Source organism: Coturnix japonica, chromosome 3 (genome assembly GCF_001577835.2).
Source record: "Coturnix japonica isolate 7356 chromosome 3, Coturnix japonica 2.1, whole genome shotgun sequence".
Classification (NCBI taxonomy): Eukaryota; Metazoa; Chordata; class Aves; order Galliformes; family Phasianidae; genus Coturnix; species Coturnix japonica.
The window spans coordinates 72,411,226-72,483,314 of record NC_029518.1 but is presented as its reverse complement, the minus strand read 5'-3'; the positions used below and the strand labels follow the sequence as shown (position 1 = coordinate 72,483,314).

Here is a 72,089-nt window from a genome sequence, read left to right as displayed (position 1 = left end):
TTACTAATATTATTGATCTAGATTACAAGTACCACATGTAATAATATCATTCTATAACCAAGGAACTCTGGTTTCATCCTACATGTTTTACTTTTCTGTCCCTTGAAGAAATTATATTAAAAATTGGACAGAGAAAAACATTAATTTGGTGCAAAAGGGCTTATATTTTTAGTTGGCCTTTACATGCTTTGGAAAAAAAAAAAAAAAAAAAAAAAAAAAAAAGCAAAACAAAAAAACAACTAACTGGTTCTATAGGAAATTCCAAAGGAAGATATCAAAATCAAGTCCTCCCACATTTCCTTTTGTCTCAACTATTTTTATTATTTTTTTTCAGGAGCTCATTTAAAGCCCTGTTATTTTTTGAAATATTTTGACATTTTCCTGGCACCATCTTTTCCTGCTAGATTGACCAACAAGCAGCTTTGCAAACCACAAAAAGTAAACTTTCATCAGACTTTTTCCCTGTACCAGTACGCCCAAATATTTACTAGTTCATTTGAATATTCACCCATTCTTCTTCTCAAGGTCCTGATTTAACCTGGTCTGCTACAAAAGATGTCAACCCAGGAAAACATACTCCTCTACCTCAATTTTTACATTCCCATGGCAGACAAGCTCTAGCACAGCTTACAGTAGTGGTCAATATACCACCTGCTGTCTCCTTGCCTTTCCTGACTGAGTTTATCGTGCCCTTAAAAGAAATTCAGACAAAGAAAACACACAAATGCATCAGCTGCTCCTGTTCAGAGCCCAGTATCTTAACTCAAGACACCATTTGATCAGTCACTCATGTCTGGAAGTAGTGTGGCTGAGGTGTGTGCATTAACCCCACTCACCAAATCACTGGAGACAGTGACACACAGTTTCACAGCGACATCCTATGCTGTTGCCTTACCACAGCTTGCGCAGAGAAGCACTAAATTCATTTTGTGTACTAAAACCAGATTATACTACATAATCTACAAATGCAGCTCACTTCTAGTTTTAAGCAAACTGCCTTTACTCCTCCACTGAAATCACCTTGCTGGAGTGGCAGAGCAATGTATGGTCTTCTGATATGCAAGGCTGCAGATCTCCAGTTAAATAAACACATGCCTTAATGAATTAAAACAAACAAACAAACAAACTGAAAAGGAAATACACTTGCCTCTTGTTTAGTTACTTTTGCTGCATCCTTGCCTTCAGCACCCTCTGGAGACTGAAAGAAAATATTAAGTCAGCGCTTTTATTTCAGAATTAAAAATATCCAAGCAACAGCAAACAAAGATTACGGTGAAGATTCTTCTTTCTATATACTGCAGCAACTTAAGGAATACAGTAAGCAACTTACAAGCACCACTGTACCAACACCATTCTAGATTTTCCAGCAGGAATAGAAGGACTGATCACCACCAGGACTGTAGGCATCAGATCATGCAGCATACATACCATCATCCCTCAGTAAGCTCTCCAGCCAATTAACCACAGCATCTGCAGGCCGCAATGGGAGTCCCACCTCATCAGTGCTTGGAAGCACAGCAAGTATGGACTAGAAACCCAAGGTTTGCTCTACGAGGACTTTGGAAGTCCCCAGGAAAGTTGACATGTTCCTTTCCAAATACCAACTTCGGTAGTAATGAAATGAGGCGAACCAGAAAACCCCAGCATTACTGAAATGAGTGATTTATTTATCTCCTTTACTCTTTTTGTGCCTCAGGCTCACTCAGCTGGAAGCTGTAACAGTATCTTCCCCCCTCATCTCATCTCTCCCATCAAAACAGTAAAAAAAAAATAAAATATCAGTAAAGCACCAAGACTTCGGCAGGAAAGCCAGGGACAAGCTTAGCAAAGACTCAGCCCGATCGATCTAATGTTTGTCTGCCAAAGGTACCAGAAAAGCACTGCTAAAAATCCAGCTTATGTTCTTTTATTTACAACTCAAGCTACATTATTTTACATTTTGCAAACGACATGGCTTGCACCTAGATGCAAGCGATTCATAGGAAAGCAGCAAACAGCAGCAGCTGGAGAACTACAAGGAAGGCATGTGGTTAAAAAAGGCATTTAATAGGCAGCAGAGAAGGCACCGTGGTGGCCGTTCCGTGTTCCAATCAGTACAAAAGCAGTCCAGTTATCTTCTCCATCCTCCCTTCAATCCAAACCTCCCCCAAACTGCCCCTAGGTTTGGACTAGGAACTCCTCAGTCACACACTCAGGGTTTGCAGCAGCTGACCACTGTCACTGGGTGCTAACATCCTTACAGAACGGTATTTTCAGCTCCCCGCCAGAAAACAGAACGTGACTTTGTTGCCGAGCTCTCCTGACAGAAACGAAGCATGCCACAAAAGCAGCTGGTTTAAAAAAAGCCGAGGAGCGACCATCTAAGTAGCTGGAACACAGCGGGAAGTTAAGCTGCGTGAGCAGAGCAGCGCAACTCAGAATAGCAACAGCCCGGCATCCAAAATGGAGCCTGGCTGGCTGCTCCCTGCGCCACGCAGCCTCGCCAGCCTCCCGCAGGGCTGCTCCGGGGCTGCATTCCTCAAAGCCTCTCCGTTCGGTCATGAAAGAGCTGCTGCAGCCTGACAGTGTGCTGCTGGGAGCACAACAGACAAAACCGAGCAGCTCCGCGATCAGTCAGCGAGCCTCGTTCCTACAGCTTCCCTCTCCTGCACACAATATGGTGCAGGCTTTGAGCACAGCCTTTCTCTAGTTCGTGGATTCAGAACACCTGCTTCTCCCATATGAATTTTCTCAAGTCTAACAAACTTGCTCTGCACCCATTAGAGGGAACTGAAATAACATCCTGCCCATGTTAAGTATTTATTTGTATAGAAACCCTCACAAGTTTTATAATCTCCTCACAGTGGCCAAGGAGTTCACAATTTATAGGGGTAGGGACAGCAAGACAGCACAATTCATTTCTTTTGGAAGCCAGGTGAAAAGCTCACTGTAAACTGAAACAATTCCCACTCCACAATCAGGCCGGCTTACCCTGTTTCACTTTAGGAACTTCAGACCTTTGAAATAGGGATAAATCTTCACCACAGCCTGCCACATGCCAGCAGCCTCACAGTGATGGCCAGGAACAAACCCTCACCCTGCAATACTGTACAGTTAGCACACAGTAATTTACTCCATTGTCTCAGCACTAATGAAAGCCATGGTCATACAATCTGAGTTGGAAGGAACCTTTAAAGGTCACCTAGTCCAACTCCTCTACAAAGAACAGGGACACCTGACCTTGAATGTCTCCAGGGAAGGGGCATCCACCACCTCTCATTGCAACCTGTGCCAGCGTCTTACTGTAGAAAACTTCTTCCTTCTATCCACTGTAAATCTGCCCTCTTTCAGTTTGAAACCACTTCTATGCTTCTGACAGACAGAGCAGTTTAAGATGTCAGTATTACTGCTTCACAACTGATCTTAAAACCATTCACAAAGCTAACCACAGAACAAAGTCAAAGTTTCATGAAAATACTGTTAATGGAACCACAACCACTGTACTCTACTACGATACATTACCTAACCTAGCCCAATTAGGTTAGCTAATTACTTCAGAATTCCCTCCATTGCAAGAAAATCTGAGAACAGTTCGTAGAATGGAACTGTAGGATCACAGTCTGCTCCCTTTAGTTGGAAGGCCGCTACCAGGTCTCCCCTGAACCTTCAGTTATGGAGGCCTAACATTTTTCTCCCCAGCAGGATGTGCCCAGTGACCATCTCCAAGGCAGACAGGGGCCGTACCACACTCTCATATCATCTCACAGACGGCCCCTTCCCACTGCAGTCACCTCAAGTAAGGCACTGCAGGCCATGTGTGCTCCCAGGCCTTGGTTCCCCAGCAGGCCACAGAGCTGCAAGGGAGACCACGTCACAAGGAGGGCAACTGATCCCATTGAAAACCAGCCTGCTGCTTAAACAAGTGTATAAGTCTTATAAATCCATTTGCAGATTATAGACCTATAGCCTTCCCTGGCTCCAGCAGAACCATCTGACTGCACAGCTGCACAAACAACTGAGCCAGTGCAGCAGGCAGGAATGAAGCAGTATGGGGCAACTGCAGGCAGGGACTCTTCAAACAGTCAGAGACACCAAAAACTTGTCAGGCTACGATATATTTGTTAAGGGAGGAAAAGGAATTTGTTTTCCCCCCTCTGTGAGTTCCATTAAGAGGCTTCAGCAAATCTTGGCTGGCATGGATCTCCATGCAAGTTTCTGCAGCAGGGATCAGAGATTTGCACATGCATGTATCTGGGCTGAGCATGACTCCCAGAGAACGTGGCATGCCACAGGCAGCAGCAGCCTGCACAGCTCTTTGTTCACAGGAACAGGCTGCCCAGGGAGGTGGGAGTCTCCTTCTCTGGAGATATTCAAGACCCGCCTGTACGCCTACCTGTGTGATGTGGTGTAGGGAGCCTGCTTTGGCAGGGGGGTTGGACTCGATGAAGGCACAGCAAAGGAGTTGACTGAAGAACTATAAATATGCTTTTGACATTTAATCCAATAGCAAGTTTTAGGTTCAGATGACCACACATTGTGTCATGCCTCCATTTGCACTACACACTGGCAATACAGCTGCAAATTGAGCTGCAGTTAAGCTTCATCAGATCTGTCAGATCTGCATAACTTCTATACCACAAGGCTAATATGAAGGGCTGTAGGCCAGATTCCCCCCTGCCTATTAGCAATCACTTGTTTCAACCAGTTGTTACAGGGCTTTTTCCCCCCTCCATTTCTTATTCTGGGACGATCTAGAGAATGTTTTTGAGAGGACTGGGCAAACAAAGATATATTAATAGATTAACGCAGCATTCAAGAAAAGTAAGGGAATCTTAATTTTGAGATTGTTTATGTACACAGTTCCTGTATTTATTTCAACAGTTGTGAGGTAAACCCAAGAACTGATGCCTCCATGCAGCAGGATGATGCAGTGGTAACCGTAATGCCAGCACCATTATAGAACTATTGAGAACAGAGAACTAGATAACCTTGTTGAGAAAACATATCATTGGACAAACAAGCAAATTTCCTTCTCATTATTGTTCTAAAGGCCAGATAACCTCATAGAGATGTACTATAAAAGAAAGAAACAAACAAACAACAAAGTGTCAGTTTCTATATCAAAGCCCTGCAATATAAGCGGGATTTGATGTAAGCACAGTTACCCAAAGGAGTCAAGTTAGTGAAACCCATCTGAGAGAGCCAAAGGCGCAGGTCTGAACCTGCAGCCACCAGCTTCAGGATAAATATTTTTGTAGATACTGAGTGGATTGAACTATATGAAGGAGCAGACTAAAAGCACCAAGAGCTCAGGTACATGAGAAGTAGCAGTTGGTACAGCAGGTTGCTGGTAAAATGAAATAGATGGCTCATTCTCTGAAGGATCATATTACTAGCCGACACTTAACGCCTCAGCTCTGGTGGGACAGGAATTAGTTCTCTCATATCCTTGTAAAAAGCAGATACCAACTTCCTAACAACCACCACGTTTAGAAGTTAGGAAGGCGGCAGGCCCTAACTGTCCCAGCAGACGAGCATTCCCCACAGCAGTTCCTCCCCTCCTCGCGAGCTGTTCTGCTCAGCCACACCGCAATACGCCGCCCGCGACGGGACTGCCTGGAGATACTTTCCTGGCTCACTATCCCAGCTGCGATTTCCATGACGTAATGCTTTGGTTGTTCCTCCAGCAACTCTTTTCATCCACCAAAACACGATAAAAGCTTTGAACCAAAATGACAGCAGCAGGGAAAGGCAACGTATCGAGTCCTAAGCCTTATTGTACCGTCATTCTAAAATTGCCCTTCCCTTCCTTCCCTGTGAATAGAGCTCTGCATTAGACTAAACTCAGTTCACTGAATCCTTTACCCATACACGCAAGATCTTCTAATTATTTCCATCTTCACAGCAGCTCTATATTTTGTGCCATTTCACAAATGTAATTAAAATGCTGTTTATTTCTTGGTTTAGATTAAGGAACGCTCTGCGTGTTGACTAATTCGGCACCAACCAACTCCCTCAACACCCTTCTAACCATTGTTTCCTCATTCAGCTCCTGCAGCATCTTATCACTGACCTTTGTTTATAGCTGGTTCTTTGATCTGTTTTCAGCTGATAAAACTGTGCTTGCTGTCAAGGCAATAAGAACGAACTCTGCGAGTGGAATTAACTCACCCTATCAAATGCCCAAAGAAATCAAGTAGTACTCTCCTTCTAACACTTTTGTTTTCCCCTACAAAAAGCCTGGCCATGGTTTATCCAAAAAAAGAACACCAAAAACCAATCAAAAAACCAACTACGCCTGTATTATGTTATAGTTAAGTATATCAATCTATAATCAATCTATATTATGTTATAATCAAGTAATTCTGACCAATCATGTATGAAGCACAGAACCATTTTGGTTAGCAGCTGCATCTTTAAAATATTCATCAAAACTAATATCTGGTTTGGACTCTTCCAAAACTATGAGGGTTTTTCCTGTATATTCTTTTAGTATTTTCTTTTCTTTTTTTTTTTTTTAAGTTCTGCTATGCAGATTGCACTAAGAAGGTGGGGGGACACTTACACATCGTTTATATAAATGCACATATAAAAATACACATAAATATATGTGCATATAAATTATACATACATGTATAATCTGTGCAAATTGTACATGTGCGTATACATACACACATAAGTCCTGTTTTGTGAGAGGCTAAAAGCTGCAGGTTCCTAAGGTTTGTCAGCATTTAGAAGTATCTGAAAACAAGTATGACAGAGTAACTCCCTCCTGCTTCAGATACAGAACTAGCAATTTCTGTTTTGCTACCTGTACTACATCAAACACAGACTCCCAATGCAAAATAAATAAACAAATAAAGGAAAAAACACCAAAACAACAAACAAATACAGTCTACATAATGTTTTCTCCTCTTCCGTTAAGGAGCATTACAGCATTAAACACTAGAATAGGTCCCCCAGGGAGGTGGTCGAGTCACCGTCCCTGGATGTGTTTAAGAGCCATTTGGATGTGGTGCTCAGGGATATGATTTAGCAGAGGGCTGTTATAGTTGGGGTACTATGGTTAGGCTGCAGTTGGACTTGATGATCTTTGAGGTCTTTTCCAACCTGGGTAATTCTATGATTACCTGTGCCTATTAAGAGCCGAATATTTCATTTTCTAACCCTTTGGGAGAGAATGTTGAGGTCATGAAGTTCTGAAAACACAGAGCACACCAAAAAGTTTAAATACAAAAAAAAAAAAGGCCATTAATATCCTCTGCTATTAATATGCAGCTGGGGGGGGGGGGGAGTGAAAAAAAAAAACCACAGTTCCTGATCAAAATCTCTGTTGTTGATTAGAAATTCAAGCCAAATAGAGTAAACGTGCATCATTTTCTCATGCATTCTCTGAGAGTGTAGGAACACAGCCTGGTTATAATCAAAAACAGTAGGACTGGGGAAAAGAAAAAAAAACCCACCAAACTCATGTTATTACATTCCTTAATTTTTAAACAGGTAAAATCTGTGAGATAGAAGTCAGAAAGCAATTCAGGCCTGGAGCACTTCTAGATATCCAAAACCATCCACAATAAGTACTTCACTTTCATTGCTGATGGAGGTTTTGCTATTCCCACTGAAAATGAGAATAACAAAAGACTGACCAATATAATTTAAGACACCACTGAAATTCAGTGCAACATTTGAAAGGTCTTACAACTGATTCGGTTTTTGCTTTTTACCCCATTTACTTGCCAGAGTTGTGTGATTTGGGGAGGGACAAATGGCTTAAGAAAACATAAGTAATACCTTCAGTATTTGCCATTTGGAGCCAGTTTTCTGAATACGATGTTTTCTGCCTGTACCAGCAAGAGCAGTTTCTAGGGGTTGCAGCTCAGATTTTACCAGCAGTGCTGTAATTTGCAACAGTTCCTTCCTCAGCCACCGAAGTAATTAGCCATGTTTTGAAAAATGCAGATCAGCCACAGGAGCAGCAAGGAGAGCACATCTGAAGTCATTCCATATCCCTCCGACTCCACTGCTGAGAATTCTGACAGCTAGTGAGTAAATTCATTGAATCACAGAATGGCCTGGATTGAAAATGACCACAATGATCATCTAGTTCCAAGCCCCTGCTATGAGCAGGGTCACCAACCACCAGACCAGGCTGCCCAGAGCCACATCCAGCCTGGCCTTGAATGCCTGCAGGGATGGGGCATTCCCAACCTCCTTGGGCAACCTGTTCCAGTGTGTCACCACCCTCTGTGTGAAAAACTTCCTCCTAATATCTAACCTAAACCTCCCATCTCAGTTTAAAACCATTCCCCCTTGTCCTATCACTATCCACCCTTGTAAACAGCCGATATTCTTGTCTCGATATTTGCTTAGCAACATTACTGCCACCATCAAGTAAAAAGGCAGATTCAAAGAATATGATGGATGAAATTCAACCATTAATATCATTATTTCTGCAGCCTCCCAAAGCTGCTGCAAGCGAGATGAAGCTGATAGACTCGTGCAAGCCTACATGCACAGAGTTGTTAAAACCTTAAAGACGGGGCTTTGAAGCCATTTCTATCTAAATGAAACTGATCAGATCTGCAAATCTAAGCACCAAGTACTTCTAAAAAAATAAAATATTCCATCTGCTCAAAGACAGAGATTAATTAAATGATTTTCAATGCAACCAATTCCTGAGAATAGCCACACCTCTGACAAAGAGAATAGCGTGAATGGCAGAAAGGCGTGACAGCTCCCCTCCCAGAGGATGGAACTGTGATGAAAACAGTACCATAAAAAGAGCCCTTGTTGTTGCAGCTGCAGCTAACTGGTGCCATGGACCATCCCGCCCCGTGGTGACAGCAGCAGGTCCCCAGGTAAAAGGCAGGCACTGAAGGTGTAATTGCTACAATGCCTTCGATCCACCAAGCTCTTCTGTTCCAGTAAGAGCTCCAGTGGGGTTAGTTGCAGCGTGTTGCACTGCTGCAATAGAAGAACAGAGAGCTCCACAGCCAACCTAAAAGCAGCTTTGAATAAAGATAAAACTTCCAGAGGAGGCAGCTGAGATAAAGAATCACAGAATTGTAGGGGTTGGAAGGGACCTCTAGAGATCATCGAGTCCAACCCCCCTACCAAAGCAGGCTCCCTACACCACGTCACACAGGTAGGCGTCCAGGTGGGTCTTGAATATCTCCAGAGAAGGAGACTCCACCACCTCCCTGGGCAGCCTGTTCCAGTGCTCCGTCACCCTCACTGTAAAGAAGTTCTTCTGCACATTTGTACAGAACTTCCTATGCCGTAGTTTCATCCCATTACCCCTAGTCCTGTCCCCACGCACTACTGAAAAGAGACCAGCCTCGCCACTATGGCTCCCACACCTCAGGTATTTATAAACCTGGATAGAAGGATGTGGCAGAGGCAAGGATGTTCTACTACAAAGAAAGAACTGGCAGCTCTCCTCAGCTCCAACAGCACACAAATAAAGGTCATCAGATACTCAATTTCCAGCCATGTAAATGCTCTCTGCTACCACTAACTCAGCATTAGGACAAGGAAGAAGGCTAAGTGGGAAGAGCTGACACATCTAAGCAGACCCAGTAAAACTGGTGCTGTTGGGAAGGAGCACACACCATCTTTTAGAGTAGACAGATCCTAAGACTCCTGGGGAACTGCCTTTTATATTTGCTTTTATATTTGCTTTCTCTGTTACCAAGTCCTCTTACTCTTTACTGTAAGAAGACAGGAGCAGTACATCGAAGTTACAGGAGCAATCAATTGAAAGTTGGTCACCAAGAGACACCAAGGGGAAAAAATAACACAGTGAGTTTGACACATCAACAGTGCAAGGATACAATCTGACCACTGAGCCGTTCAGATGAGCACCAACTAATGAATTAAGGAATCCTCGCTGCTCTCTGAGTTAGGAACCACAGGGACAGTTCAAGCCAGGCCAGTGTGATGAATGCTGGCTGCCTGAATTTGTACTGACTGCTGTTAGGGAGTGCTCTGCCTGTCCCAGCCAACCCTGCCTGCCATGGAGCCAGTTCCACTCTTGGTGCCAGTGAAATCAGAACAGCATATTGCTCTAGCCAAAAAAACCCACCTCAACTGCGTACAGTGTCTCACAGGTCTAACCTGGAATTGCTTCTCTGGGGCCTCCTGAGACCTATTTGTTGAACTGAAGTTCACTCCAGGAAATCCCACGCTCCCAATTTCACCGACAATAAAACTGATATAAGAAGATTTTATTTCTGAGTGTGGTCAGTAGCCTGCTCCCAGCACTGCCGCCTTCTAACAGGTTGTCACTACTTGGAATAAAACGGCAGAGAAAGTTAAAAGCTTTTCAAGATAAAAGAAAAGCGGTATTAAACCACATGGCACATATCAGCTACATTCCAGTTATACACATGAGACTTTACATATATATAAATATATATGCATACAGTATATACATAATATATGTTATATGTAATATATATTAATATATGTTATTATATTTTATATATTTATAAAAATATATACATTTATGGAAAACTGAGCAATGCTGATACTTCCATAACATGAAAGATCCCCACCGTCAATCTGAACCACTGTCAAGCTCACTTTTCATTTTCATTCCGCACTTCCCTAAAATCCCTGTATACAAAAAGATTACTTGCATCTGTTTGGGTTTGAACTGGAAGGCGACGGCTTCAAAGTAGCTTGTATTACTGGTAGCAACTCATGGGTATTATGCTGTACTGGAGTACTGGAATAGGCTCCCCGGGGAGGTGGTTGAATCGCCATCCCTGGATGTGTTTAAGAGCCGTTTGGATGTGGTGCTCAGGGATATGATTTAGTGGAGGGTTTTAGAGTTAGGGTACTATGGTTAGGCTGTGGTTGGACTTGATGATCATCAAGGTCTTTTCCAACCTGGGTAATTCTATGATTCCATGCTCCAATGCACCGAGCAGCATTATGACTTTTAATCAGTAATACAGTGAAAAATCTAAAAACACTGAGGATTTATTAACTCCAGCTGTATTTCATCCTGATCTCAAAGAAGATTTGTATACATTGTAATCGCTACTAAATGAGTCAGATTTTTACAGAATTGTATAAAGCAATCAAACATTTTACATCTATAAAGCCTCGTTCGATGAGTTCGTAAATATCATAACTCTAAGACCCAATCAAAACTCAAATTACATTAATATATCTCTTTACAAGCTATTTTAAATAAACCCTGGAAAAATATATGTTGCAGGTATTTATTAGCCCTGCAATATCATTTATTGCAATGTGGCACAGCAGCATTACTCAAGCACGTATTTTTTTTCCCAGTGCTACTCAACACTGCTACACTGTTTTCCATCTAAGTGTACCACGGGCAGATATAAACCTATCTTTTTTGCCTAGTTTTCATATGAAAGTTTAGATCTGACTTCTCTTAGCCCCAAGGTCATAGAAGGAAGAAGGAGGGTTTGGTGGCCCCACCAGGCAGGAGGGTTGGAACTTAATGATCCTTGAGGTCCCTTCCAACCCAGGTCATCACTGGAAGTTCTTCCTTGCTCAGAAGCTTCAAAGCAAAGAGAACCTTAGCTGAAAACACACCGCATTGCATTGCAGGATGCCAAGCTCTGAAGCCACAACAAGGTTCAAAGATGTCATTAAAAACAAATAATGCTGGATCTAGTCCTCCCATCTGACTCAACTCTAGGAGCGTTATAAGAACAACATGCGAGGCACAGGTCACAGTGTCTGCAGGTGGATTAACAAACAAACTGGATCCTTCAGGCATGCGGCCCCAAACCAACAGGTTCCATTCTGTGCAGGACACATAATCACCTGCCTTACTGACATCCCCAGTGAGGTACAAGCACCATTCATCTCTGTGCTGAACACATTAATGCTTCACAAGAGTGAAGAACAGCTCTTCGCTTTACTGCACAGCAGCCCTGCCCACAGCAAATGGTTGGAACCAGATGGTTTTTAAGGTCCCTCCAACCCAACCATTCTGTGATTCTACGGTTCATCCTCAGCCATCTTCACTGGTACAGTAAGAAGGTTTCCAGTATGACCCAAGAACTGATTCCAGTTGCACAGGCAACCAAACAAACCACATCAACCCATGTCAGGGTGTTCACGCTACTGATACCACAGCAAGCAGTGTGGTTAATCCCACACCAACATGCCATCCTTCTTGTGAAACACAACATCCCAACCCATCATTACAACACACAGGGAGTGCAGAAATCTGTCAGGAAGGGTCCAGAGTTCAACCTTCTTCTGTCTGAGAGCAGCATTTACACCACCTGAACACAGGAAGGTTTTCCCTTTTACCAGTGAACTCAGGGACCAGCGATACACCCATTGCAATGCCACAGCCCCCCAAGCGAGGACAACTTGCTGTCACCACTCATCATGTTCACAGAGAGCATCACGCTGAGATGCAGACACTGACTGAAGTTTGCAAAGAGATTTTATATATAGCTTCACGTTCACTGAGCACGCTTCGTCTCCATTGCTCCAACCACACACATAAAATTCTTTAATAGCCTTCTAAGAATGACACGTTCTCCTGGACTTGTTACTCACAGACAAAGTTTCTCTTAATAAACATTTCACCGTGGACAATAAAACCTGACAGGAGCAGTTCCCTCTGAGGAGGGCTGGCCTGCAGCCCCAGCAGCGAGCTCACAGCAGGCAAAGGGAGCAGTGTGGGAAGGTTCTCAGAGTTGCACTGTGTTGCCCCATAGGCACAGGCTCACCTTCAACGTTTTCCTACAGAAAAGCACAGCAGGACAGAAGGCCCGTGTGAAGGTGCAGTGCCATGAAGGCAGGAGGAATGCCCCATGTCCTCCAACTTCAGGGTGGGGCACACAGCCGCCGTCAGCCCCATTTGCACAGCTGGGACAGGATTGCAAGCTTGGGGCTGAAGAACTCAGGTGCCTCACACGCAAGCACCACCCACACGGAGAACTGAAAGGTTCTTCAGGCATCATCAACCTGTAGCTTTACCCAGAGCGGTGCTGAGCGGCCATAGAGGTACCGCGGACCCCTCTGGGTCAAAGCTCTGGGGCTGACCCACTTGACACACAGGGCCGCGGTTACCTGCTAATGACGCACACGGCCGAGCCCCCAAGGCGGGGAGGAGCCCCCGGGGACAGCCCCAGCGCGGCCCTCCTCTCCTCAGCGCCCTTCTCGCAGCCCCTCGCAGCGGGGCCCCCATTGCCGGGGGGCTGTGTGCTGTGAGCTGTGAGCTGTGTGCTGTGGGCTGTGTGCTGTGTGCTATGTGCTGTGTGCTGGCTCCCGGCCGCTCCCCCGGGAAGCGCCTCCCGCCGCCCGCCCCCGGGGCGTGGAGCCGCTGCCGCGAGCGACCGGGGGACCCCGGGCGGGCGGGATGGGCGCCGCGGTGGGCACATACATACATACATATATACACACATACATATATACACACATACATACATGGGGAGGTGCGGAGGGAGCGGCCCGTTTGGAGCGCGGCTCGTTCTCCCGCCCCCCTCCGTTGCCCCCCCTCCTCCCGGAGTTGGCAGCGGGAAACTCCTCCCGCAGCGCCGCGCCGCCTCCCCCGCCCCGGCCGGGAGTTGCGACCGCCGTCTCGCCCCCCCACCCCCCCCATCTCCGCCGGGGCCGGGGCCGACACCAGCCCGGGGGAGCCGAGCCGGGCGGGGACGGCGGCCCCGCGGGGAAGGGGGGCCCCGCAACAGGCGGCGGCGCCGCGTCGCGGTCGGGGCGGCCGAGGGACGAGGCGAGGCGGGACGCGGCGTTACCTTTCTCTTCGGCATAATGTCCCCGCGGCGCTGCCAAAGTCACGCGGCGAAAGCGGCGAGCGCGGATCCGCCCGACGGCGCTGGCGGCGGCGGCGTCGCTGCTGGTGCCCGCGGCTCTGCCCGCACCCGCTGCCCGCCGCCCCCGGCGCCCCGGCAGCCCCCACCGCCAGCGCCCGCCTCGCCGAGGGGGCGGGCGGAGCGGGGCAGCCCCGGCAGCTGATTGGCCGCCCGGCCGCGTCGCGCCCCCCGCTCCGGAGGGAGCGGGCTAATCAGGGCCGGGCCGACAGGGTCAGAGGCCGGGCGGGGGGCGAGGCGGGAGCGGCGGGGCCCTGAGGGGAGCGGGGACGGACGGAGGAGCCGGGAGCCTGAGCGCGGCCTGGAGGCGGGAGCGGGGGGGATGAGAGACTTCCTCACTGCTGCCTTCCTCACTGCTGCCTTCCTCACTGCTGCCTTACGTGCCCGGGTAAATCAGCTGCAGTGACGGCGGGACAAACAGCACAGCTCCAGGATGCACTGTCAATGTTCAGCAAAGTTTAAGCACCAACAAATCTCTCGTTAGAAATAAGATATAAATTGTAATGAGAAAAAGCACAGTGCCTTGCCCCCAGCGTGGAAGTACCCACGGGGCAACCCAGGCTCCACAGTCCCTTCTGCCCGGCACCCGTGGGGCTGTGGCAGCTGCAGGCCTCATCCTGCTCTGTACCTGCTGGGCATTGAGGCTCTTATAATGTTATTTATACTATCGTATACTATTACCAAAGGTACTGGGCTTTGTATAGTTTGATATAGTTCCACATGGAAACACTGAAGCCCGGGGCCTAAATATTAATTGACACAGAGAGGAAATGCATAAGAATGACAGCAGAGCTTAACCTTTCCTTATTTCTTTACTCACCTGCTTTCCAGCATTTGCCCCACAATGTCCTTAATTATCTGTGGATGACAGTAGCAACCCCTGCATCTTCACTGTAGGCCACCTATTCAGGAAGAGAAACCAGAGCTACGCCTCCGTTAGTACAGATGAAAACTGTTGAGAGGAGAAGTGCTGAACTGATGAATACAATCATAGTGTTTCCTCCTCTGAGACGTAAGAATAGCAGCAAGTTGTTGTTTCTGCTACCCATATACTCAGCACTCCGTGTTACACTCTGTCTGTAACAGAATTGACTCTCAGAGTGGCCGGCCTGCACTGCAGCCTTCAGTAAGAAATCACCACTATTGATCGGTAGTTTGTTTGGCTTTTTCCTTTCCTTTCTGCAGCTGTCCTTTTCCTAACACACCCGACCCGATAGTGTTAAATAGCGCCTATGTTCTCACCACTTTTATGGTTGTTCTAGAGATCAGTTTATAATTTCACAACTGTTACTGTTTGTAAATAAATAGGGGATGCACCTATAACACAGTACTGCTTTTCTCTAGCAGTATTTAGGAAGCACACAGACCAAAGTAATGCAGCCTTACATCACCTTTCACATTCAAGATCTGACATTTGCCATACAGAGCAACCCAGATACCCTTGAAACTATCAAACTCACAACTGTGATCAGTTCCTTATAAATGAATGTGTAGCTGTAGGCCAATAATTCAAACTTGGGGCGATATCAAGGCGAGGGGATGCAGATACAGATGTTGGTCACTGTTTCCAACAAAGCTCCTTCTTCCAATATTTCAGGGACACTTCTACTGTCTTGAGGAACTACAGCCACATTTTAAACCTTGCCTGTATAGCAAAAAGGCAACTTCCATCCAGATGTGCTTTGTACAAATACTGCAAGGAATAGAAGAAGATGGAGACACGCAGTAGCTAGATACTATAGAACAGAAAGCAATTCCATCACTGCTAATCACACTCTTGTGATAGCACTGCCAAGCCTGGTCCTGACAGCTCAGCCAATTATCAGTCCATCTCACTATCTAGCCTATCCTTCAGTGTGTTGTCAATAAGGATATCGTGGAAGAGCACTGAAAGCTTCTTTAAAGTCAGAACATGCAACACCCACGCTCTCCACACCAGTCACCTTATCATAGAAGGCTATTGGGTTGATTAGGGGTGATTTTCCTTTCATAAATCCATCCCGACTACTCTCAATCACCTTCATCCCCTTTTTATGTTCAGAAACACAATCAAGATTATTTTCTCTGTCACATTCCCAGGGATGAAGGCAAATGCTGTTTTGCATGACTTGGTGAAGCAAGAGCGAAGGCCTTCTCCTGTGCTAAGTTCAGCAATGCCTTCATCCATAATGCCGTCTTAATGTGGACACTAAATTACCACAACCAGCAATATTCTAACAGTATTTTCACTCTCTCACCTCAGCTTCCTACCTTCTAATCTCCTTTCATACAAAAGCTGGACCAAGAAAGATACCACCTTATGAGATAAAGTGGCATTAAAAGGTAGTCAATCTTACCTAAACCAAACCTAAAAAATCTTACCTCTATCCAAACCTAAAAGCTGCTGCCCCAGTTCTGTTGGTCTGCTTTTTCCAACTGTCTATTCTAATTGATGGCAAAATGCCGCTGTGATATACAAGAAATAACATTTCTCAGCTCGTCATTTAGAGAAACTTTGAACAGCTTGGGTGAGTGCTATGAACGTTCTGTTGAGATTCTGGATCAGCTAAGCAAAACAGGCACATCTGCATTTCCTTATTACTAGCTCTTCACAGTCTTTGCAAGATACTTCTCTGCTGTGAATTCATCTTCCTTAGATTAGAAGGGCCACAGCCATACAAGTGAACATAAACTGCAGTGGTCTGTTCTGGAATTGCTGAGATTACACTAATGAGCTTGCTCTCTTCCCTCCTCTACACTGAGGCTGTATCCTCTACTGGGTAAGAAACTGATGTTAGACATGAATCAATCTTTACGTTTACACTAGGGATGTTGAGGCTGGTTTATTAGCTAGGAAGAAGTGTAAACATTAATTCCTTCCTTGCAAATTTTTTCTGAGCTTTTGTGTTTATTTCATGATAAATATGTCAATAAATAATTGATTGGGATGACAGGAACAAAAAGACAATGCAGGGGAAATCTTGACTAATAAATAGCCAATATAATTTAAATGGGAAATCCTAAATTACCTTTTAGATAACGTAGTGAGTAAACATATTAACTAGCCACAGAATCATAAACGATGTTTGTTCATATATCGCAGTCTTCTCATTGTTATTGACAAAGAGATGCTGAGCAGCTACTGAAATGAAGAAGGAAATGAAGAAAAACAATATATAATTTTATGGAGTTTAAAAATTATGGCTTCTAAACACTTCTTTGAAGAAAACATTTCCAGGGCGCCATATTAGAATCATCGTTGACAAGCACATTTTGTTCCTGATAAGGCCTGACCACCTGGGAGATTTAGAGGCACTAATGCTCAAAGAATGCTTTAGGGCAGCAATGCATGATAGAACCCTCGCTGTGCTGTACCAGTTCTCAGTTCTATACCGTGAAGAATCGGATACAGTAATTGTACAGAATGTTGATGAAATTTTGTCACTTCAACAAAAGGAAATTATATGGTTGCAAGCAAGATGTTTATGTTATACTGCATTAAGATAACTGACCGACATTATGTATTATTTATATATCTGTGATTTACAAGGCCTTTTTTCTTTCATCTTACTTTTAGCTATTCATACTCTTTTCATTTCATGCAGATCTTACTTTTCCTGGATTTTTCTTATTACTGTTACTCTAGGAAGAGCAAATGTCAGATTATAACTTAGTCCATCCTTTGCTCCCACAAGTCGGTTCCTCACAGCCTAAAATAAGTAAAACCAAACCAAACTAAAAAAGGTGCCACCATTTCCCAAACCCACAAAACTTGACATCACTCACCTTCCTGAAACTGAGGCAAAATTGATGGGGTTTTCCAAGGACTTGCTGTCAGCCTCTGAAAGCTGTGAAACCATTGCCTTTAACAGAAGCAAAGTTAGGCCCAAGCTAACTTTGGGCCTAATTTTGGTCTTGCAAATCAACTGCAAAGATGACAAGCATTTGAAAATACACATTTAAAATGTTTATAAGCATTTATGACTGACTCTGTGAAAGCCCTTTCTGTCACAGACAGAACCAAAAATAAACCGATCTTCCTGAAATTTCATATCGCTGCTTCACTTCCCCATATGCTAAACTGTTAGCTGTCTTTGAGGGGAACCTTCACAGCTGTGTGAGCTCTGGAGGTCAGCAAATATAGTAACAAGAGTCTTCGGTGGGGCACCAAATGGATTCTATGGTTGTTAATTTAGGCATTTGGAATTTAAACAGCGGAGATCTATAGTGAGAAGAGGGTTTGCTGTAGCTGACTGAAGATCTCTATTTGATTTTGTTTTGTTTCTGTTTAATAAACAGGTAACTGCAGCTGAGGCCATACTTGATATGCCTTTCTAATGTAGGAATGATGACATCTTTGGAAATATATTGATAATTTATAAAGTTTTTTTTTCTTTGCCAGTATGGTGATGATGCTTCTGGCACTAAGTCACCTCCATGAGCACCAGCTTTATGTCTACAACTAGTGTGTCTCCTGAGTTTAATTTTCTTTATTGCCAGCAGAAGTTATGATGACTTTTTTTGAGTATTCACTGTACTATCTTCAACAAAGACATAAGTGTATAAACATAAGATGGTAAGCTGAGCCTAGATGTGCTGATTAATAGTATTTCTTCTTGTTTCCTGTGCAAAGAAATCAAAGCACTGTAAGCTAAGCTGCTCTGAAAGTGTTTCTACATTGTACTTAGCACAAACTGCCTCAGTGTTTCATTGCAGTATTCTCCTTGACTGTTTCTCTGTACATGGGAGACATGTCTTTGAGGGTAAAAGAGGTGAGGCCGTTTTACTGTCCTGAGTTCTATCGATGCTAAAATCTTTCCTTAAATGAAGAAGTAAATACAATTTCACATACATATAATACAAAGTGTATAAATTGCTGTGGAACACAATATATAATAGGAAATATAATACAAGACATCCTCTACTGTAATATATGATTGTAACATGTTACATATAACATTATGTCCTGTATATATAATAAGTTACTTGTTACAATTTTTCATTGTCACTTTAAGACTTCTCGGCTTCTTTAATGTAAATTTGTCTTGACCATCAGAAGGGAAACAGATGAAGTCAGCTTCAAACCTGCTTCTTCAGCTTCAGATATCTGCTGTTCATTTGCTTCTTTGTTCCCCTTTACCTTATCCAAAAACTGTGTATGTAGCCAAGATATGAAAAATAAATTTGCTAGAATTGCTGTTATTTTATAATCATAGAATCATAGAATCATGCAGATGAAATACTTCTGTCTGGAACTATTGTGCCAGAAGAGTGCTGTAACACGCAGGTTGTTCTTGCTTCAGTGTAAAGCAAGCAGCTCTAGTCAGTTCAGTTCGGTAGCAATCCTTCATTATGTGGTGTGGACATGCTCCCTACCACTGGCCAAAAGCGTTGCCAAGTCTGATCATCATGCTGTGAGACAGAGAGAAGAGATGACTGAAGAATGAAATCCTATCTTACTGAAGCTAAGAAAAACATGTGCAAATGAACAGAAAAACTCTTACTGGATTATGGGCAAAATGTTGAAACACAATATACGGTATGTCCTATTGTCCTTGGAGAAGACTGTTGCAGTGCAGAGTTTAAGCTCATTCATGGTCATGGAAAGGCCTGGAGTTGTTGTCCTTGAAATAGGCATATATATATATGGATATATATGGATATATATGGATATATATGGATATATATATATATGGATATATATGGATATATATATAAATATATATATATCCTCAGGATGAACACAACACAAACCCCATAGCTCAGAATTCAGTATTTTTCTTGAAAGCTCTCATCTTTGTCTAGAGGAAAACAGCACAGTGCTGAAAGCTGCAGTCCCTTTGATCCCATGCAGAATTCAGCTCCCTGCACTTTGTATGGTCAGAGGAAGAGAGCATTTCCAGTCAGCCTTCAATACGCAGTGCTGACTGTGATTCCAGCCCTGCTCTGAGACTGAAGCATTCATCTTGGCGAGAGGGATCTCCTCTCCTCAGGCTATGTGGCAGCAATGTCTTTGTAAGGATAGGAGTAGAACTACAAACTCGAGAACAGTGGGTTTTTTGGCTCTGCAGCCTCTTGAAGCTGCAACTGCCAATAATTTATCAGCACCAGAAGAATGAAAAAAGTCTTTGAGTTCCACCCAGTGGAAAAGAGGATGCAATTTTATTCTTCTCAGCTGTAGGCCTTTACCCAGGAGGGGGGAGATCCATTTTTTTTTAGTTTTTGCTCCAAGAACCGTTCATGGATTTTCTCCACTGACAGTTTCTTGTAAAGGCAGAAATTGCCCAAGCAGAGCTCAGCACCCAGATGTTTCTCTAAGGCCATTCAAGCTTCATGACTGTATTTATTCTCTTTCCTCAAGGAGTTGGAACAACCTCATGGTTTTGCTACCACTGTTGGTGCAGATGAGAGATAGGTGCTGAGGTGCTTCATATGCACTTACAGAAGAGGGCTGAGAGATTTGTGGTGTTATATTTAGAGGTTTCCTCATTGTCATTTTGGACTTCAGCATCTCTTATGAATGTTTGGAACCTGAGTATATTGTTCTATTTTTTCCCCCTTCCATATGTATATCAGCATTTGATTTGATACATATCAGCTGGATTTAGCCAATATCACACAATATGGGTAAGACAGCAGAGAATGCAAACATGAGACAATCTCACGGCTGAAAGCTGAAATCAGCCGAACTTTTAATAACTGTGAAGACTGGCTCATTCATGGAGCAGGTAACCAAGAAACGTCCTCTCATTTCAGAATTAAGAACACAAGTTTTACCAGAAACTATGTGTTGCCTACTGCTGAATTACAGGATCGGGGTACGAGGACTGCAAGATGAATGAATGCCTGTAGCTCAGCACTAATATTAAACGACAATTAAATGTTAGACTTTCATAGACGGCGCCCTTCTACATGTCTAAGACCTGTATACATTTCCAAGGAGACGAAGGTTGTTTTTTCTGCCTGTGACTGGATTTCTTATTTTATCTTCTCTTCTGGATGTAACTGCACAGTTGTGAGCCTGCACTATGGATGGGCGTGAGTCAGCTCCAAACTGAAAACAGCACAACCATGGCTAGTAAGCCTGAACTGCTAAGCCTGTGCTGATAGCGTGGGCACGAGTTGTGTCTGCTTGGAGCACAACCAAAGCAAGCTCACATCTGCTTAAAACTGAAAGATCCCCCTAAAAAACAAAACAAACCCGACATCATATCCTCTGTTCTTTTCTTGCTCCTTCCTTTGCCTTTCCCTTCCTCTCTGCCCCACCCACAAATACACGAGAACACCCACGGAAGCTCCACCTCTCTGAGCCCTCCACCCAGACGGTTCACATTCCTGGGTGGGATCTCACAGGGTGCGTGTTTGTTTAGAGTGGTAACAAGTAGCTGTGTTTTGGTCTGAGGCCACTCCTGCAGTTCTTACGATTTATTTGAACAAACAGCAGCTGTTGCATTCATTGCTCCAATCAGGTTTAACTCAAATTCAATTCCTTTGCTCACCACATCTGATTAAAACAGGAGAAAGTTGGGGTGAGAGTGGGATGGGGTACCACTATGTTGAGATGAAAACACTTTTGAGCCCCTCACTCCAGAAGACAACAAACTCACCATCATTTGAACTCCATCCACTATGGGAGGATATCCCCACAGCTCACAGCAGAGGCTGTAACTGCAGCAGTGTGAGCAGCAGCCGTTCTTCATTGCTGGAAGTGATATCCAGTGACGTCTGAACGCTGAATGACTTTTTCATCTGGCTGAGCAATACAGTTTCTATGCCTTTTTGTTTGTGTATTTTATATCATGCACATGACAAGAAGCAGGTTACTCTTCCCCTAAATCATCTTTCCACCTGTCCTTTCCCTCACTAGGTAGGCAGTAATTATGTTGTACATCATCCTCCGCCATTTTGCTGGCACAGGCAGCAGCTATCACAAATCAGCGGAAACTCAACATTCATTAAGGTCAGGCTGTGTATTTCCTCTTATCTTCTTTGCTCTTTTTTCTCCCTCTTAGATGATCGCTTACAAGAGCCACACTAACACTTCATTTCACAGCAGGGAGCCTTCCATGTTAGACCCCAGGCCTCCATAAGCTGCATCTGGGCTGGTCCCGATGCCAGGGATTTAGGTGTTTCTAAGAGCTGAGGATTTTTACTAGTAGGTTTTGAAAAACATCGGCAAGCTTAGTCACCTACACACTTACACAAGGACTGTGCTCTCCAAGAAGCAATGCTTTCTGTCAGAACAGCGAGCAAAAATGCTGAGAAGGCAAAGGATCATGGCAGAACACATCTTTTTGTCTTCTTAAATATATGATCTTCACAGGAGATGGCTCATAGGTGGACACTAGAGCTGCTATGCCTGCTAGCTTGAAAGCTTATTTCTTAGGGAAAGCTCTCTTCTGGCAAGTTAAAGGGAAGTGGATCTTATTTATCCCAGTTCTCCACAAGAAAGCTGATGGTAAAGGAAGGACGCTTACATGTTCCTGTGAATTCTTCCTCTGCGTGTGTGTGATATTCTTCTTCCAGTGGTAAAGTTTAAATACACCAGACACAAACCCAAATATTTTCTTTTGTCATATTACCTACATCTCAAACAAACACCGGGAAACATAGATAAATGTGGTTCTTCCTCTGTCACTTGCTTCTGCTGTCCATCGGATGCCATAGGTTTTGCAGCTTCATCCACATGCCACACACCTTGGTTAAATGTGGGAGAAATATTATGTTGGAAGATACTTATACAGATCCTCCTCCTCCAGCACACTCAGAAGGTTATTATTGTTATGTTGTGATAAGACAGGGATAGCACTGGTATTCATGTTTTACAGAAAGGGAACAGATGAAGGAAGTGTAAATGACTTGACCAACGTTACATATGTCCAAGACCACACAAAATCACATTTGTTACCTGTCAGAACAACACTTGGTTTGTTTCACAAGCCAAAACAGTGCCTTAATTTGTACATTAACGCTTTCATTTCCATATCAGTGTCCTACTACTATGGAATTTAGTATCACATGGCACCTAAAACAAGTACAAATTTCTCATATCTGCCAGGTATATATAGAAACTCCACAGTATTTTAGCCAAATTGATCAGTCAGTGATAGCAGATGGAATGCAGAACTCCTCACTTTCAGAACAGGTTTCACGCCTGGAAAGGTCAGTCAGAAAACTGTCATGTCCAACCTGACCATATTCGCTGGAGAAGGTGAGAATTCCATTCCTATGCCCTTACCTTAGTTAATTTCCTGTTCCTGCTCAACATCCTAAACATAGCCTGCACTCCAGGGCTATGCTACTGATAATGGGGAGAGAGAGAATCCAATTATGTCCTACCTCGCATACAGCTTTCAGCAAGCAATTATTAGACAAAACCTGGTTGAGGTCCTTATTTGATTTAGGAGGCTTGTGTGTCTTGGCATTCATCAGGATTTACTGATGTTGATAAATTGCTCTTCTCTGTCATGGCTCTAAATAGATATATCAGGTTTGTCCCAGGCTCCTTGCTGAGTCTTGATCTAAATGATCTTTCATCTAGGAGTATGGAGCAGTTGTTCTTTTATCTGGAACTGCAAGATGGTGGCCAGGAGTAATGAAACTGACATTTGTCTAATTACAAATTCCATTATTGTATTCTATTTCTATTATTTTCAAGCAGCTGGAGGTAAATTCACTTGAGTCCTTCTATTTTAGTGCTAGTATAGTAAGATAAATTATAAGTACCATGAACCAAGCTTCTTTACATGCACTATCTAAGTGTCCTTTCTCCCTGTAGTGCTGCACACACCTTCCAGAGTACATTCAGTTCCACTTCCCCATGGCCTCAGCTGTGCTCGAGGAAATCTGGTGCCAAGTGTCTGTAAATCACCTTAAACTTCCTTGTGTCCAAATGTCAGCAGTATGAGATACTTTCATATTGCTCAGTATCAGTATTATTGTTTTCTTCTGTGTCAAACTGAAGATATAGTAGTATCATAAAGTGATCTAAGTGTCAAGGTATTTCATTATTATTTGATAGTCAGTGCAGTTTTCTCTGCTGTCCAGTAGCCTTATGGTAAAAGTTGACATATTTCTTTATAAACCATTTATTACCTTATGTATCAGATTAACTGATATCAGAGAAGGACATACATTTAAAGAAAAGGTGTGTCGAGCTTAACAATTTAAATAACCAAACAAAACCAAATATCTAATTGTGTTATTTGCTGTTGGAATAATATGTTCAGTGACAAATGTTTGTATGGACAGTAGCAGGAAAAAAGCATTCCTGGCCTGAAGGAAGAGGTGTTAAGTTGCTGGTCTTTTATGGACTAATAATATGGAACTAAGAATACGGGAAAGAAAGCAAGGTTCGTCAGAAAAACGTGGCATGAAGAAAGCAACCGTATGATTTTGTTATGGACATACAAAGTCACTGCTCTACACAACCATATACATGTTCATTAGCACAGCATTTTTGCAGAGTATGACAACTGAGTAGATATCTTTAGCATGTAACCTTGTGTGAATATACAGCTCATATGAACCATCCAGCATGGAGGTATCCAGTATTCTGCCCAAAATCTAGTGTACAGTTTAAGGCACGTATTCAGATTAGCACTTCATTCTGAACTAGCATTGTCTTTTGCCCTTAAGATACAAAGCTATTGAGGGATAATACTAATTATTATAGTAAATATTATCTAGCAAGTGAATCTCACTGCGATTAACTAACAGTAAACTAAAATTCTAAGTAACAAATTATGTTGATTAAGATAAGAGCACGCTACATGTATCGTATCAAAGGTCCAGCTAATGTAGCATCCTGTTTCCAGCAGAGGTAACAGCCTCATTAGCACCAACATGAGTGCAGTAGTTTGTTTCAGAAACAACTGGTTAGAGCACTGCAGGAGCTTGATTCATCTCCCTTAACAGCAGCTATTTACAGTGTCTATGCCTACACCTCAGCTAACCGTCTAGCCTCCCTACCCTAAATTAGTCACTGGAAGGACTAGAATTATTCATTTCTGATTTACAGCCTTAAAACGTCTGCTTCTCTTCAGGGTCCGTAGGAGGAACCTGCAGTGACTATCTCAGACAGACACTTACATGACTCCCTCCGCAGGATCTTTGTGCTGCCTCCCTTATGCTTTAGAACACTCAAATGTTTATACATGCAGATAGGGCGAGGAAGCCAGCAGCACTGCATCCATCTTCACTGCAAACAAATGCCAGGGAGATACCTCAGGTGAGATGGCTTTATTCAGACTCATTTGCCTGGACGTCTAAATCACAGCCCAAACTAACAGAGCTCACACTCTTTCAGACAGAAAATACAGCGAGAATCTTACTGGTCTCTGGCAGAAAACGGTGATGAAATGGAAAGATTAACAAAAATGATCTGTACCTACCTTGCTTTTTAGCCAGCATGTCAGGGATGGACAGAAAAGAATCTGTTTTGTGTTCAGCAGAAGTACATTATACATTAAGGCAAAATTACTTACTCCATTTTGTCTTCCCCTAGAAATACAATGGATTTAATCAATTTGAACTTTGTTCCTTTACCTTCTATTCCGTACATAAGATCATCAGTTTAAGGCAAAGAAGGTGTGTAAAGAATTGAAAAGAGAGCAGTCAGTTAAAAGGCAAATGACAGGAGGTTGTGCTGAAAATGCAGTCATTGCACTGGAGGAGTATGCCACAGATTCTCTCCAGGAGCAGTGCTGGTTGTGGTCTCTGATCTAATATTTTCATGTGGGATATATTGTCATGGGAAAATGTGTATCTCCCTCTGAAATCTGGAAACGATGTGACGCTGAGAGGCAGCATGTCAGCATACAAAAACATTTGAATACTGAGTGTGTAAAAAGGGATCAGAAGGTATAACGGAGGATTGGAGCAGAATCTGAGGATGAAATGATGTGTAACTATGCCAAGTGCAAAGCAACAGGCTTAGGAGCAAAGAACAGGAATCTCTGCTATTATGTAGGTTGTCACCAGACTAATATAGGAGGACATTGTGGTGTCAAGGCAATATGAAAAGAGGCAAATGTAACCCCAGAACGTGTCAGAAAGTGTCAGTGCTGTAAGTGGATCTGTCCCTACATTCTGGCTTGAATGGACCACCATTACCTGGTTTGCTTACTGAGATCTTTGTCTTGAACTCTTTGCAGACAGATGCAGCTTCTAATTGCCAGGTTTTGCTTCCTTGTTCCTTAACATTCTTCCAACACAAACCCAGAAGGCCTAAGGCATCCTTCAACTCCACTGTGTTGATGCCAGGCCCCACAGTGATCAATACATATTTTACCACCTTTGTGAAGTGTGTGCAGTTCTGTGTTTGAGGAGGCTTTTGAGCAATGTGAATGTTGGCTTCCTTGCACTCTTAGACCTGGAGTCACTTGGGGTGATGCATCCACAGACACAAGCTCTCTGGATGTGCAGGACTGCCACCTGCTACCCCACTGCAGCATAGGGAAGGTAATAAGGGAAGGGAAGGGAAGGGAAGGGATTAGGGAAGGGGGGGGTGGGGGAAAGGGAAGGTTGAAGGGAAGGGAAGGGAAGGGAAGGGAAGGGAAGGGAAGGGAAGGGAAGGGAAGGGAAAGGGCAAAAGAAATGCCAAGTTCCAACATTTTCAGTGCTGTATGCATAAACTTGAGAGAAGGAAAGTAGATATTGCTGAGTGCTTCCTCCTACTTGTTGCAGAAATAGTGATTTATTCTGCTCACTCCCAGGATCACTTTATGCTTTCACTGATAATTACACAGGGAAAGGAGAGAAATGAATAGTGACACTAGGCTCTAAGGCGACCTATTGTACTTGGGATCTGGAAGGAGCCACATGCAGCCATCACTAGACAGTCTACAAGGAAGAAAAAATACTATATTTCATTAATTAATTCACATTCTGAAAAAAAAAAAATACATGAAATGCAGACTGAAATTCAAAAGCACTTGCTGATGTGGAGAGGAATTCATTGGGATGAATTCCTAGCTCCTGATTCTCTCTATCCTTCTTTCTGAGAAAGCCAGCCTTGCCAACCAAAGAGTTAATGCAGTGCCCTGTCACTGTGTTGAACATCATCTAGTAGCACATTCAGTTTGAAACTGAAAGGAGAATGATTCAGCTAGTGGACAACATAGCACCATTGCCAAGCTGTATTCTCCTGACTCTATGGCCAGGTCATAGAGACTCTGCTTCTGTTTACATACAGTTTCTTCTTAGACTAACAGCATCAGTATTGATAATGTATTCAAGTTGGCTGTGGATATAATCATGTCTCTCTTCCATGCCTTAGCTAATCAACTGGCAATGAATCTTGGTGGACAGGTTCTCTAAGATCCGTGTGTGGGTGCCCCGTGTCTCAAATCTGCAGCACCATTTGAACATTTGAAACCCATTATTTGAACATTTTATATCCAAACTTCTCCCTCTAATGAACTACCAGTATCTTCTACTTCTGCATCGATTTTCAATTATCTGCAAATTCTTGCTGTCACCCCAGCTGACTCAGACAATCAGCATTTCACTGCAAAGTAGGTGTGCAACAGTGATGCTCAGGTAGCCTATCACTTTATACTTTGCAGAGCCATGTAAGCAAAAGGAGCATCTCTACTGTTATAGCACCGCAATCTCGTGTGTTCTCTTATGTTATATTGTGTTATCTAATTCAGGAAAATTAAGAAAGAAAAAAACCCCAAACAAATAGAAGCAACCTATGAACTGAGCTGTTGTGAAATATGTATTTATAGTTATTTGGAAAGAGAAGATGAACTCCCAAAACACAATTATATTTTTATAGCTTGTTCAGCTTGAAGAGTAATTTGGGTTCATTGAGACCTAAATTCATTCTTGAATTGTTTGTTCATTATTTGATATTACATTGCCTAGTAATACATAGCTGTCTGCTGTTTTCAAGATAGGAAGTTAGTTCTGTGTGTACTGAATGAAAGGGCTTTTTCTGGTGTATGTTCTTTTGTCATTACTACCAGCAAAAAAAAAAGGAGAAAACCACAACACAGCCTATCATGCCAGGCAGGAAGACAGCAAATTGTCTTCATGGAATCATTGAATGGCTTGGGTTGGAGGTGACCCGAAAGACAATCTAGTTCCAACTCCCTGCTGTGGGCAGGGCTGCCTGCCATCAGCTCAGGCTGCCCAGGGCAACATACAACCTGGCCTTGAGTGCCTCCAGGATGGGGCACCCACAGCTTCTCTGGGCAGCTGTGACAGGGCCTCATTGCCCTCTGAGTACAACATTCCTTCCTAACATCTACTCTAAGCTCTTCTAGTTTAAAACTGTTCCCCCTTAACCTAACACTACATATAAAATGTACCTCTCCATCTTTCTCATGGGCCCCCTTCAAGTATTGAAAGGCTGCTATGAGGTCTCCCTGGAGGCTTCCCTTTTCCAAGCTGAACAAGCCCAGCTCTCTCAGCCATTTTCATTTGGAGAGTTGCTCTAGACCTATTGTCATCTCATCTCGCCCAAAAAATGTGTTTTGTGGCCTCTTCCTTGAGAGTTTTCCAGCACCATGCCTACACTCCAAATCACAGTTACTCTTTTATCACTGTTTCCTTTCAAGTTCCAGTTACAAGCTGCTTGTTTGTCACTGTTTTGTATTCTTGACTTCTTGTCTTAGTGAATTCCTGAAGATGAGGCAGGAAATAGAAACACAGCATTTGAATTCACCGATGACTGAAGCAAACTACTAAACACTCATTAATTATAATAATTAAGGGAATGATTAAGGAAACACTTGAAAGACTCTTGTCTTTGTAAATGGTGTGATACAGACTGACTGGCAAATACAGGCAGTATTGGAGAGACCTCTGCAGTCTCCTCTCCACATGCCTACATTTCAGCTGCAAACTTGGGCCAGGCTCTGTCCAGCTTTTTACCCACTTCAACTCTTCTTTATTCATTTTACAAATAACTAACTAACGACACAGGAGCTGTATTGCTGTTTGCGAAGGACAGCCACTCACAAGGCCCACCCAGCTGCTGCATGTCTCTCCCTGCAGCACTGCTGGTGTTGGGCAAGCACTGGGAAATCACAGAATCACTGAGTTGGAAAGGACCCTTAAAGGTCACCCAGTCCCATTTCCCTGCAGTGAACAGGGACACCTACAGCTAGGTGAGGTTGCTCAGAGCCCCATCCAGCCTGACCTTGAGTGTCTCCAGGGATGGGTCTTTTATCACCTTACTGGACAACCTGTTTCAGTGTCTCACCTAAATCTCCCCTTTTTTAGTTTGAAACCATTTCCTCTTGTCACAGCTAAACCGTCTGCCCCCTTCTTTCCCACAGCCCCCCTTTAGATACTCAAAGGCTGCTCTCAGGTCTTCTCTGTCCCAGCTCTCTCAGCCCGTCTTCAGAGGGGAGGATGTTCTGCCACTTGTTTTCCGTATGCTTTGGGGAATAATGTGCCTCACTTGACGGGGCTTTCCTGCTGAATGAAGACTGAAGTAAATAATGTCAGCTCGTGCTCTTTGTTAACAATCCCATGTTTTCCCTTATCATTAGCTGTGTACAGAGCTCAATGCTGAAGATGACTGTATGCTGATTTTCCAGACTGACAAGCAGAAAATTGGCCAAATGCATATTACTAAGCACATGTTAGACAGTGTTAAGCACTGGTAGATTAAAATATTGTAAAGATGAAGTGGCACATCCATCTTCAGACAACGGACATTTGAAAGATTATCTATTGCTGAGTTGTCTGACTGGCGCTCATTCCTCTTAATGAAACAGTTTTGCACCATCATGCCCAGGAAGGCAGTGTGTGGGTGGGGAAGAAGTGCTCATGGCCCTTCACTTATATGCATGACTACAGAGCAGGTTAAATGCACAGCCCCATCCCAAATAGAGAAGAGCAGTACTGTGGGGACAGCTGTCCGCAGGGCTTGTACGTGGAGCCTAGGATAGATGCAAGAGCCTTGGCAGCAATAAGATTGTCTCAGCACCATAGGCAAAACTCAGCCTCTTCACCAGCCTTTGCTTCCTGTATACCTCTGGGGTAGGTGGTAGGTAAACTGAACTGGGTTTGCAGTGAAGCCTGCAATACTGGAACTAAAGAAATTCACTGGCTTATGGGTTTATAGCCAGCCACTAAAGAAAATGAGCAGAGATGTACTTTGTGACCCAGAGAGGATGGGTGATGGAGGAGTGCGAGTTCAGAAAGGGGAAAAGCTCAGACCTCCCGAACCTCTTCTGTTACTTTGTTCATGGGCAAGACACAAGGCTGGGTGGACTGCTGGCATCACCCACTTACTGTGATGCTGCCTAGGCAGACAGTGGCAACAGAGGAACCTGAAAGCCATGCTCCAAACTTGCAAAGCACCATATGAGACATAAAGTTGGCAGCAATTTCTTGAACGTGCCTCATGTCACATTGTAAGCATTGCCTGCTGTGGACCAGGAGTGTGGGATAACTGCTGGTGCCAACCAAGCACAGCTGCAGCTGGAATGCAGCCCAGAAATGTGCCCACAGAGATTGGCCCTACCCTTATCAAGATGAGGAGACGATCAGGTTGCTTTAACAGCCACACAAGTTGTGTTTACAAGGGCTGTGAAGGGAAGCTACAGCCAAGTCCTTGTCAGTCCAACATGGAGAATGTCTTTGCTGAATGCTTCCTTTGGCTGCAAGAAAACCATGAGTTAATGTGCCACATTTATGTTATCCAGCTTGCTTGGAAGGTTGCTTTGAAGCAGCTCTGATTTATAGCAAGTAATCATCTACCTAATTAATATTTTTAATAGAAGAGAAAGAGCATAATCTAGTTATAACGACTTCAGAAGAGTGTGACCAGTTTTTACACTAAAGCCAAAGAAGATGACCCTGTAATTATGGTTCTGACAGCCTGATATCAGTCCTGGGCAAATTGATGGAATGAATGATGCAGGATTTGATTCATCAGGAATTAAAAGAGGGGAATATAATTAGTAGCAGCTAACAGGGGTTTACTGAGAATAGATTGGATTCTATTATCTCGATAGATATATATATATTTAAATGAGATTACACGTTTAACCCATAAAGCTAATGGAATAAATAAAAAATATATGACATCACAACATTTTTCCTGTTGATTAATGAGGGCAACTACATATCTCACATGATATGTAACAGATGATGGATAAACTGTTTAAAGGATGGTGTCTGAATGTAGTTCAGAATCTGGAAACCTGATGCTTTTAATGGGTGCTATAGGATTCAGCTGTTTCTCTCAATGGAGAGCAGGTGAAATCCAGAAACAGGTTTAGACTCAGCCTTGCATTTCTAGAGAGCCAAAGCAGAGTAACATCAGTTCTACCACATAACTAGCACTATAGAGAGACTACAGCTCCTTTAGCGTGTGAATGGCAACCAGACCAGCAACCACTGAAGCTGATTATGTTTTCTAAAGAAAAGATAAAATGACAACACTTGTTAAAAGGTTTAAAGTGGTCGTCTCTGTTCCCTGGAGCTGTCTGTGATCCTTCAGACCAAAAGGACACCAGAACTAAGGTACATTGTGCCACAAGAATCTATCCCGTAGCTTGAAGGGCAATATAGTGTTAGAGAAGCTAAGATGCAGCTCGTTATTTCTGAGGGCTTGAGGGAGTTCAGCAGCAGAAAGAGGTAAATTAGAATATTTTTAGAAATGCAGTAAAGCCATTTTTGCATTGAGAAGCAGAGACAGTATTTTGTGCAACAAATGCTGGTTATCATCCAAGCTCTATACTGTAAAAGATAAATTACTGATACAACACAAAACCCGTCTCATTGAGTTCGTTGTTCTAATTGGCTGAATCCCAGCCAAATGACAAGAAATGATTGATCTTTCATCACAGATGCATTGTGAGTTTCACTTTAGTGCACCATGAGCAATCTTACAGCAGGGTAGAGCTATTTTAATTCACCAACTTAACCATCAGGTATTTCTGATGACATAAATTAGCTCTATGGTTTCAGCATTGCTTTTCCTCAGGTATACTTCAGATGCTGAGGCTCCATAGTAAAAACCATTTTTCTTGCACTTTGAGTGAAATCTTGCCTTCCTGAATACATTGTCTTCAATGGAGGTGGATTTTCCTCCAGTCTCTCCAGGAGTTTTATCAACACTGAATCATACACTGAACTCAGCGGTAATATTTGCCCATGCTTGCAGGGTGGGACATATGCGTAGAGAAACAGGTCTTCTGCAAAGGGATATCTGCATAGCTGGCTCAGGTTGTTAAAACACTATTTGGTGTTGGTACACTTAAAAGCATTTTAGAGGGAGTAGCCTGGTTTCAAAAGAACAGCTTCCAATACACTGAGAGGACATTTGATAAATTTAATTCCATTCCTTTCTGCTGAATACTCATTTCCTTCAGAAGAAAAGTTCATAACTTGAGACTATCGCCATAATGTTACGATATCCACACAACAGAATGACCGACATAAGGGCAAACCATAACATGCACACAGTGATAAACATGGTGCAATTCCACTCATTGTGGCCTCAAGCGTGACTAAGATAATTCAGCCTCCAAGCAGAGACTATACTACCAAGTATCTTGGTGAATCTTAAGCAACTACAGTGACATAAATTTCAATATAAAGTAGCCATAGTAATCTCAAATCAGATGTGAACAGTTGAAAGCCCCCAGCTTTGTCAGAAGACATTTAGAACGCTTTGTAGGCACAGGTAAAATGATCCTAAGCCACCTTCCTCAGATACACCACACAGAACTGAGGGCGGCAGAGAATGGCAAAGATGAGCTTTTGCTTCCTAGCTGGGATAGCAGAGATAACTGGCCATGCAGCATTGAGCTTTAAATATTGCATAAATAATACTGTGTCGGTTTGTTTGCCTATGTTGAGACATTTTAAAGGCATGGAAATGAATCCAAAGGCGATGCTAAAGCAAATATCAGGAATGTCAGTGCTACTTTTGTGTATTAAAAGCATATTAGAGGTAATCATTCAAATTATAGAACAGCCCACGAAAGGCTGAGATATTTTTTTAAAAATAAAGGAAGAATGCATACATATAAAATGAAATGCATGAGTATTTTCCATATTTAGCCCTGCTGGAGAGGAAATGAGGGGAGAAGTTCAGTTTTGCTGTGCATCTCCAAAAAGAGACCTAATTGGTAAAAACTTGTTCGTAGCACAGAAGTTAACTTCCCACAACCATTCCTCCATGCTCCCATTCCTTAATGTAATTCACCACATTTAATGTAATTAATTTGGAAAGAAGGAAGAACCGTTTTCCCAAAGGAATTTCCTGACTGACAGCTGTTTTACATAATCAGTGCAGACACAGCGGTGGTGGAGCACACTCCAGCTATTACCTCCTAATGGACATTTATTTTGGTCTCCTACTGCTTTCCGCAGCAAGATAGCTGGGGAGATTCAATTTAAATTCCTTCCCCTGTAAAATTAATTCTTGAGCTAAACACGTATGCTGCAGAACCTTCTGCTCTGGGTCAGTCTGCTGCCCACCCAGGGATTCCTCACAAATATCCACATCACAAAGTGCGTTTTTGAACACCCGTTCAAAAAAACCCCTCCTTCTCAATGAGAAAAATGTTGCATCTTAGAGATCAGGTTCAAGGGGAAACTTGTCAAGGTACCTGAAGGGAGGTGCAAAGAGGATGGAGCCAGGCTGTTTTCAGTGGTGCCCAGTGCCAGGACCAGAGGCAGTGGGCACAAACTGGAGCACAAGAGGTTCCCTCTGAACACAGGTTGCCCAGACAGGCTGTGGGGTCTCCTCCTTGGAGATGAATCCTCCTGGACGTGGGCCTGGTCCCCCCAGTCTGGGTGTCTCTGCTGGAGCGGGAATTGGGATAGATGGACCTTCCACCCCTCTGGGATTCTGTGAGGGATTAATGAGGGCAACTACATTCATGTTAAGAGCCATTAAAAGCACCGGAGAGCATATATGCAACAGAAATTGTGAAGTGAAATGGACAAAAATATTGTGGAGAAAAAGCAAACTGTGTACTTCTCTACAGCGAAGAGCAAGGGGGACTGAAGGAGGACTGGGAGGTAGTAAATATGTAATAAGTCTAGTATTTGTTTCTATCTAAATAACGTTTTGCTTATGTGTAGGAGGAAAATAATTGCATCTTTCCCTCCTGGCTCATTAAATGTACAGGTGGGTTATGGAATACGCCTCTAATTTTCCATTTTTATTCCATAAATGCAAAACTGCGTGTTTTCAAACCTAATTTTAATAGAACAGTAAACTTGGTATGTGTCCTCCCGCACCATATTGCACACGGACACGTTCAGCAGTAGGTGGTGTTCCCAGGGTGGAAGTGAATGTAGTTTAATATGCAAATTAAAGAGGGTTTTCTGAGGAAGGAGAGATCTGTGGGGTTTTTGAGATGGAAACTGAAGGGTATTTAAAGAGGAAAGTCTCTATAATGACAATAACTGTTCCATAGGTTTTTAAATCCTATACAACCACTCAGAAAGACAGAAGATGCACATTCTATTCCTGTTTGCTTTGTTTTCCTTGCAAATATTCATGCAACATATCGCTCATTTAAATCATATCCTGGCTGTGGAATGACTGTAGGTGTGTTTCACTGCCCAGATTTCCCTCGTATTTGCTGAGAATGTAAGTAGCAAGTTCAAATTCCCTACGTGGTTTTTCAGTTCTTAAATAGGTTTAATCTCTTTTATTAGAAAATATTCACTTTAAATATTCTTTTCAAGTCATATCCCAGATTTATAGCACATTGCATGGGATTCTTGAAAGTCACAGAATCCTTTCAAAGCTATAAATAACACTATAGGCTGACATTTTCTATTGGGTTTTACTGCTGTAAGTGTTCTTCATCCAATATACGTTTACTTTTCTGTTTTGTTTCTTGATTTTTATGGTACAAATATGGTCTCAAATTCATTATATGACCAGAGAGCATCGCGTGAGGGACATAACTGAGTGTGCTCAGATGCCATCCAGAAAGACACTGGCAGAGCATCATACAAATTCTTAATGAAATATAGAACTGAAGTGACAATTGCAGCAGAAAACAACCCACAAAAATCAAACACTCTAAAGAGCTTCCAAAGAGGAGGTGTGGGCTTTTCTTATTGAATGGTGGACTTTCTTAGCCTGTTTACATTCCTGTATACTTCACCAAGGTTTGCATAATATACTGTTTGTTTACGTACAATCTGACAAACCCAGTAATTCACAATCAGTGTGCTTTGTTAATTATAGTAGGTGCATTCCCTATTTATGTAGTTGAGCAGCTTGAGCTAAATTGAGAGAATAAAACCAATGAGGCAGGAAAGTCCAATTAAATGTATATTAATCAAATGCCCCCCAAATGCCTTTCCTCCCTTACACATTTTGTTGCACTTTGTGTGGAGTGCCTGTTTGATGTCAGTTGTCCTTCTATATCAGATGCTGTACCTTGGCCGATGTGCAATATTAAACATCATTGCCAAGCGCCTGCTTTTGGATTTCATCTTTTACAGATTTTATGGTTCATTTACATTTTAAACCAACCTTCTTTTTAAGATTAATTATAACGCAGAAGTTATGGGAATGGGAAAATGACTATCATGTTAAGAAATGACTACATAAAACACAGTCTGCTTTTGGTTTAACGTTCTTGCAGTAGTCTATTTTCTGCTCGGCACTGGGATAAAAAGACACTGATGGTTCTCATATAAAATTCAAAACAGAAAAGCACTTCAACAGAATACCTAAAACCTGTTCCTTTAGTACCTGATAAACATTATTAACCTGACTCAGCTTCCGGTCTAACAGCATAAAACTGGAATAGCTTTGTGGGTGCCCACGTGAAAAGTGTATTTGGCTGTATTGATCCATCTCTAAATGTAAGAATGTTGCTCTGATACATGAAAATTGGGTTTGCTACACAGCAGTTGTCTGTGAGTCAGAGACAAAATTCCAGTTCTCTGTATCATTTTATGTAATAACAGGAAAGAGGCTTTGAACCAGAAGGCTGAATAAAGATCAGGAGCCAGAAAAGGGGCAGGAGGGCTGTGGGGAGCCAGTCACACATTCTGGCCCACAGCCCTGGACGTTCCTGTGCCTCACTCTGGACAGTCACTGAATTAAGAATTAGAAAACAGGCATAGGAGGCAGGAACACAACACAGCCTCACCTCCTGCCTTTTGGTGTTCTCACCTGTGTGCCAGCAGATCATGGTTCACTTCTCTCTATTTCTTCTTGACTCCCGTGGTTTTTTGTTCCAGCTCCAAGATAAGGGATAGAAGGTATATCTTCCCTTCTGCATTTGGGATCTCCTTGAGAGGAGTGACTGGAGTTTAAATTCTCTCAGACTGGTGAGACATCTGGCACAAGACCTTGGTTTAGGCTTTTCACTGCTAGACTACTATAAAAGGAGAGTCCAGTGGCCTTCTTCTCTTGGGTGAGAAACAGCCAGAGATATACTCTTTGGGTTAAAGGAGTGTAGAATCCAACTGCAGGAGATGAGCTGTGGGCACCTGAATCTCTGTGTGATGCACAGGAACCAGACGAGAGTGGGATTGCAGCCACACTTTTCCTACACATCAGAGACTGACATTTTACACAGGCAGATAGTGATAAGACAGGGGGAAATTGTTTTAAAGCAAAAGAGGGGAGTTTTAGAGTAGATTTTAGCAGGAAGTTCTTCTCTCAGAGGGTGGTGAAGCTCTGGAACAGGCTGCCCAGAGAACTGTAGACAGCTTGGAGGTATTCAAGACCAGGTTGGATGGAGCTCTGGGCAGCCTGAGCTGGTGGAGGCAGCCCTGCCCATGGCACAGAGTGGAACTGGTTGGCTTTGAGGTCCCTTCCGACCCAAATCATTCCGTGATTCTATGATCAGCGGTACTTGATGATATATTAATGTGGCAACATCAGGTAAGTTCCTGAAAGCAGGTTCAAGCAAGTCATCCTTTGTATTCTTTTCTAAGCTACCTTGCCATTAGCCCAACTACTCCCAGTTCAGCAGAGCCAACTGGAGATGCTCCTCTCCCTAGGTAGCTTCTTCCACCCTCATTACCCTTTACACCCCTGCCATCACAGACACACCTCCCTTTACCCCCTGCTTCGCACCAGAAGTTTCAGCTGAGCTGACTATGGGCCAATCCTGGCACCAGAAGTTGCGTTCGAAAAGATCAAAAGTAATTCTGATCCAAACATCTGAGGTAATGTCACCCAAGGCAAGAAGAGGTGAGTTCATAAGAGCTAATCAGAGGACAGAAGATTCAAGACTTGGTGGAGGCAGGAGGCCCTGCAGGCAGTTCTGATGGAGATGAAACGGGATATGTGTTTCCGGCCTAGTTAGCATTCCTTGTCAGTAGAATAAATTTTGGTAGGAGACTTAAAGGTATTGTTTTGTACGGGCATTAAACACTGAGCTCCACCTATAACATTATTCTGGGAATGATCATTGTGCCAAACAGGAAAAAAAAAAGGAGTCTCTTCCTTATTTCTATTTAAATGAGTTATATAATTGTTTGCATTACCTGAGGATTCAATAACAGGCATTAATATTGACTATTGAATTTTCTACAGTGAGAGGCTTTTCAGGAGAGGACTTCTGAATTAAAGAGGTTTCATCATACAGTTTTACGTATCTAAAAAGCAATCATCTTTGGGGGTTGCATTACCACAGGGTATTTATCACTATACCAGAGGAACAGCATCCTATGCTAAGGTGAGGCTTCCATTGAATTAAGAAGGTTTATTGGAGTATGCATTCAACATGCATACTAGATGGCATTTAACAGGATTCAAACTGTGGACTCTGGACCAGTTAATTGGAGCCTTCTGATTGCTTTTCCAAGTTACGACAGAAGTAGTTTAAAGAATGTGACATCCCTCGATGAAAGAGCATGGAAACCAGACAACTTTTAAGAATAGCCCTAAATAACAAAACTCAAATGTCATCTTCAGTTCAAGAAACCCTTAAAATCAAAGACTGCAAAAAAATCTTCGAAGGAATACCAAGGTAAGTGCATTTCCAATTAGTTTCCTTCTACTGCATGAAGTTCTAAGTAAAAAGACAAGTATATGTTTTTCTTAATGAGGAATAAATAAAATATACATAGCTATATGATTGTTTTTTCCATTAGTAACACCTCTATGGGACCTGGCATATATATTTCTTTTTAAGAAAAGATGGCTGCTGGCAATCTGTGTTAATCTGTTTGAATTTGAAATATTGAACTGAAATAAAATTAAAACACGTGCTCTGTGCATACATTATGCAGGCATGAAGCACTTTATGCATGAAGTATTGTGGATAGATATTCTTCTCAGAAGGAAAAGAAGGTGTTTTAAAACATGTAGATCTGATTTCTTTCCAGGGATATCAGGCTGAGCAGGTTTGCCTTATCTCAGCATTGTTTTAAAAGCAGACTCGCAGAGAACTCTGAATCAAAGATTTGATACAATCCTCTGACATTTCATGATACACACCATAGAGGCTTTTCAGTTTATTCTTCTATTACTGCATCTTCAAAATAAATAAATAAATAAATAAATATCAGAAACACAGGCAAGAATTAAATATATGGATTAGTTCATTCTGCCTCCTAGCAAAATAACGGAGCTTGTTACATATTTATAGAGCACTCCATCCACCCCCCTGGCCTTCCGGAAAGGCAGTTTGATTTATTGTTTTGCAGAAAGGGAAGACTGAGGGACAACGGAACTGGGAGGACTGCCCAAAGTTGTACATTGGATAAAGTAATAGAAGCAAAAGGAAAACAGGAAAAACAGAAAGAAAAAGAAAAGCCTACATATCTCCCATAGCAAAAGAATAATTCTCTCCAGTATTATTATTAAATTACAACAGAAAACCTTATACTCTCTACTTTCTTCCCTCCTTCATTGTGCAGTAATGTTCTTCTGGCTAAATGGCTCAATGGTAATTGGAAACCCAAACCTATTCCTCAGCCTAAAAAACTGCCCTGTGCTTAAGTGAACATAATAAAGAAACACTTAAATGAAAGAGAAACAAAAATTTGGATTTTTTTTCTTTCCAGAAAAACAAAAGCTGTGGGACTTGTTTCCTTCCAAAATCCTACATTCATGTACTGATTATGGAGCATAGCCCAGGGTCTTACTACAGAACAACTCAAATCACCATCTCTAAGAAAACGTTAATAGCATCTTATCCCATTGCTTGGCTCATGAACACCAGGTCACTCCAGCTTGTATTTTAGTACCAAAAAGGGACTCAGTGTTCTCTTCACAGTTAACCAGCCTTTAAGCCTAGGACTGTGCTGGTGTCCTGACTATGTCCACCTTGCACCCGGCAGCATCCTGAGCTCAAAGACAAGCCCCAGCACCAGGTGTCTTTTCTGTGGAAAGGCTTAATTCTGCTAAAGCCCTGGGTGCCCACTGCTCTGGCATTTACTAAGGTAAGGAACATCACTGCTTTTTATAGAAGGTCCCACTCTGTCTTCCCCCTGCACTTCAGGCCATCTTTTCTCTCTCCTCTTCTGCAACACAGCTATTGGGAAAATTACAGAGAAAGCTATGCCTGATCCTATGGCAGAGCACTGCAAAAAGGAGAGCATTAAATGCAAATGCAGCTGAGATTTCTCCTGGAAGTAATGAGCACACTGGCAGTTTCTGCAAATGGTTTCGACACCTATTTTAGCCCTGAGCTCATGCTTGGAACCACAGTGTAGCAGTTCAAGGGCAGCCACTGGCAAACAGAAGTCCTTAAGTTTTGTCCACATAGAAAAGGGGATTTAAATTTGTTAAAAATCTTAATCAGGACTCCAGAGTCAAATTACCTGCCCTGTAAATTGCTAAGACGTGTGTTACTTCTGGTCTAGGTTGGCATTTACTCAAAACTTGAGCAGGAAATCGTTCTATTGTCTATGTGTTTGTTTGTTTCATTATTCAAATTAACAGATGCACTTACAACAATTTGGTATTTTTTCTGTCTATAATATACAAATCCCGTGGAAGCCTGCCAAAGATTTTCTTAGCAACCAACCCTCTTGCCTGATGCACATGATTAACTACAACAGTCTGTTAAAAGCCTAAAATAAACCTGTCTTTTTTATTTAGAGTTTCATATAGTGAAATAAAATTAATTGGTAATGAACTTAGCACAGTTTAACGAGAATTTATTTATTTTTATGGAGGCTGAACACTCAAGGGATGTCACAGTAAAAGCAAATGTTGCCATAAAGGCAAATCTGCTGGGATCAGTCCAATAACTGTGAGCTCAGGTAAAGTAAAAGCACTCACCAGGGAATGGTATTGGCTGTCCTGTGATTAATATGTAAATCTGCTTGTTCCTGCTTAGCACATAACATCACCGTAGAAACCATCCTTCTCCACCAAGCAGTTGTAAATTCTGTTGTGAAACCTTGACGAGGCATTTCTGCTTCCAAGCGAGTAAATATTTTGGTGAGAAGCACACAGACTGGGCACCGCTTCCCAAGTATCTGGAAGGTGAAGACTAATCATTTTCAGAAAACAGAAGTTGTAGTTGCAAAGCATCTGAATCCAGATATGAGAAAATGTAATACAACATCTCCATCTCTTTCGTTTGTCTAGATAATGCTCTTAGTCTTTGCTTAGAATGCTCTCTATTGGTTTTCAGGTCTCTAAATTAGACCCGGAGTGCAGACTGATGGTATATAAAAAAGGATTAATTTGTCTAAGTTGTGAGCATGAATACTATGAAAAGAAAGAAAACAACAGAATCTGAGGTGAAGACTGGTACTCAAACTCAGCCTTCCAGATACATTGTCATGAGCCAACCATCCACATACACTGCAGTCACCCAAAACCTTGCAGATATTTAGCGCTCTCTAGGTTTTTAGACAGAAGTAGAATTTAAATACCCCATTTCAAAAAATAATTGAATTATAGAAACATAGAATCATTTCTCCAAGTCTTTGACTGGATGTTTTTCTGGCACTGAGAAAAAAGAACACAGCATAGCAACTATTAAGTAGAGGAGAAAACAACAACAACAAAGGAACAACAAAATGCAGCATTAAACAGCTGAGGACCTTAAGTAGCTGTTTGTTCGGGTCTTTTAAATGCTTTATGGGCAATGGCAGCTTTAGTGATCTCATAGGAAGGATGACTTCTCTAAACCTGCTTGTTGAAACTTCATGATATGCCTCCAAATGCAATCCTCCTGATTTGTGTCTGCTGTAGAAAACTACAGTACGTCACCATGACTCTTCTCTTCACAGATGACCCACAAAATCTCATGAAACAGCTGCAATGAAGTGAGGTGGAATGACCAAAATGACCAAGCTGAATCTTTCAGCAAGTTAAACACTCTTAAAGATTTGCAAAGATGTGCAATCTAGTAAAGAAAAAATAGATCCTATTTTTATCCATTTTTACAGCAAAAAGTTATTGAAAAAGTAAGTGCTGCATGCACATTTGAAGACAGAATGTGTCAGTAACCTGGAACTGAGTGGCTTGAGATGTGCCCCACTGCAACCATTAGGTGTTCATGTACCCATCATACTGGCGAAAAATACTGGGATGGAGAATCATACTTGCCTGAGCTATGGCATGCTAATAAAATTCAGTGACAGCTACCAAGTGCCCCTGTTACTCATGTCTGCTGCCAGGGGATGAGGATGGGGAAGGGCTTCAATGGCCGTCTAGGGAAGCACAGCGGCATGCCTCAGTACACAGTGCTTTTGCCTGATGCTGTCTCTAACATATATACCTCCATCGCAGAGTATAAAATGCCCTTGAATTAATGATCTGTTTTGGTTAAGATTTGATCTGTGCCTAAACTTCTGAATGAGTGCTGCAGGAAATGGTCTCACAGGAGGGGAATCTCTTTTCAGCTCCTTGTCTCCCACAATAGAGAAATCTGTCACTTCTCATGGATTTGATACGTCCATAGGATCTGGATTGTGGATTAATTCTGCAGGGATCACGAGAAAAATACAGCTCCTCCATCTGGTATTTGCTGTCTGGCTGCAGAAAGACTGGTTTTCTGCAATAAGATCATTGCTTGAGGTGGCAAGAGAAGATAACTCAAGCTGAACCACTCCACCCCTAGAGCCAACTGCTGTTAAGGATGGGGAAGGAGTCTCTTCTTTTATGTACAAGGCATTAGTTCAGTTCTCATTAATTTCAATTAGAAGTTGATGAAGTTCTTTGGTTTATTACACTGCCATTTGCACTACATTTTCAGATTGCAGTAAGACATTAAATATTCTCACAGGCGGTAACTGTTCACAGGGGATTTTACTCAGGGCAAGACATGTAATGAAACCCAGCTCATTATTATTATTAATTATTTGCATTACTTTACTGCTTAGGAGTTGTAGTGAAGGATCAAGACCTCATTGCATGACGCACCAAGTCAGAACAAAAAGGCCATTACTTCCTTAATTGTTACAGACCTAAGGTCCTTCATGGCATAGCCCAGCTTGGGAGCCCGTGTTTGGACTTTCACCTTTCCAAAAGCCATTTGGATTGCTCATCAGGTGCTCAGCCTGCCATACAGAACACCCTTCCTCACCCAGCCAACCCCTGAGGAAGCCCTTGAGCTGAGGCCTAACCCTGCTCACAGCAGCCCCAGAGGACCTCGACCCACCTCTTGAAGCCTCTTTGGTGCTGAGGAGAGATGGCCTCTCACAGAAGCATCTCCCAGCCCTGTCCACATCACAGCAACACAGCCAGAGAAGCAGAAGCTCTCCCATGCAGAGCAAACACTGAATGATTTTATCAGTGTTGCACAGAATGGCCTCTGGAAGATAAGGCAGTCATGTTTGGCACCTGGCTTTGCTGTGGAGGTCTGAAAGTCTTTCCAATCGTATCAGATGGCTTTCCCAAGGCAAAAGAACGCTACTGGCTCTCCATGGTCCAAAGCTGATGCAAAGGATTCAGGGGAGGCAGGCAAGAATAATGCAGAGGCTACACTCTTAGGCTATCCTTTTAAATACATGGCATACCTTTTAAATGCAGGGAGAAAAAAAAAAGGTGTGCAGAAAACAGTTGCCAAAACCTTAGCACTTTGCTGACAGCCACCCACATCCCAAAAGAGAATGCTTCACTGGAGTCATTTTAACAAGCACTGTATGTACACTAAAAACTGCTCATTCCTCTGTCAGAAATACCAAGAGCTCCTAGATGTCTGATTTCTAAGGGCTATTAGTTCACCCAACCACTGGGTGACCTGGAGCACATGGCATCTCTCAAGCCCCAGCACTGGAGAGGAGCTTGAATGAAGGACCTATGAAAAGACAGGGAATTCTGTGAACATTTCCTCCTAGTAAAACTGGGAATTCAACAGTTTTATGAGTTAAGACCTCTCAAATGTATTTACATAAGCGTAGACTCCAGATTTGCTGGGATACAGACATGGGAAGATAGTGGATTTATTCAAATCAGCTCTGCCTGGCCTGGAAGCTTATTTCCGTGTTGTGGCATCTGATTATACAAAAACACTTTGGAAGTCTCATCTTGTCACAAACTGAAAGAAGGCAATACAGTGGTTTATGGCATTGGAGACTCTCTTTAGACATATACTGTGAATTTAAAAGGCCATCCAGTAAGAGGAGCAGGCAGATAAAATAGGTAGTTATGTACAAGAACATAAAAGGCATTCAAAGAATTACAAAATTTACCATGCCTCTGACAGCCAATGATTGGTTCTAATAAGTACAACAGAACTGCAGATAAGAGATTTCATTATTAAACAAACGAAAGGAGAGACACACAATTGATTGCAACAAGAAACAATCAGACTTTTTCAAATAGTTCAATATATCTTCAGTCACGTCATGCCACAGATTTGGTTGATAAATGCAGAAACGCCAATTTAGGTTACAAAATATATGTGCGTACAAGGGATTTCAATAGTTACCAATTATACTTCAGCACAACTGCAACTAAAATTGTAGATGATAAAACCAGTTAACTGATGGATCTCAGGCATCAGCATGCAGAGGGAATCATCAAAGGAAGTGCATTTGCAGTGTGTTGCCACGTCTCGTCATGTTATTTAACTTTTATCAGTGAGCTGGAAGGAAATACAATAACGCTGATAAAGTTTGCCAATAAAGCAAAAATTGGAGGACTGCTAAGTAACAAAAAGGAGCGCTCTTCCCTCCAGCAGATGTGAACACAAGCCAACAAAGAGAATTCATTTACAGTGAAGCCAAATAGCGACCTACTTGGGAAAAGAACATCATTTGTGCTTGTGGGAGCAGGGATTACGTCCTAGGGAAAAGAAAAGAAGTTGAGGAGTCACAGTAGATGATGAACCAATCATGAAGCTCCAGCATACAGTGATGGCTTAAAGGGCTCACGTGATCTCTGAATGCTGAGTAAGAGCAGGGGCTTCTATGAGCTCTGCATCTGACACTGTTTACTTGAAAAATGACATTTCTGGCTTCAACAGAAGCAGTGGGAAACCATTGCTCACCACATCAGTCCTTTGTCCTCACATTAGCTGGGTGCAAAAGGCATTAAGCCTGTCCATGTGAAAAACAGTAGGGCTAATAGCAATAAGTTGGATCTATAGGTTCCATTAGATATCAGAGATACGTGGAATTGCGATACATTTGAGTACATTTAATTATTTAATTATACTCTTAATTGTGATATATTCGAGTAATTGTCACAAAATTTTGATAGAGCTCCTAATCAAATTACCAGATCTTTGGAGTTGCAGCTACATTTTCATTAGTGTTTTGGGCAAACCACTACAATCAATAATAAATAATAATTATTACTAATTAAGAGATAAAGCACAGAATTTGTGCTTGAGTCCTAGCTCCCTTAGTTTTGAAGATACTCTCATCCACGTTCTATTGTATCTCAGAGTCATCTCTAATAACGACACTAGCAGACACCTGCACCAATTTGCCTCTGCCTGACTAGCTCCTAAGGAGAGAACCACACAAAACTGGGGATCGTAAGGACAGCAAGGGACTGTGGAGCCTGAATTTCCAGAGAAGATAAAGGCAGCTTGTCTTGTTTAGCCTCCTGAAGCAAAGCGGTAGTTTTTCACTGCAGAAATACCTTGGTGCTTGTGGAGAGCCAAATAAGAATTATCAGGGTAATTCTGGAAGTCGGAGGCTTTTTCATCACTGAAGCAGCAAAAACAGCTGGGTAGAAGGAAGCACAGGACACAAAAGCCAACTTATGTTCAGATTGAGCTAAATCAGATTAAGCCAAAGATTATATGACACGGTTTCATGTCTGAGCAGAGGACTGGATTTGTTAATCAAAAGGTTCCCTTCTGCTCCTATGCTGTTACACTGAAAGAGGAGGTTAGGAGTAAGTGCACCTGCAGGTTATGTGGGAGCTATTCAAAGGTCATAACATGGAATGGGAAGGAAAGTTTCTTTCTGGAAAAAAAATAAATTAAAGAGGTTTAGGGGATCAGGGTGCTATTGGGTTTTGCATGACTGCAGTGGGGCACAGTGCCAGACTGAGATGGAATGGAGGATCTCTAAAAAGGAGATAAGTGGAAGGCTTGGGAAGATAAAAGCGTACAACACTGGTGCTGCTTTGAGGCTTCTCACACACATGCACTCGCTCTCACTGTTTTCTTTTCTGCACACAAAGCACAAACTGCAGGTAGTTTATAAGTGGTGGAAAGCCCAGAGGCAGAAGTGCTTGCCTTTAGGAGACCTCTGAGTTAGAAGCAGGTGAAGAGCTGCTGTTTGTGGGACAAACTGCCAGCAAGAGATGTGCAAAGAGTGTTCCAGTAGGAAGGAAAGTAACTTCATCTGCTGTTGAGGCTGCCTTGAGGGTACAGCCCCAGCCTTAACCTTTATAAGCACCAGAACTGTCTACGCTGCTTTGTCCTAGAGGGGTTTGGGAGCCTGTGAGATGTCCAGGGTCCCCATTGCTGTAGCTGGGCCCCTCAAGAAGGCTTAGTGCCCACAGCACTGAGCTTCACAGGAAAGAGAAGACCCTCACACCATAAGCAGGCAGTCAGCACAGCAGCTGACCTCAAGCTTATGTTTGGTTTGCAGCCAGTTTCTAGGTCAGCATCCGTGAACACCTCCCTCACTACTTTGAATTTTCAATGACCAGGAGACTGCTCAGCTCCTGAAGAATCACTATGTGAGGTAAACCTCACATTACATGCAACAAGCCCAGTGGCCTGGCTGCTTGGGAGTACTTTGGGGCCACTGCCTGAGTACTCTCGGACCACATTTAAAGCAAAGTGTTTGATAAACAGTTTTGAAACAAAGTAGATGAGAACATCTGAGATCAGTAGGTAACTGACTTCCTTCACATTTATGTTGTCCTTCACTAGAAGGAACTTAATTCTGAGGTGTCTCAGTCCTTTGAGCGGAAGAAACTCTCAGAAAGGGTTACAAATGTGCCTAAGTTAGCCAGTACTTCCCTGGGCACATCACTGTTCTTGTCATGCAGGAGAAGAAACACAGGTACAAGAACCTACGGTTACAGAGAGGCTGCCACTTGCTGTGCTGGCTTCCATGCAAAGACAGATGAAAACACAGTACCCCAAGTCTGAAACAGGACTGGATGTGTCTATTTACAGAGCAGCTGAGCCTTCTTCAAGGTACCTGGAGCCACAAGTTCTAAGCAGCCCTGAGATCAGATTCTGCATGCTTGTATCCATTCTGTGAGACAGAGATCCTGATAACACAGGTTTATCTCACTGACTACTTGTATTCAGCCTATCTCATGTAGCACTCAGCGTACAGCACGAACAAGCTCCAATCTCAGAGTCATAGCAATGGAGACTTGAAATATTTTCCTGAGCAATTCCAAAACCAAGTTGTCATCTCTTGTCAGGAAAACAAAGATATTACTGAACAAAATGATCACAAGATGGAATGCGTATTTTGAATTTTCCTTATTTTATCATTGTTTTTTCTCATTATCTTTGTTTCTTAAATGTACTTTCTATTTCTTTGACTCCTCCTGCTTCTAATCTTCAAGGTTTTCCCCATAGCAACAGGTTTTAAAATTATAGCTAACAATCTCATGGGAACTGCAAGACTTGGTGGCTCTGAAATGCAATGAACTCCCTGAGGTTCAGTATCACAGACGTAAACATGCCTCCCATAGAATTCTATCCAAATAAACACAAAGTCTGGGAGAACTAAGCGTTCTTCTGACTGGGTTTTAATTACATAACTAGGAAAAAAGAAAAACCATTTAATAAAATTGTAGAGGAGATCTCATGTTTTCAGTGTGTTGTAATGAAGTTGAAAGTGAAGTTAAAAGCTTTTGTAGGTAGAGGCATAACACAGAACCCCACCAACGTAAGTTTATATTGAGACTACTGAAAACCAGAGCCAACCTGAAGGTTTAATCTGCTGGGTGTTATAAAAATCTCCTGTACAGGGATGGAAGAATAGAGAAGCAAAGTTGGTGAGATTCACAACATTACATACTTAAGCGTTTCTGCTAAGCTCCTCTTCCAGCTATCAATGCCACCTTTGAGTGCTTCATGGTGCCTGCAAAAGACCTTGCAAGCCATTAAAGGATGAGTTTACTTTCCTCATATGAGCTTTTCCTCTTCCATCAGGCCAACCCTCTCTCTCTGTCTGTGCCAGCCAGTCTGCCTGCTCCCACTGTAGGGTATAAGTACCTTTTGAGGCAGCAAAAGATGTGATGAGAGCGGTTAAAGATCTGGATCATGGTCTGCAAAGTCACTGAACGGTCTAGCATTGCAGATGACAAGGGAAATAGGCTCCCTGGAGCTCTGCAGTTAATTAACCTCATAAGTATAAAATATGAACCCACATTATCAGGATCATACTGATGCAATTGCACAGAGCAACGTATAAACAATCATAAATAAGGAGCGAGAGAGAAGGTAAGCAACCAAATGACCATTTTGCTGGATGTCCCTTCATCTCCATGAAATTACAACAGTTATCTGGACAAACGAGATGCATCCAATTCTAAAATTAATCTCTTTCTCTTTTTTTTTTTTTTCTTCTTTCCCTTTTTTCCCTCTGCAGGGGAGACATTTATTTACACAATTATCCTGCTTACATCACCATGGACTATACATTGCCTCAGGCTGGGACAGGAAAAGTCAGAAGCAGAAAAAACCTTTTAAAAAGATCTAACGACAACTTTCTTCATTCTAGTGAACAACTCACATCACCTATTCACCTCTTAATGCTGAATGCTCTTAGCATCGCTTTATCAAGCTAAATGACTGCATAGCCACATCCTCTCAGATACAGCTTATGAAAATAAAGAACAAAACATAGTAAAAAAATAAAATAAAACAGTGTGTGCGAAAAAAAGATGACAGAAGTGGTTGTGAAAATATCATTTCTGCTGTGAAGCAGGAAGCCATACGAGAGGAGTATCCATTCTCTCTCTATAGGCCCAGTGACCAGTCCTGCTATATGTGAAAACCTGCACTTCTAAAGACCACGCTGTGAAAATGATGGCTCATATACTGCGGCCTCTGTGGCTCAAAGCTGAGCCTCCCCATTCTTCTAAACCCTTAATGAGTAAGGCACTGCTCAGCATTGCAGAGCATACTCACCTTCCAACGATTCTCTTGGTGATTAAGGTGGTCATAGCCAAGGCCTACAAGTCCATAAAGAAGTGGCTTTTATGTCAGTTTTTTGCATATGGTAGATGATGTGTGGTAGCACACAGCATCCCAAATATTTAGAACAAAAAATATTCAACATATGGACCTAAAATGCCCAGGTTTGGACAAACCTCACTAGCAGCGCATGCAGACATCTAAGCAGACTTTAGGGAAGTCAATGGTGCCCTCTAAAGGAAACTCATGTGACATACAAGAGTTCTTGACAGTTGTATGCACTGCCCATATGGCCCCTGTATGATCCATAGACTATTTCAGAGTCATAACTTAATTAATAAGTTAAGAAAATACAGAGTCCTTCATATCACATCTTGATCTGAGAAAGGTGGCCTGTGTAAGGTTCATTGGTTTGGATTTTTTTCCTCCTCAAACATTTGCTGTCCAGGGTAAGAAAGTGTTTTCATCCCTAGATGCATGAGAGTTGTTAGGAGCATGACCCCAGATCAGGAAAGAAAGCTGCTTCAAACAGGCTCACAGAAGTAAGAGTGTGCCAGAATGCACTTCATAAAGCGTTATCCAGGCCTAAAAAACACAGAACAGCAGTACTTAAACAGAAGAACTCTCAGTAACAGCAAACTTAAAGATGACAAGTTTTGCTGTAAGGGACTACAGAGGTAACACCCAAATCCCAAGCCGTGAGCTCTGGCTGAATGCTACAGCCAAGGGCTGCCATTGGGCCAAACAGGGGAAGAGCTCCTGAACTCTGAAGTACAAATTTGCAGATTTATATAAGGGGTTAAAAGAATTTCAGGATGACAACAATCTGCTTCCCAGGAAGATTCATCTTACTTGGAATTCAATAGGCTCTGCAATGCTCCACTCCTCAGAAAATCAGGCTCGTTTGTCAACTGCCACTCATTAAAATGAGGATTCACTGAATCAGGGTTTGGATGGACTCTAAGCCTCAGAGTGCAATTTACAATTGAGAGGAATACGGGAATATTAATATTGCATCAAATATTTCTAGTCAATGTTGTAAATGTTGTTCATGCCACGTAAATGGTGGATATCTTTCCTGGATTGCAGGATGCTGGGATTTATCAACTTAAGCAAAACTGCATCCTGTGCCATCATATGCAGTGGATTCAGTAGAAACAAAATCCAAGAGGAAAAAGATCAGAAGACATGAAAGTACTCTTAAGAAAACATTTAATGCTATATTCGTGCATTTCTCTGATAGAAGAAATTACACATTGCAACTCGTTCCAGGACAGAAAACTGGCTGAATGCCTTTTGCATTCCAGTATTTGAGATTCAGACAGAGGATGCCTATATACACATGAAAACGGAGCAGTGCCATCTAATGAATGAGAACTCAGACATTTTTAGTCTAACTTCTCCCTGCAGAGACACAGAGAAGGGCTCCGTGCCCCTCATTTCCTCAGGGTTTCCACGTGGGTGCCATGAGGCCAATAGGCTCAGGGAGCTCTGAGACAAACTTCCAGTGAAACCAAGGCAGTGTTGTTGTTACTCTCTAGGATGGGTTATGAGACAAAGAAAGGTACACACAAAGAAAGCAAACAAACAAACGACTGCTGGTTAAATAAGAATCGTGCCCCAGGACCCAGAGCTTGGTTCACGCAGGCAGTTTAAGGTTTAGTTTCAGGAGAACACAAACCCACATTTAGCTTTATAGCTACTAGAAGGTTGGGTACAAGAGTTCAGTTAGTGCCCTTTGACAATACAAACAGCACTTCTTCATGTTGACTACTGGTAATTAACTGATCTTTAGTGAATTACAGAAGGTGGGTTATCCATCCTTGCCATGAGAATTACTAAGCAAGGCCAAAAACTTCTTAGAAGCTTTGCAAAAAATACAGCAGCATGCAGCTTGAGTCCTGCAAACTCTCACGATACCACAGTGAACAGTAAGGGAAGCACTTAAGCCTGGTGTAAATGAAAAATGAATGGGTAGGTCAGGGATGTGGGAGCAGCAGACAGTTCAGCAGAAAGGCTGTAATAGCAGCTCCCGCATCAACTGCTCACCGAGATCCTGTCACAGCAATATGCAGATTTTCAGGCTACTGGGAATATAAGGGCAGCCTAAACCAAGACTAAAACAAAGACTTAAGCCATTAAAGGGCTATGGCAGACAGATGAAGAACAGCTTAGAGCTCTTGGCAGCTCAAAGATCCTAATAACTCTCAGAAGTGAAACTGGAAGAGCACCAAGGGGCATATCCAAACCCACTGCCTTCCATAAACCAAGCAGTGACTAGGGGATGCAAGGGCTTCCTAGCAGACAAGCTTCGTGCCCTGCACTGATGCAAGGAACCCTGAAAGGCCAGCTGGGTATAAGAATCCTGGTACCCAGCCAGCGGACAATGTTACTTCAACACATCCCATTTAGTATTCCACTTAGTACTACCGCTTGTATGCAGTAGTACAGACAAAACCAGTTGTGAACCATCACAACCCCTTCTTATGAAGCCTTCCAACATTACTTCAACCCACGGATGAGAAGAGACACATGGTTGGTAGGAAGCTACAGGGCAAGGAAGGAAACCCAGAGAACAGGGAAAGTGAGGGGAGTTGAGGAAGAAGATAACTGCTGTGTTTAGGTGAAGTAACAACCAAAGCCAGACAGCGCAAACAGTGGTCAACAGGGAGGAAAGTCACAGCCATAGCAGCATAAGATCATGAGAGTAAAAGAAGAATAAGGGTTCTGGGGCAGTGCAAAGATGTCACAGAAGTGACAGGAGAAGGTCCTTAAGACAAGGTTTGAGCAACATGCTTCAGAAAACAGGAACCTGGAGAAAAGTTTTATAGGGTACAGGAAGGATACTGCCTTACTGTGGCAAGAAAGAGTTGAGTTAGCATTTGTGCCATAAATACAATGGCACAATATGGCCCTCATATTCAAGAACAGATGGCCATGCAGGAGAATCTGAGGCAACTTTGTCTAAGCAGTATGGAACAGCTTTGTACAGAGGACTTACAAAGGGAGCATTAATACCAGTGGAACACGGGAAGGATGGCAGAATCACAGAAGGGCATAGGCTGGGACCTCTAGAGGCCAACTGGTCCAACCTCAGAGTCAAGAAATAATATACAAGAGGTGAAAAATTCCCTTGTGTCTTCACAGATACAAGGTTAATCCATACCTACAGGCCAAGTCAGACTTATCCTTGGTTTTCTATGGCTTATGTTCCCCTCTGGAAGCAATGGTCATATGCTGGTGGAATCACTATTCTCTCTGCATTCTTTGCTGCAGAGCACAGAGTTTTTGCCTATCAAAAGCAGATATGCACAATGGTCACTCTAGCTCACTCTAAACACACATACACACCCATTGCAAAGACATGAACCTACATTTTAAACAAACTGTCTGGTGCTGAGCCAAGTGAGCCATACCTGTGACAGGTATCCTAGCAACTCCTGGCAGCCAGAGGTCCTGGCTGACAGTGCACACTGATACAATTGTTCTCCCACTGACATCAAAACTTCACAGCTAATCAAAGACAGAATTCAAAACGGGAGATCATGTTAAATATGATCCAGCGAAAGAAAATCTTATAGATGAGCAAAGTCACTCAGGGCTTCTCTTATGTTTAAAGTTGTCAGACCAGGACAAGAGAAGATAAGACTTCATGAAGCCATGTAGCTCTGGGAACAAAACCTCCCTTCCTGCACTTATTCTCCTGAAGCTGTTAATTTCTGCAGTGCAGATCCTTGCTAGTCTTGGCTTCAGAGCACTATGTCGAATTTATTATTTTCTGGAATACTAAAGGCTCACCTTGAGGACTCTGGTATGTAAATACCCACTAAAGTCCCACTGATGCTCTTCTAGCCATTTGCCTCAAGGCATTTTCCTAATCAGTTTTCTACTCCTAACATGCCAGATCAGATATTCTTCTATAACCCTCAACAGAGCTAATAGACTCTGGGCTAGCAGAATTAGAGCTTCTGTCTTGGCACCATAACAAACCTCAGGCTACCAGGTAGCCTAAAGCACATCCGCTCCAAATTTCCTCATTTAGAAGCATTATAGATTTGAAATCAACCTCTTCAGGCATGCATGCAATAAGCAAAGCAAAATTAGAGAAACAGAATTTATCAGAGTTCTAACAGAATCTACAACTGTATAAACATCAAGTCATCATCACAGATCATCATCAGAACAGTCTACACTTGTGGCCTGCTCCTTATCCCCCACAATGTGGAGTGTTCTGCAAGCACTGCTAAAGCAACATACATACTATATGGATATGGAAGTCAAGATCAGGGGTAAAAAGGGCTAAAGTACACTGATGAACCCAACCATGATGTCTATAGAGCCTTTTAAGACCTTGTAGAAGTTGCTTCCAGACAGTGGAAAATTGTTACTTCTCAGCATCAGAAATTCTGCTTGCAGATGTGGAGAAGGATCCAATAATCCCACCCTCCTGCTCCCTCCAAGTCCCAAGTGCTTTTATACTTCTTGACTGTAATGGCATTTACACACAAGTAACACTAAAACTGTAAACGTAGCAAGAAAAGACAATAAGCTGTAAAGACAGAAAGCAATAGGGGAAAACAAAAAATATACCTGTGGCACTGTTCCCAGCAGATTAATTTATTTTCACCTTCCTAGAGGATATACCTTTTTGTGCAAGCCAGCACAATGTTTGCTTCAGGAAAGGTCTGCTAAGGGAACACGGACACTTGTGAACTTCAGAACAGGCTTATAGTACAAAGCAACTTAAAAAATATACATTTACAATTGAAAAAGCAGAGCACAACAGTTCAGCAAGATAATTAGAATCTGATAGATGTTAATGGGTCACTGTACAAACCAACCAACCAATCCTCCCATACACTACGTCACCCTCAATAACCACGGCAACTACATCATTGTTTTGCGCCCTGTAATCCTCAGCCACAGGAAACAGAAGCAAACAGCCACAGCAATATCTTCATGAACACAGCCCCTTAGTCCTGAAGGGCAGTACTCATCCGCAATTAAGAAAGTTATAAGATAAATAACCACTCACTCGCATACACTTAACATACTTACAAGCCAACTTTTGCCACTCAGAACACTGTATATCCCCAAACAAATAACTGAGGAAGAATAACACAGACATTTAAACTCACTACTACTGGTCAGAATTAAACTTCTGGCAGTAAGTAAACAAATGGGCTGAACTCTGTAACATTACAACCAACATAAGCAGGTTTGCACTGTAAGCGAGCAGGTGAATGTGGTTTGCTTTTTGCTTCAGCCTGATTAGTGAGAATAGTCCCACATGCCCAGTCTGGATCTGTGACTAATTTTCTTCTGATTTTCTTTCTGAACGGAAGAGCAAAGAAAGTTATTACATGATGCAGACACCAGCCTTTCTTTTCAGAAAAGCCATTGTTTCCACAGAAATCTTGACTCAAAGCTTCTTGAAATCATGATAAACCCCTTCTGTATTTTAGTGTGCTTTATATCAGGCTCATAGGGAGTGTTATCAAGAAAGCATTTAAAAATCTGCCACTCTAGTAAAGAATGATGACCTTCATGTAATTATCTGGAACACCTCTGCTACATACTTCACTGCCTACAGTTCTAATTTATGTACATGCACCATGCAGTGAATTACATGACTAGCAATGTCACCACCAGATTCACCCCCCACCTCTCCCCCCCACGCCCTCCATCAGTAACACAATATAAAAAGTCAAAACTTTTTGTTAAAGATGATCTACACGTTCAGATTTTACTTAACTGTTTTAATAAAAGCATTTTTGATAAAAAAAACAACTTCCTAATGATTGGAATTTTATGTAGAAAATTCAAAAATTACAAAAAAATGGCCTTATATAATAAATATAACCCGAAAATATTAGACAACCTAGACAAGTTTGTTATTAAGGTCTCCAGAAAACCTATGCAGAAAAGAGATCAGCTGCTCCTGAGTTAGTTGTATTTCTGTTGAGGTTCTTCTGAGATAACACGATTGCAGTGTAGAGTATTCTCTTTCCACCCGAGGCTTTGTGCAAGTTAAGTCTCTTCTATCAATTTCATGACATTGATGTTACATACGCCTTTTCCTGATACAGTTTACAGGCTCTCTGAATGCCTGAGAAAGCAAACTGAAGCTTAAAAGAAGTAAACCAAACTAAAAGTAGTGTATGGTGAGCAGCCTACAGGTAAAAAAATATACCTCCTACACTGGCTAGCCAGAGATGCGCACCTACCAGCTGCTCTGAATGCCAACGCTGCCACTTAAAAGCCCATTACTTTCTCAGCCAGCTAACTCTGTCATAAATAATTCTCCTTTGTGAGAAGTACGGTTTAACTGATCTATCACAGATGACACATAAGTCTCGATAATTAAGAGAGCGATAAAGACTGTGTGCAAAAGTCAGCAAGAGAGCACAAAATGTCTGTGAGTGCATGTAGGTGAAAGGTGCGCATGACTGTAAGCCTTTGTAAAACCTTCCCTTCCTACAGCATCCCTACCAGCACTGCGCTAACAAGACTGGCACTATGAGCCACAGCCACATAAGTCAGATGGCACCATGTGGCAACAGAAACCATTGATCCAGAGCCAAGGTAGGGCCAAGTACGTCTTCTCTGACTTAAGTGGCAAGCTAGTCACTATCTCACCTATCAGCAAGTCCCTCAGGACTGCTTCACTGTCTTACTGCCAAAATAGTCACTACCAGATCTTCCCAGCCTCTATTTAGATGTTATTTTTAAAAACAAATTTCCTGCTTGTAGCTTAGGCTGATCTACCAGAGCGCATCTTTCCTCTGAACAAATATATCCATTTAAGTAAATTACTCCTTCATAAGGCTTTACATCTGAAATATTTCAAATCTGTATCTAATAAATATTATGTGAAAATATTTATTTGGTGTTCACATATGAAAAATATAAAATATGATCATTGTAAGACTACTTCTTCAATCTCATCTTCTAAAGAACCCAGAGTTTTAAAAGCTGGCTTGCTTCCACCGTGTTGCGGACGGTGCCTGTTTAGGTTTCTTCCTTCACTGAAAAGATCATTGTCTTCCTTTGCTTTGATTTTACTGTTTTTATCAAGAAGGGCATTACTAGATTCCCAATCTATGTCAAAAGATTTCATATCCTTACTTTTAGGAAGGAGGATGGTACTGGCACTGCTTCCAAAGAGTTGTTCCATTAAATTGGACTTCTTTTCTTTCTTACTATGGAAATCTGCATTTTCCTTCACATTTTCTTCTGAAGAGTCATCTTTTTGATTAAGCCAACTGGGTCTCCCCGATACTTTTCCAAAGGAAGGTACATAACTACCAAATGTTAACTCATTACTTAAGTCTACAGTCCTTAAATTTCGCTGCTTCAGCCCTTGTGTTCTTGTGGCATCCTCCTGGCTGTCCTCTTGGGGAAACCCATTTGTGACCTTCCCTGGAATTTCAAACATTTGACCATTTTTTTCTTTCTTTTCTGGAGAATCAGATTTTCTCAACGCGTTTACAAACGATGTTTGGGAAGCAAGTTTCACGTTCATTACATTTTGAGTTTCTCTATCAATTTCATTCATTTTGGCAAGCAGAAATTCACTTTTTCGACGTTCTTCCAGCATTTCAGAACTTTCTGTCTCTGTTTCAGGTTTGTGTATTTCTGTTTCCATCTTTGTTTTATCTTCTTTATTCAATAAAAAGCTGCTTTCCTTTTCCACTTTGTCACATTCTTCCTTTTCCCACTCTGTAGGAAGTTTAAACATTAGTTACAATGTCTTAGTCTTAAGTTGCCCTTACAAGAATGTTTCGAAAACAGCGCAAGGAAAAGCCATTGAGTATGCAGTACGTTCTTATACACACAGTGTGGTATTCTCATTGTAAAATTACTCAAACAACTAAATCCACCACATTAGCTGCTGAGATACAAAGGTATACTATTATTTTTATAAAAGGATTAGGACATTTTTCACATTTTAGAACACCAGTGGAAATTCATTTCTGCCAACCACCTTCGTATTTCCTGGCTTTGAAGAGAAATTAGTGTAACTCCACTGATTTTAATAGTTCCAACTTGCACAGTACTTTGGTCTTCGTCAGCTTCACAAGCACCAGGATATACAGATTTTACTGTGAAGGGAACTGATCCTGTAAAGCTATCAGGCAACACAGTTGCAGACAATCATTACTGTTTTCATGTTGTGCGTGATTTTAAACATTTTGAATCTTCTGCATAAGACACTTTCACACAAGGGTCTCATATCCCATTATATGAATACAATGAGAGCACCTGTGCTAATGTCAATCTGCATAAATATAAAGGGGCACGTAAGGTGCAGAACAGTAATTAATCTACTCACATGTGGAAATGTTTATATGTACAAGAAAAAGAAAGCTTCTAAGAATTTATTTTCTCAAAATAATTTTTCTAACAAGTCACAATAGACATGTTTGTTAGGTCAAAAGTTGAATAAAAGTTGGCCTATTCAACACATTGGCATTTCCTTTGGAACTCTTAATTCAAACTGTTGATTGATGTTTTCACAAAGTTCCATGCTATCTGCTGTACTTCTGACCAAGCCTACAGAAAGAACTCCAACAGTTCAGTTTATAAGTATTTTCAATCACATTGTATTTGAAAATATCACTGCAACAAGTAAAGTATGTACCTTTCTGTACGCAAAGTGGGGAAAATATCAGCTTATACGGTAAGAAAACATGGTCAGAATCATCTTAAGACAGGTAACAGAGTAAATTCCTGGCCTGATTAAGTTATACACCAACGTGAGTGGAAATAGGGGAATTTATGTAGAATTTAGTTAAAAGCAACTGCAGTTTTTTAGATTTCTTCCTTGTCATCTACAAAAACTGCTCTGTTAATTAATTATAATCAATGAAAGAGCATTTTAACATGTCAGGATGTTGTTTGTCTGAAATACTTCAAAATACACAAAAGAATCTTATAAATGTAAGCCACTAGTATGCTTTGAAAGCCAAATGAATAAAGAATAAGCAATATTAAGATGTAAGGATAAAAACTGATATAGTTTTTCAAATAGCCACACCAAATGATTCACACAAGATAAGGTAAGAACATAAAATTACTATCTCCAATGACATAAGTGAAATGAGGACTGAAAAAAGAGGCCTTATTAAGGGCAGTAGATTTGTGTTACAACAGTAGCAAACTACTGTCTACCTTAATAACATGTAGCAAATCAGAGATTATGTCAGCATTTACTTGCTATGTCATCCTTGTTTTGTAAAGCAAAATCTCTCAGACTTCAATATATTTTTGCTGCTACACACTTAATCACATCTGAGTACAGGATTCAGATTACTCTGTATTCCACTTTTCTTTCTGATCTCTTTGCATAACATAACTGAAAATAATTTTCCACTGTACTGATCTCTACAAAATCATTTTGCTCTTCTCACAAAAAAAACCTAGCAGTCTCACTTGCTTAGTATTCTATCTTACATTTTCCAGCTTTCAGCTGCCCATTTTCTTACCATCACGTAGCTTTTGAAACCTCTCCTCTGAAGTCTGTGGTTCCTGAACACGTTTCAGCTTCTCTTCCTTTTCTCTGTCTTGCTCTTGTTCTAGGAGGTCTGTTTGCTCTTTCCATTCTTTGTTTTGAAGTTCTTTTTCCTGAAACAAATTGATACAATAACAAACCGATGCAGAAAAATAATGAATCAAACAACATCATACAACCTTTTATCTCATTCTGAAATGGTGTTCTTTACTGCTAATCATAAAAATGAGTAAGACATCTAAGCCAAACCAACTCTGACAACTCAGGGATTTGGGGTTATTATCTTAACACCTCTAACATTATCTGAAACAAAACTAACAACCAATTCTATTCAGTAGTACATATTTCAGGAACACTGCTGCTTCAATGCCATAAAATTGTCACTGTGTTAGAATAGTTTTCTGTAAAACTCAGTAATTGACTTTAATAGAAGCCAGACCCCAGCCTGTTTTTGTTTTAGCAAACAAGGAATTAGTTACCACAATCTGACTTCTTACTGATGTGAGTAGGTTGTAGATTCAGACAGTTTCACAATGGTACTTAAAGATACGGAGTATCAAGTGACAGACAGTGAAAGAGAAAGGTTCATTCTTGGGTTAAAAATCAGCTCATGAGTACACATGCACACATTTAAAGGAAAATACGCTTGAAAAGATATTAACAACAGCAGTAAGAAACCACTAACAAAAAAGCAAGGAAGAGAAAGGCAGCCTAATCCAACAAGTGGATGCTAATCTTGAGGCTTGTGCCTGTTTCTCTAAGAAAGCATATTTTACTTTATGTGGGAGTTTACTTTACTCTAAAATAAGTGAAATAGATTACCCAACCTTAATTTACAAAACTTAAAGTAACAACTGAATTCCACAAGCTCTGCTTGTACCTACTGCGTGCTTATGGAACCCACATACTGAAGTGCTGGAAAATACATGCATTAAACTATAGCCATACACAATGAAAACATTCTGGAACAGAAAGCATGAATAAAGAAACCAGCCATGAAAATACTTCCCTCCTATCAGGAAGCTAATCAAGACCATCATGAGAGTATTATGTCTTACAGATAGTCCTAGCCTTATGGAAGGAAAGTGCATCAAATTTGTACCAGATCCTGTCTAATGTTATCTTTCAAATCTCTAATTCTAGCCTGAGCTCACAGAAGCATTAGGAGTATTTCTAATTATACCATTCTATAACAAAAAGGGAAGCGGGGAAAAACAACAACAAATCCAACCACATTCACAAAGCTGGATAACCGACAGAAGAAATACCAGTACTCTGACAATAAGAGGAAGCATTGGATTTATGGCTCATGAAATAAATTTGTAAAGTAAAAGAAACCATAATTAAGGCCAAAACAAAAAGAAAGACAAAGCAGCCAGCACTGTTACAACAGATTGTTCATATAAGCTTTAGAAGTAAAGAAAAGGAAAAACAAAATGAAGGCTTGAAAACTTCAAAGAAATGACAGAGGCATAAAAAGAAACAAGTAGAGTTAGTGGCCATCAGTAAGACACAGAGTATGGTGAACTGTCACAAAAAATAGCACAACGTATTTCTGGAAGTGAAGAGTTTCTCTTTAAGATCAGAGTATTGACTAAATTATATTTTCTGTATATTTGTATATTTTTTCCCAAAAATCAAGCTGGGTATTCAATATTCAGGCTGATAGATGAATTATATGGAGCAAGTCTCACACATACACACACACACATAATTTAAATGGAACTCACTATTCTTGAAAGAATTCTCTCTTTCTTATCTACTGCATCACCACAGTCCAACTCTGATTCTGGAGGGAGTTCTACAGACGAGAAGCGTCCACTGGTCTGTATTCCTTTCGTGAGCTGTGTTCCTTTTTTGATATTTTGGTTGTTTGCTGTAGAAAATAAAAACAAAATGTATCTTCACTTTAAAATATCCCACTGTGTATCTACCCGTTTTTTTTTGTTGTTGTTGTTGTTGTTTTGTTTTGTTTTGTTTTTGTTTTTTCCCAAGTATTTGCAAATATGGAAGTGGAAAGCGTTGACAAATTTCACATAACTGTTCCCAGCACCTGTTACATGCCAAATAAACAACCAAAAATAAAGCTATTTATGACTGAGAGGGGACTTGATCCAGGTCTATAAATATCTGAGGTGTGGGGGGCAAAATGGCGAGGCCAGACTCTTTTCAGCAGTGTGTGGAGACAGGACGAGGGCAAACGGGCAGAAAAAGGAGCATAGGAAGTTCCGCACAAATGTGCGGAAAACCTTCTTTATGGTGAGGGTAACGGAGCACTGGAACAGGCTGCCCAGGGGGGGTTGTGGAGTCTCCTTCTCTGGAGATATTCAAGACCCGCCTGGACGCCTACCTGTGTGACGTGGTGTAGGGAGCCTGCTTTGGCAGGGGGGTTGGACTTGATCTCTAGAAGTCCCTTCCAACCTCTACGATTCTGTGATTCTGTGATTATAAAATCACAGTACACTGAATATTTGTTAAAAATTTAGCCACAAGATACGTTTTCATCTTCTTGCTTGTCACAGAGTTCAGAGAATTCATATTCAGAGAAGTAAAATCCTTAAGTTAAAATATACTTTTTTGTATCTTAAAAGCACATAAGCTTAGTTCTATTAAATAATGTATTTTAATACCTGAACATAAAAACAGATTAATAGTAGAATATCTACACTAAAAATGAGCAATAGATAAAGTGTTTGAAATGTTGGCATTAACTATTTAAAACAGTCCCAGAATTTCCTTCTTCTGACAAATAGACTCTATGATCCACCAAAGATTGTCTGAGTACACAGAGACACACAAACATAAATGTATATTTATGCTGGTAGCATAAGGCTCGCGGCTGTTCTGTCGCTCCAGAAGAAAAATCACTGTAATGATGCTTTTAGAAGATTACGTTCAGGAACATATGTACTCGGATGAAAAAAAGTACCACAGCCAATCTGACTAAATAAATTTCAATTGGAGAAAATTACAAACAAAAAACTTTCCCAAAATACAGCAGAGACATTTCATATTTTCAGTCTTCGGTTCACTGTCACATAGACATCTACAACCTACCAGAAATTTCATTGTGCAATCCTCTGGTCCTCCTTCATCCAAAAACATCTGATACGAAAGAAATTAACTACATGGAGGAAATCTGAAGTTCTAGTTCTGCTGCAGTTACGGGAAAGTCAACCTGTGCCTTTCTTCTATAGTGACTGCCGTGTAGAAAGCAGTGCCAAAAAAATAAAGTCTCCTCAGACAAGCAGTGATAGGATCAGTATGATATAAACCTGGTTAAGTCTAATTTCAAAGTAGCAGTACTAATTTTTCTGCCCTCATTGCTTTATTTGTTACCTTTCTTTCTTTGAATAACATCCATGCCTTTTTTTGGCGATACCTTCAGCATACGATTAGCATATATATTTTTTGCATCAAGTTCTCTTTCTTTTTCCTATTAAGGAAAGAGACGTAAGCAGGAGTTAGTAATGTTTCATTCACTAGCGGTAAATTAAAATACACATTATAAATGGAATTTAAGTAAGGCATCAACAGTTCTGCCCAATTTTCAAGGAGAACAATCGCATTCCTAACTTCTCTTGTGCTCAAAAATTCAACTAGAACTTTCCTCTACTCCTAAACCTCATTAGCAGAATGCTCTGGAAAAAAAAAACAAAAACTGCAGCTCTGCAGCAAAACTTAAAGTAAATGCCAGTGTTTCCATAAATGTGATTAAGAGATGTGATGTATATATAGATTGCACAAGAAAAATTTCTGTATTGTAGAGTTAAACATTTCAAGGTTACTTGTCACAGGGTGTGTTAATACCACAGCGCAGCGTCCCACTGAATCATACAGTGGAAGACATGTTCTATAAAAGTCTCGTTATATTAACTAAAATACAGAAATGAACAGTGAATTACCAGAAGCCATCTGATAATGAAAATATTTTCAGAATATCAAACTCTCCACTAGCAAATTGTGCTAAAAACATTCACTGTTCACAGGCAGATTTTTGGATCACTAGCGCTGTGTGCTCAACAACTGGTAAGGTGACAAACTGCTGCATCTTCAGTATATAAGAACGTTTCAAGATGGAGTTTCCTTATAAAGGCATTTTCTTTATAAAGTCAAATTGAAAAGATAGAATACAGTGCTTTCAGAATCACAGTTTTACAGCAAAACTCAAAATTTTGGCAACCAAACCAGGAGTTAAATAAAACTGCACAAATTTAATAATGTGTGTACATCTCTCACAATTAATCTTTACATAAACCTACTGAAATCCGAGTATGCTAGTAACATACATGGCTGCTGCATACAGCTGCAGATCTGATGTAAAAAACAAGTCTTCAATATTTAACTTTCCAGTAAATCTTGTGGTTTAATGACCATTCTTGGCTATGTACTTGGTCTTGTTTTGTTTAACTAGCTCTATCAGTACCGATAACATGGAAACACTGCTGCTCAAAACCAGGCTGTAGAGTCAGACCATAGAATTTATCAATGTGAAACAGGAGAAGAATTCTCATGACATAATCAAGTGCATTATGAGAAAGTGCAACAACTGCTAAAATACGTGCAATTGATTACAGGTACTTCCATAGATAAAACACCAGAACACAGATACCAACTTGCATTGCTTCACATCTTACCTTCAGCTTCTGATTTAGTTGAAGAAGCTCTTCTTGGAGAGCTCTATTTTTATCTTGTGCTTCAAGCACCTTTTTTTTCTTCAACTGTAACTCTCGTTGAAAACTGCTACCACTTAATTCAAGATTTTTCTCCAGATCCTTCAATTAAATCAACAAAATAATATTTTCTTAACAACCAAGAACACTTTTTTTTTTTTTTAAATAGTCAAATGTGGTTAAAAAAAATTAACAAAAAACCCAAATATCTTGGATTCAAAGATCAACTCTGCCACTACTATAACACCAAATACATTTACACCCTATTCTTAATGCTGAAGGGGGCAGACACAGCTCTTGCAGATGCTGCTGCTTATCTTTCTGGAGGCAATCTGGGGACATAATAGTATCCACAAGCCAACGTTCCTGAAAGAGGCAGAGAACGCACCTCCATATCTCTAGTAAAACCCTGACCTGACAGTTTAGAAATGAAACACATGAAGAAGACAGGAAATAATTATAATCTACTAGAAAGAAATTTATGATGGTTGTTTCTTTTGCATACCCTCACCTCCCAACAGCTGTTTTAAGTGAACCTGTAACGATGAGAGAAGGAAAAAAGCAGATGAAAAGATTCTCACTTTGACAGCACAACTCACTGTCATATATTCCATGATTACTACAAATACTGAGATACCTGATCTCCAGGTGCCAGATGGTGTCACAACAGGGTGACTGGAGAAATGTAGTCATTCCTACTACAGGAATATTCCTATTATTTTGGGGTTTATTTCATGAAAGCTTACTTTCCAGTTTAATAAAGGTTATTGCTACCTATTATCACCACAGTATAACTTACAATTCAGTATTGATACTTAGAATTACGACGAAGATAATTTCAGCTAAGCATGGTATCGCATATAATTAACAACAGTTTAATATTGCTAACACCACCATTTTTTTTTTCTTTAAAGTAAAATGAGTTTTTAAGGCATATCTTTAAATATTTTTGCAAATAAAACTAAAACATATTGAAGAGATTCTTAAAACGGATACCCTCAAAAAAATGTGCTAAAGCTTATTTCGGTACTTAAAAAATTGCTGTAATTTTCTTCAGCTCAGCTCTCAGATGTGCAGAATTGGGGACCAAAAAATAACCCCACTACATGAATGCAGTTCACAAGAATATATATATATATATAAAATATATATTTTATATAGCATATAATACATATAATTACAGTGTATTTATATATATATATATATATACACGTATATATATGTATATATAAAAATAAGAATTGTAGCATACAGTTATCTGAATATCCGATAAATGTTTAAGAAATGCTGCATATACACTGACACGTAATACTTAATTTGTAAACTGCCATTTGAATGCATGACTACTGAGTATACAGCCATATAATCACTTCAGGAATAATTTTTGTACATAAATAGCATCAAGTAAAAGAAAAGATTTTCCACTTGCTCCACCACAGTGAAGAAAAAAAAACCACAAAACAAAGAAAACCAAAAGTCAAACCAATACATAAAACTCACTGAGTTAAGAAATATCTGAACAAGTATTTCTTATCAAAAGCTCATCTCACCTTAATTCTTTTTTCACTCTCCTCTAGTCTGCTCTCTGCATAGGCTAGTTTCTTAGCCAGGTCATCTCTCTCAGCGAGGTGTTTATCTGCAGACAGCTTTTTCAGTTTCTGCAAGACAGTTTTTGTTCGGTACAGTTCATCTTCTGAATCTTTCAGCCTTCTCTCAGTGGCACGTTCCCTCTCTTGAGATTTTCGTAGGCGCTCCCTTAATATTCTAATCTCATTGTTGTGTTGAGCAATGAGCTGAGAGATTTCATTTTCTGTATCTTCAAACTTATTCAAGGCTTTCTCCTGCCTGTGCTGAAGCCTCCTCAGTGCCCTGTTTTCCTTCTGCAGCTCATCCAGTTTGATATGGAGTTCGGTCAGTTCATTTCGGAGCTCATTGATTTTCAGCAGCCTAGCAGAAAGAACTCTCTTTGTAACAAGATCTATATCTTTCGCAGGAGAATCCCTAGTGAGGCTTTGAGAACGCAAACCCCATTGTGTCCCTCTTTTGCTTGGTGCATATTTGGAACCCAACTTCTTTGTGGCTAAGAGGGGAAAAATCAAAAGCACGTTTATTAGAAAACAATGCAACTTATCGATTCAGGTATCCTTCTTGGAATGAATTTCTGCTTGAAACAATTCTATAATACTTAGAGACTGCAGCTTTCAAAACAGAAAATAAAAAGCATCCATGTGATAGCATTACTGAGCTTCCTTCCATAGATTTAAAAAAGGGATATTATGTCTGTGATTTACTGAAAGAGGTAATACCTGCAGACATCAACACAGAAGCATCGCAACGTAATCATTTACAAACTGTATCAGAAATGACAGGCATTTTATTAATATTTGATCACATTTACTAGCTTGCTTAAGATAGAAATACCGTACTAGCTGAGAGCTAGTTATTCATTATGCAAGACGTAATTTTCTCAGACAAATGCAACAGTGTTTTTAAATCCATGCTGACAGATAAAACTGCAATTTTAAGGGGTCAAAAAAGCATACAAAGCAAAATCATAAGTCTGATGAAAATTCAGTTGTCCCTCGAATTACTTATTCCTGTATCACAAGCTATTTTCCTTAGAGTATCCTTATTTGATTACTAGTATCCATCACTTACATTTTTTTATTTGCTATTATTTTATTCCCATCACTGCAGATAAAAGCTGAACATCGGTGTTTCTATCTTATTTGCATCTCAGGCAAGGCTGAGAAAAATAAAGCACATCACACACCATAAATAAATCTTAAAACAACTGAATATACCACAGCTTAGTAGAAAAAAATACTCTGAGCACCGGTTTATACAGTATAGAGACTTGAAAACTGGTATATAGAAATAATGCAGCTATGCACACACAGTGTGTATGACAGCAAATCCTTCCTTCCCTTTAATGCTCATCGTGCTTCTATTCTACAGACAGTGTTGTAACATTCAGATATGAAAAGATTAACTAATACAGGAACTGCATCTTTCCTGCTGACAACTAAGCATGTTCCCATGAACCTCACAGCCCAGCCTTCAAACACCTTCATGAGTTACTCCAAATTAAGAGCAGAACAGAAAATTCAAATACCAAGTTTGCACTTCCAACCATATAGGTAAGCTGGGGAAGAGCGCATTTTGAGAACAACACTACATTCACCACACCTTCATGTAATAATTGTATTCAAATTCAGCTATACCAAAGACCTACTCATTTCTTTGCCCACTCCAAACCAAACAGAACAGTGGAACGGCAGTTTTTGTTTCTCAGATACAGAATCACAGAATTATCAAGGTTGGAAAAGACCTAGAAGATCATCTAGTCCAACCATCACCAATACTTCCCAGTTAAATCATATTCATCAACACAACATCCAAACATTTCTTGAACACTCCCATGGTCGGTGACTCCACCACCTCCCTGGGCAGTGCATTCCAATGCCTGACCACCCTTTCTGAGAAGTAATACTTCCTAATGTCCAGCCTGAATCTCCCCTGGCGCAGCTTAAAACCATTCCCTCTAGTTCTATCATCGATTACATGAGAGAAGAGGCCAACCCCCAGCTCACTACAACCTCCCTTCAGGAAGTTATAGAGAGCTATAAGGTCTCCCCTGAGCCTCCTCTTCTCCAGGCTGAACAATCCCAGCTCCCTCAGCCTCTCCTCATAAGGCCTGTGCTCCAGACCCCTCACCAGCTTTGTAGCCCTCCTCTGAACACGTTCCAGGGCCTCAATGTCTTTCTTGCAGTGAGGGATACCCAACCCATGACTGCAATGCCTCTTCTGAGCATAGAGAAGTTCGACGGAATGCTGGTTTCTTCAGATGAAGAAACACTCTACCTGGAAAACTTTGCCATCAAGGATTTGCAAATGAAACAGAGTATTTGCTAAAGAAAGGCAAGATACACATTCACTTCACCAGAAAATGCGTGCAACTATTTAGAACAACCTGTCAAAACATGGGAGAGAGGCTTCATAACCCTCCTTCAGCCCCGAAGCTGTATAACCATTCTTTTTTGCAGGGATGTTTGCCTCCCCCACAGTCTCAATCAACAAAGCAGCTCATGAGGTACATGTGAGGGAGCTCAGAGTACAGCTATATTTTACACTCAGGAAAGGCCTATTAAAAAAACCTCTTGAATTTCCATTCCACAGGCAACTGAACTTTCCTCAAGCATTTTTGTTTTGTTGTATTGCAACATTGGTGATTGTTTCTTAGGTTTGTTTTGTAACTACACTTTATTATACAGGAAAGCTCAGTCAAGTACACTTCCACAACCCAAGGATCTTCTCTTTTATAGACGGTGTAGTACGGCCTTGCCTTGGGTCTTCTTGTCAAAGACTCAAAGAGAACAACAGCAAGGTGCAACAAAAGGCTAGTTTAAGAGCTGCGCTCTCCTGTCAAAAGAAACATGAGTAATTCTGGGATAAATAAATAAAGGCTGGACATTAGAAGGTATTACTTCTCAGAAAGGTTGGTCAGGCACTGGAGTGGACTGCCCAGGGAGGTGGTGGAGTCACCGACCCTGGGGGTGTTCAAGACAAGACTGGATGTTGTGCTGAGGGACATGGTTTAGTGGGAGCTATTGGAAATAGGTGAACGGTTGGACTGGATGATCTCTTAGGTCTTTTCCAACCTTGGTGATTGTATGATTCTATGATTCTGAAAACCAAAAACATCTCCCTTTTACAGCAGTAGGTTAATTTCATTTTTCAACTGAACAGTTAAGAGTCTACCTGCCACCTGCAGTATAATTCACACAAACGTTGTTAGTAGATTCTTAGAACAGTAAATTTCCTGCTTTTATTCCAGCTTTCAAAGACTCTTCGGAGAGGCTACAAAGGAACAGTTTCTGCCATCTACCTACCTTGGTAGTGCATAAGACTGTCTGAAGCTCTTGTTTTGTGATCTTGCTTTTCATGGCTTGTAGATGGATAGCTTAGAGTAGGTGAACGGTCAGATGAATGGGATGCATTATCTTCATCTGAATAATAAGAGTCACTATTTCTATCCTCATCTGATCTTCTGTCTTGCTCAGAATCCGGGCTCCTGACCCTTTCTCCCATTTTTTAGATTTAGCAGCTTTCCAGATTCTTCTCAAAGTCTGCTCATTTTGACACAAAGGACCTTTCAATATTCACAGCAGCAGAAGCTGGATTATTTCTTTGTGCTTATCATCTTCATCTCCAAAGCATGAGATCTTTGTAGTTCAGCTCAGCAAACACAAGTTATCATTCCAAATGCATTTTTCTGTAACAACTGAGAGAGATAAAAAAAACACCACAGTGAGAATGGCTTTGCTGTTAAGAAAGATATAAGAACTGTAAAATGACTCAGAATTCCTATAATCTTACGATGAATAGCTACATTAGCCTTATTATTTATAATAAATGGGACAGATGCCACTCTAGGAATGGGGCTAGTACTACATTCAATAGTTTGAGGCAATTCATCGCCTAAAGATTATCAGAAAATTACTATAGCTGAATCTGGAATAAGAAATTCCCAGACCAGACAGCAGATAAGCACCTGGAAAATAAACCAAGTGAAAGCCTGAAGCTATTCAGGAAGCTAATATAAACATGCTGAAAAACTTTCTAACCCAAGAAATTGACAACTTATTCCTCCGAATAGAATCAAAATGGTATTTGCAGATTTAGACTGAGCCTTCTGTACCTCAGCTTCTCATACTCTGATAATGTTAAATGAAATGCTTGATTAAAACAAACAAAAAAACAACAAAAAAAAACCTGATCTGAAGCTTGTTCTATCCCTAATGACCTCAGAGATCCTACCTGCATTAGTGTCCTCCTTGCCTTGGGAAGTACTCTTGTACCCTACAACTCATTGCACGTCATAAACTGCTTCCAGAACCGGTAGGAGCACATATTTGTGCCATGTGCTCTCCCCACAGCTCTCAAGCATATTTCTCCACCTATTTCCAATCTTTCCAACCTCAAGACATCAGAAACCTCTAACGGGTGAATAAATAACACTCACACAAGAGCCCAATACTTCTGCCTGTAGAATGGCATGACCATTTTGAAACAAGATAGGAGCTCAAGTAAACTACCCACAAAAACATTGAGCTGCTTTCAATCAGATCTCTGATTGCAGATCTCATATGCAGGGCATATGACATACCTGTAAATGAGCTGCAAATTTTTCACCATATTATGTCACTTTGCTATCCTAACAAAACAAACTTAGCGTGCTTTTATGGCCTTCTGTTCCCCTATCTATATATAAGAACTGCATAGCCAAGCAGAACAGAAACATCAGCTGCCAAGACAGCTTTCATCACAAATCCAAGCTTTCCAGCCCACTGCATTGTTAGTACACACGGCTCTGCCTCCAGTGACAAAGATGGATTTGCCCTCACAATCTATTTCACGAGCACTAATAAGTGCAAGACTAAGATCATGTAAGACATTTGAACTTAGGAGGGCACAACTGTACTCCCAAACTGCTCACAGAATTTGTTATCTTGCTCCTTGACTCCAAACAGAAACACAGGCACAGTTTTGGCAACATCCTGTTCTCTACAGCGTGCACAGGTAAGTGCGCTGTATTTAGCTGCAAGAAAATTAGCTGAACACCACATAACTTACCTAACTAGTTTTTGCTTAACTTTGTATAACCTTATACTTTAGCACCCATAGTTTGATTTATAACCAACAGATAGCAATAAGCAGTAGTTATTCTGTGTAGGGCAAACTGTCTATGAGCCTTGGAAAGATAGAGCATGGAAGATCATAGATGATCATGGAACGCACACATAAAGAGAAAGAAACCATCGACGTGCTCCCTCCATCCAAGAGAGGATGTGGGACACTGACAACTCCACCCCCTACCCCAGACAAAGCCCTTCAGGTCCCAGAGGGAGAGTCGGTGGGTGAAGCAAGTTTGGTATCAGAGGTTGGACCTTTATCACTGTAACTGCACATAACCTGAACTGTGTTAATATCTGGAGTAGAACTAAGCCTTTGATTAGCCCGTTAAGATTTTAATTAGATTAACAACCAGTTCTCAGCTCTGAGTCTAACATGTGTTCCCTTTTCTGCCCACAGCAACAGGCTGAATGAAACAATGTGGTGGGAAGTCAAGCAGCAACATGGCACCAAAGGCACCACATCCACAGCCATTAACATCAGCACACCTAACTTCTGCAGTGGTACTAACTTCTCTATTGGGCAGCTATGGGTGTATAGCCAAGATACACCCTACTTCTGTCTGCTGTTATGACACTGAAAGGTATCTCTGTGCACAATATTATTTTTTCTTGAGAAAAAAATGTATATAAGCCAAAACAAGTGGTATTGCATATGGGGAAAAATGTCAGTGTCTGTGATTCAATTATCTAGATGTCTAATTATATGTATAAAACACGAACATTCGCTTTCACTTACTAACTTAAAGATGATCAGTCAGTAATTTTATAGTCCCACAAGCACTCACTGAATAGGCAATAACCTTTTGGAAGAACGCCTTTCACAATGGTATTTAAAACAGAAAAACATTATCTTGTGAAGTAACATGTAAAAACTTAATCCACTTCTGTACTGGATGCTCCCTTTCAAGAATATATTCATGGAATCATGTATTGTTTGAGTTGGAAAGGACCTTTAAAGGCCATCTGGCCCAACAGCCCTGTAATGAACAGGGACACCTACAGATGCATCAGGTTGCTCAAAGCCCTGTCCAGCCTGACTCAGGGCATCTCCAGGGATGGGGCACCCACCTCCCTTAGCAACCTGCATTAAGCATTACTTTGACATACAGCAAAGAATAGGAATTTCTGATGCTCTCTGGATTTTCTCTGGAGAAAGGGGGCCTTGATAACCCTCTGGTGTTAGTGAAAAGAAAGAACCCAACCCAAACGCACTGGCAAGCAGTTGGGCTGCAGGTCACTGCAAAGCAGCGCTGCAGAGGTCACAGAATCCCAGAATGACCCGGGTTGGAAGGGACCTCAAGGATCATGTAGTTCCAACCCCCCTGCCTGGCAGGGCCACCAAACATACACCTTTACTAGATCCAAGCGATTGCCCAGTGGCCCCGTCACAACCTGGTCCCTTGAACACCTCACAAGGACGGGGCATCCACAACCTCCCTGGGCAGCCTGTTCCAGGGCCTAAACCACTCCTAGTGAAGAACTTCGCCTAACATCGGCACCTAAATACTTTCCTCTTTGTAACTAAAACTGTTTTCCACGTGTCCTGCTATTGTCAGCCCTTTCCAGAGCTTTCCCCTCTGTGGAGTAAGTTCCCTTCAGGTATTGAAAAGCTGCAGAGGTCACAACACAACTCCAGGGATGACAGAGAGCTGCCTTCCATTGCTCCTAAGCACACCACAGAACCAGAAAGGCAATAGGGAAAAATGAAAAACAGAACTACACAGAAGTTCTTCCTCCCTTCACCACACACACGGGCCCGGCACTGCAGAGCAAGGCTGATCCCAGTCGCCATGCCCTCAGCCTCAGGGCCCTGCTGACAACACGCAGCTCAGCTATTAATCCCTAACGGAGCGGAAGAAAGCAAGAAAGCATCCTTCGGGACGAAACACCCACCTAAGTGAGCGGAATGCTGAACTTCACAGCAAATCACCGCCACAGAAGGCGGCCTCCCTGCTCCTCCCCCACCTTTTCCATGTCTCAACGCCACAGCTCTGCCAGAGCCCGTTGAGGAACGCACGGAGCGTTATCTCCGGACCAACGCTTTCCAATGGAGCACCTCACACCGCGGGACAGCGCTTCAACCTCCCCCTCCCAGCTGCTGCTGCTGCTGCTGCCGGCCACCCCCGTGGCCGCCGCCGCTTTACCCAGCTCGGCCCGCGGCCTCAGGGGCTTCGGCCCTTCTTGCTCAACCCCGCTGCTCGCCTCACCTGCAGCCGGGCCCGCTGCCTGGCCCCGCTCCCCGTAGGGCCCGGGCCGGGCCGGCCGCCCCTAGCTCGGCCCGAGCGACGCGGCGCCGTTGCCACGCTACGCTTAAAGGAGCCGCGGCGGCGCTCGGGGGCTATTGACAGCGGCTGCCCCAGCAACGGGGAGCGGAGGGAGGTGGGCTGTCCTGATCACCTATTGGCTGTTAGCGCTGCCAGTTTAACGGCTGTGGCGTCTGATTGGCGACAGTGGAAAGAGACTGCTGCTTCCCATTGGGACGGAAGGGACGGGGTTGGGCGGTTTGGTAGCGCCGGGTGGCGTCGCTTCCGTGCTGTGGGTGCCAGAGCGGCGCCTGAAGGCGGGTCCGAGACCTGCCCCTGCGCCGCCATCTTGGTTGGGGATGGAGGTCCACAGATGTTGGTGTGTGGTGCAGGGTCAGGAGGTGCGGCTGGAAAACCAATAGCTGAACCTTCCTTCAATTTAACTTACTAGTGGAATCCAGTATGTGACCCAGCAATGCAAATGGCGTAGGAATCCAGATGGAATAAAATAGAACATTTTGTATGAGAGTTGTAGGAAAAGAAAAGAAAAACTGACTTACTCGTACTGATTGTACACGAGAACTCTTAAGATGCACAACTGCATTGTCTTGAAATTGCAGTTTAACAAACAGCCGGGATTCAACTGGTAACATATTGGCAGAAGCTCCAAATAAAAGGGATTGAGATGTGTTAGCAGGACACGGGGAAATGGTTTTAAAGTTAAAA

General features: G+C 41.7%; 2 protein-coding genes across 6 annotated transcripts in view; both read right to left on the bottom strand.

The window, feature by feature from the left end:
- The window catches only part of HMGN3 (high mobility group nucleosomal binding domain 3), a 22,280-nt gene extending 8,366 nt beyond the window's left edge, over positions 1–13,914 (bottom strand). For 2 of the 4 annotated variants that reach the window (XM_015859020.2, XM_015859021.2), the window contains exons 1-2: positions 13,737–13,900; positions 1,148–1,198 (exon numbers count right to left, since the gene is read on the bottom strand). In XM_015859020.2, coding sequence (XP_015714506.1) covers positions 1,148–1,198; positions 13,737–13,751 — 66 coding nt within the window. In that variant the 5' untranslated portion in view covers positions 13,752–13,900. Of the gene's footprint in view, positions 1–1,147; positions 1,199–1,428; positions 1,450–13,736 lie in introns of those variants that run through there. The other 2 variants (XM_015859022.2, XM_032443869.1) reach the window with 2 other exon arrangements.
- A 25,932-nt stretch (positions 13,915–39,846) lies between these two features.
- On the bottom strand, positions 39,847–71,288 carry LCA5 (lebercilin LCA5). Of its 2 annotated transcripts, XM_015859024.2 has the most exons (9): positions 71,265–71,288; positions 67,315–67,706; positions 63,973–64,502; positions 62,387–62,524; positions 61,089–61,185; positions 59,480–59,625; positions 57,724–57,862; positions 55,364–55,957; positions 39,847–40,187 (listed from the first exon to the last, which is right to left on the bottom strand). In XM_015859024.2, exons 2-9 carry the CDS (start codon positions 67,511–67,513, stop codon positions 40,042–40,044), a joined length of 1,989 nt encoding a protein of 662 aa, XP_015714510.1. In that variant the 5' UTR covers positions 67,514–67,706; positions 71,265–71,288; the 3' UTR covers positions 39,847–40,041. The 2 variants fall into 2 exon arrangements, with proteins under 2 accessions (XP_015714510.1, XP_015714509.1); XM_015859023.2 differs by lacking the exon at positions 39,847–40,187 and having other exon boundaries at positions 53,974–55,957; positions 71,265–71,286.
- Positions 71,289–72,089: the final 801 nt, after the last annotated feature.

Bases quoted from the DNA above. Each gene is read 5' to 3' on its own strand.
- LCA5 (XM_015859023.2), bottom strand. From the start codon at position 67,513: ATGGGAGAAAGGGTCAGGAGCCCGGATTCTGAGCAAGACAGAAGATCA. The intron at 64,503-67,314 runs GTAGGTAGATGG...TTCCCCTCTTAG, and splicing joins CAGTCTTATGCACTACCAAG to CCACAAAGAAGTTGGGTTCC. The intron at 62,525-63,972 runs GTGAGATGAGCT...ATTTAATTGAAG, and splicing joins AGAGTGAAAAAAGAATTAAG to GATCTGGAGAAAAATCTTGA.